Here is a 72,089-nt window from a genome sequence, read left to right as displayed (position 1 = left end):
TTTGAAGCTTTTAAAGGTGCAGTAAGCGATTTCTAAAAAACAACTGTTGAATGTCGAATAGATCGAGCACCACAACACACTTATAGCCAATCAGCAGTTAGGGCATGTGTATGTTAACCAGCAATGTGTGAAAAGCAGGTATTGTATAGAATGCCTAGGGAATATATAGAATGCGTGAAGTTTGTAGGCAAAGTATGAAATGTCTGGTTTTTGTGATTATGTTGCATACTTTTTCTAGGCATTCTATACATTACCTAGGTATTATACAGAATGACAAGCCGGCTGGCCCTTTAGCATTGTATAGAATGTCTAGGAAATGTGTGAAATATAAACCATGTCATACTTTGCCTACAAAGTGCAGGCATTCTATATATTCCCTAGGCATTCTATACAATTCTGGATTTCACACATTGCCGGTAACATATACACTCATGATGGGGGAAGAGAGAGAGAGAGAGAGTGTGAGTGAGTGAGTAAGAGGGAGATTTGAAGAAAGACTGAGTATGGAGCCCCGCACATGACATGCAAGTAAAAAAAGTAAATCGTACGCATGATTTACTATTTCGTTCCCTCAATTTACTAAATCGTGCGCACGATTTACTTATTCGTTCCCTTGATTTGCTAAAACTTGTGCACGATTAACTCATTTGTTCCCTCGATTTATAAATCGTGCGCATGATTTAGCAAATTGAGGGAATGAATTATTAAATTGTGCGCACGATTTAGCCTACTTTTTTCCCCTGCATGTCATGAGTGGGGCTCCGTAGAAGAGAGATGGCTGGGAGACATTACAAAAGAGAAAAGGTCAGAGTAATATCACTGGAAAAAGAAGGGATATGATCAGACAAGAACTTTAGGACCCACACTAATATTAGATTATCTTTCCAGTGCTGGAGAGACCTAAGCAGGAAGGCCTGAAAACGGATACAGAGGCTGCATTGTTTCTGCTCCATACATGAGTTCGTATGAGTACGATGAGTACGATGACTCCATACATTGGTTTTGCCATGTTTTACAGAACCAAAATATGCCGTTGTTGTAATGTTAGCTAATAACAGGACAATTTTGAGTGTCATTGTTTGTCTGGCACTGGTGTGCTGCTGGCAACTAACAATGAACTCTTGCTTCTATATACTCTTGTGTACTTGTCATAGAGATGAAGTAGTTACATGTGTTGATTGACAACCTAATCAGTGTATAAAAATAGCTCAGAGTAAGAGGGGGCGTGACTTAAGATTAGAGGCAGAGAGAGAGAGAGACTGTGTCTGTTCCGAACTGTTCAATAAAATAAGTTCTTAGCAACAAAGTCGTTGTAAGTGAGACTTATTTGACAGTACTGTGTTGTGTATTAACATTATTGTCTAAGCTTTGTTGTAACTAAATGGTATAACTGAATAAGCCTTTCCTCACAGTTAATACGCAGCGGGGACTATATGCGTACAGTCGTTTACCATACGGGGTCGCTAGTGTGTCGTCAGTCTTCCAGCGTACCATGGATATGGTATTGCAAGGATTAGAGGGTGTTGTGTGCTATCTGGACGATATTCTAATAACCGGAAAAGACACCAACGAGCATTTGAAAAATGTAGACAATGTTTTGAAACGACTGGAAGAACACGGGGCTTAGGCTAAACAAAAAAAAAAAGTTCTTTCTTTCAGAATAGCGTAACGTACCTCGCACATGTCATCGATGCGGAAGGATTGCACCCGATCCCGGAGAAAAATGAAGCCATGATAAAGCCCCCATGCCCAAAAATGTATCAGAGTTGAGATCGTTCTTAGCCATGCTGAATTATTATGGTAAATTTATACCAAATCTGTCAAGTGAAATTAAACCACTCACTAAGTTGCTTAACAAAAATGCAGATTGGAAGTGGACAGAAAAATGTCAAAGTGCATTTGAGCGCACCAAATCAAGGCTGTCTTCAGCGCCAGTGCTGACCCATTATGACCCTAAATTGCCGGTGATCTTAGCTTGTGATGCATCCCCTTATGGGGTTGGGGCAGTAATTTCACACAAATTTCCAGACGGTACAGAGAAGCCCATTTCGTATGCCTCATGCACACTAACAAAGACTGAAGTTAACTATTCACAGATCGAAAAAGAGGCTCTGAGTATTATTTTTGGGGTGACTAAATTTAATGACTACTTGTATGGGTGAAAATTTAGGCTTTATACAGATCATAACCCATTGGTCAAGATATTTGGACCGAAGACAGGTGTCCCTACCTTAGCTGCAGCGAGACTACAGAGATGGTCACTGATCCTAGCTGCATATCATTATGACATCACATATAAACCCTCCCTGCAACACAGTAATGCTGACGCGTTGTCACGCCTACCCCTGACTGTTGAGAGTAATGAGAGTAAACTTTGTTTCCGAGTGTCCTTTTTGGATAGTGTTCCAATATCTGCACAAGAAATAGCAAAACAAACAAAATTGGACACCGTGTTACAGAAAGTGAAACATTTTACATTAAATGGCTGGCCAAAACATGTCACTGAGGATGAACTAAAGCCATATTTTTTTAAAAACACAGAGCTAACTGTGGAATCTGAGTGTGTTCTATGGGGTTTTCGTGTGGTCGTGCCAGAAGTGTTAAGATCAAAAATGCTGACAGAGCTACATCACAATCATCAGGGCATGGTGAAAATGAAGGCCCTAGCTCGAAGCCATTTTTGGTGGCCTAACCTGGATGCTGACATAGAAGTACTAGTGAGCACCTGTCAGACATGCCAGGCAGATAGGAATCAGGAAAAGGGAAAGAATGAAAATGTGTCTTTACAGCATTGTATCCACAATTTCCTTTTTTGTTATCGAAGCACCCCTCAATCTACCACATGAAAAACGCCTGCAGAGTTATTCATAAAGCGGGAATTCAAAACCCGAATGTCACTCTTGAAACCTAGTTTCACCAGGAGCATGCAGCAGAAGCAAGCAGCTCAGCAAGCTAAACAGTGTCATGGCAAATCTGTCAGACAGTTTTTGCCAAAACAACAAGTGTTGATTCGAAACCACAGGGGAGGGGAAAGTGTCAAGTAGGTACAGGGAAGTGTGGTAAAGGTGCTGGGTCCTGTTACATACTTGGTAGAAGTGTGTAGAAAATTGTACACGAGACATGTAAACCAGCTCAATTTAGTCAGAATTGCAACAAACAGTGCTAAATGATGAACTGTTGCCAACTGAGTTAAATGATGAAATGTTCCAGACTGATGTAATTGACATGGATGCGTTAAAAACAAGGGCTCATGGCATTGTAAGAGATGATGATTCTAACAATGCTGTATGTGAAAAGCAGTTAGAGTCAACCACTGTCACTCAGGAAAGTGCTCTAAGACCTAAGAGGCAAGTTAAGCCCCCGGTTTGATTGGATCTGTAAGAAAATGAGATGAGGTTAAGAAGGTTAAATGTTTTGCTTTTCAGTTGGCATGTGTGGTTTGTAATTGTGTTAAAAGAAAGAAAAAGAAAATGTTTGAGTTCCAGATTTCAGGGGAGGAGTGTTGTGTATTAACATTATTGTCTAAGCTTTGTTGTAACTAAATGGTATAATTGAATAATACTGTTAACTTGTTTGAGTTGACTTTTGACCTTGTTTGTGATTGGCTATGAGAACACAATATAAAAAAGGGGCGTGCCCTTATGGTGCGTTCACACCAGACGCGAATGAAGCGTTAAGCGTGAGTGATTTACATTTTAAGTCAATGCAAAGACGCGAATAGACATCCTGCAGCGCGTTTCGCGCGAATGACACGGTACGAATTGAGCATTTCGGGCGTTTGACGCGCGTAACGCGTGATTCGCGCGAATCGCCCGAGTTGAAAAATCTGAATTTTGGTGAATATTTGCGCCGCGTTAACCAATCAGGAGCTTGCTCTAGTAGTGACGTGATTACGACGTAGCGAGTGGAGGCAGAAATCAGAAACAACAATGGAGGACAAAATCATTGTCGCTGTACAATACATCTTGTACTTTTATAGAAACAGGAATAAAAAGGATCTTGCTTGGAAGAAAGTGAGTGAGGAGGTCGTACAATCTAAGTTGTAAAAAATGCATATATATATATATTAGAGAGAGAGAGAGAGAGAGAGACTACAAGCTAGCTAAAGCCGGCAAACTGAGCTTATTCGCCGTATTTTACAACTACTTTCCCGCTGACGAGTTGATGTGTTTATTCAGAGGAAGTGTGCAGAAATGAAACGAGCTGCCTGGCAGAAGCCCCTCTCATGCCGTGAATTCGCGTCTGTTGTGAAGTGAATTTCACGCGCGAATGAAGCGAGTAAACTCAAAATGTTCATGCGTCCAACTATGCGCGAATAGCACGATTCGCGCAAGTCGTGTCTGGTGTGAACGACCCATTAGTGTGGTGCGCAGAATAAGAGAGTCCTTCATGTGAATGGTACCCGAGTTCTTTATTGGTAATTCTTTTAGTTAATCAGCAAAAAAATATTCAGCAATCAAAGATAATCCGTCATCGTATTCGTTTTTTCTAGTAAATACATGACATACTGTATGTTAATTTTTTTTGTTCTTCCTTGTCGTTCATTCGTAATCTTCACTTTATTTATCACAAAGCATTGTTTTGCTTCAATTCAGCTATAAAAAAAGTCCACTCTTACATTGCATGTTTGTGCATTTTGGGGCTGGACAAATGAGGGAGGGGTGTGTTTGTTTAGGTTGATTTCAAATATCAACAATGTTTCTCAGAAATCTCTTACTGCACCTTTAATATAAAGTCTCATGTTTAAGACAACTTGAATCGTGCACTTATGCGGCAAAAGCTTATTCTGCTTTTTTTTTTTTTTTTTCAGATGTGTTCATGAAAAGAGAAATGTTTGTGCTCATATTTTGGTGTCTTGGCAAATCTGAAATATCTCCTGAAACTCTAGAAAGACAGGTGTGTCACTGGAGTACTGGAGTTGTTTTCTTAGATGAAATCTTTGAGAAGCAGGGGACATAAACAAAAGTCTCCATTTTGTCTTAAAATGCTGTCTAGAAGAAACAACTGAGATATTAAATAGATATTTCTTTCCTATGGGTCTATAGATTTTAATATCTTCTTAAGCATTAACTGAATGCTCCGGTAAACTGTTAATCATTACAATGCTACTGGGTTTTGGCTTTCATCTGTTTATACAGCGAATACTTGCTGTCCAGTGCCACTGTAACAAGTAGATTAATTAGAAACCCCTTCCAGCCTCAACATGTGGCAGCACAGTAAACCGTTCCATCAAGAGCGCAGACCTTAGCACCATCTCAGGGATCTATCGCTCATGCCACCAACATCCTCTGCCCGCCCACAGGTCTCTTAGATGCAGCCGTTACCAATGGCAACATTTTTAATTGCTTTGCCGAGACGGTTAGCAACAATCAAGATCTGTGCAGCTAATGTGATATTTACTGGAGCATGTGAACATTGTCTATCTGTTATCAAAGGTACTGCCTGCTTGAGCTTTATGAACACATATGTTTCTCATTGGCAAGGTTTATTATCAGGGAGGCTCTGAATATTAATCTTCTGATTTAAACTAATTAAATTTGATCGACCACAGCTATTTAACATCCACTGTAGCAATGTGCTGGATTCAGTGGGAATCATTACACCATACAAAATAAACAGAATTAGTTGCTCCCAGTACAATATTAAGCCATTGAAATCCCCTTTTGAGGGTGATTACTGACTCCAGCTTGTCCAACAGGGGTCTAATTGTTTGGACTGTTATAACGGAAGAGTACCACATTCAAAAAGAGTAGATGGATTGGATAAAAGGAAATAATATCACACAACAGCGACATTATTATTATTATTATTATTATTATTACTACTATTTTATAAGGCTTTAATATCTAATGTATAATGCACAATAACACATTATATATACATATACATATATATATATATATAATGTTAATTGGATAAGAAAAATGAACATTATGTAGATTCTCTGAAGACAAGTTTTCATATTTTATTTTTATCTAGTATAAATTGTCTTGTTTTCATGATATTTGGATATTGTTTGTAATTTTTTACAAAATTCAGCTTTGTGATTTTGTGAAATTTGTGTAAGACAATGATTTTTGTAGTGGTTTTGTTCACCCACTGATTATTATATAATTTTGATTTGTAAGCTAAACCCTAATTGTTTAAATAGCCATAACTATTTATATTTTCTGTTGGCAATTTGCAGGCAACTGAACTAATGTAGGTGTGTTTGCAAAAAGGAACAATTCCCATCATTCAGTGTGTCGTTGTTTAAAACCTCAAACACAATATGAATATATTCTGTAACAGACTGACATGGACTGTATGCAATCAGTCCATGTCAAAGGGAAAATTAACATTGCGAACTAAGCAGTGTCTGATCAAAGCATTAGTACTCTCTCCTCAAAGTTTTGTAAAGTGTAACAATGTCCCTTTTAAGAAGTTTTCTCTCCAAGTTTATGCCTTAGTCTGATATTTTGCAGCTATATTAAGGATTGTATAACCCTTGAAGAGACAGCTATCAACACTAGTTCATTAGCGGGTCTGCATTGATTCAGACTGAACAGAAGTATAGCCTTTTGAGTATGCTGCAAGAAGACTCAGAGAGTTGCATTATAATGAGGGAGACCGAGAAGGCAAAGTGTGAGTCGAGGAAAGAACTTCATGTATGAATCCCAATTATCTGCTGCACACGTTAGAAATGCTGTAGCCAACACTTTGTTCACATTTGCTAATTGCTGTGCATCACATATTTTTGCCATGAATGTCATATGCAAACACCAGCCCATATATGCAGTGGTGGACAAATATGAACCATGTACTAGAGTAAAGTATAGATAGCCAATTAAATATTACTTCAGTATAAGTCAAAATACTCTTTTTACATTTCTACTGGTTAGAGTCTGATATTATTATGAGTTATTATCAACAAACCAGCGATGGTCAGTTAGAAACATTTTTCAACATTTTGTATTAGCGATTGTACTTAGTTTTTTCTTGGATTCGGAAGCTTTATATCACTGTCCCTCATTGACCACTGACAATTTTGAGGAAAAACATATTTAACAATTAACAGCTACTATTCTATTGTAACACATCTATTGTCACGTGTCCCATGACCCTTCAGAAATCATTCTAATGTGCTGATTTGGTACTCAAAAAGCAATTTTTTTTTTTTTTTTTTTGGTAGTAGTAGTAATTGAAAAAGGTTGTGCTGCCTAATGAAGTGAGGAAAGTATGGAATGATTTTATCTTTCTGTTTAAGTTTTTTTTTATTTTTTTGTAACATTAAAATGGCTTTTTTTTTTATCAGTTTAATATATCCTAGCTGAATAATACTATCTATTTATTTTTCTTTTTTTTCTATCTTACTGACCCTAGTAAAATTGAATGATGTTGTAACACATTGCCGGTTTTGTGTTCCTTGTGTTTTTGTTATCTGAACTTGTAATTTTCCACCTGCCTTCCCTCGCACCCCGCGATACAGAACAACTGAACATTATGGATCTAGCAGGTATGCACCTCATCCTGCTCTGCCAGGGTGATTGTTCTCTCGAGGACCACACTTGAGAGTTTCTAGAGTTCTGTCTACTATACTCACTTCTGAGACAATACTCTCCTTACTTTTCACTGCTCTGGACTTAATGAACCCCTCAAAACACAAATTTTCTGTGATGGTCCTCAAGGGACCTTTTGCGAGTGTGTGGAACGTGCCTCCTTCATCGTGGGAGAGGTTGAGGAGGATCCCATTGGTTTCACTTTAGAATCCCCTAAACAAATTTTTGGGGGGTAGGGCATTATGGCTAAAGCCCCGACAGCTGCAGAGCTTGATCTTTCACAGATCTCACCAGCCATGGTCATCCCGGTCTCAACACTCCCAAGTCTAGTGGTCTCTATGCTCCCAAGCCTGGTGGTCACAAGTCTGGTAGTTCCAAATCCAGTGGTCCCAAGTCCAGTGGTCCCAAGCCCAGAGGTCCTTCCTCTGTCATCTGTACTGCCTTTGATTGCTACAGCCATCTTATGTTTGGGCGGTACACATTTCAGCAGTTCCCCCCAAGTCGGTGGCATCTGCTGCAGCTCCTCCAGTCATGGCCAAGGGTACTGTCTCTGAAGCCTCTGTTTGCCCTGTCATGGCCAAGGTGGTCATCTCTGAACCATTTTTCTGCCCTGTCACGGCCAAGGAGGCCATCCCTGAACTCTCTGTCTGCTCTCACACGGCCAAGGAGGTCATCCCTGAATTCTTTGTGCTCTTTGTTAGCTCTGAACTCTCTGTGCCCCCTATCGGCTCTGTTATGGCCACAAAGGCTGTCCCTGAACTCACTGTGCCTCATATTGGCTCTGTTACAGCCACAAAAAATGTCTCTGAACTCTCTGTGCCCCCTGTCACGATCAAGGAGACCGTACCTGAAATCATTAAGGTTCCTGTCTCAAAACCGCCAGCCCCACCGTAGTGGTCTCCATCCCTACCATAGTGTTCTGTGGCTCCACCCTGGCTCCATGCTCTGCCGGCTCTGCCCTGGTTCCTTGATCTGCTGGCACCACCCTAGCTCTCTGAACAGCCTTGGTTCTTTGCTCCTTTGCTCAATCCTTTTGGACCCATGCTCCACCTATTCTGTAAAATAAGTATAATGAACTAGGCAAAAAGGATTTAGAATGTCTCCAACATAGTTTATAATGACCCACAATTCATTCCCAAAATTCATTCAAATTCACCTCTTACTCTTGCACGTTCGTCATAAACTTAGACTGGCTGCCAGTTGGAATATTAGAACTAAAACCTTCAACATAACACACTCAAGGTCATCAATCACTTCACTGAATACTAGCCTGCTAAGAAATAAGTAATTATTACCATACGGTCAATCTGTTTTCAAAATCCACATCATTTGAATATAAAAACATTAATGTCTGTCAAAAAATAACATGCACAAATGCAATCGTGCCATTTTTAAATCACATGATCAGAAGACTGTGTCTTAGGTCATATTGGGTCATTTCCATAAAAGGATTTCAGTTTGAAGGTTTCTATGCATTCTAAGAGTTGTCAATTCTTGGAAAACAAAGCTGTCCTCACACTCTTTGTAACATTCTCCATTAAGCCTTGTTTTTTTTTTTTTTTCTGATGGCAGCTGTCAATCAAAAACCTCCCACACGAGAAGCCTGTGGAGATTAATGAGATGGTGTCATACATGAGTGTTCACATAAAGAAAAGATGAAATGACACACTATGAAGTCCCTGCATAACAAGTGACTTCTCTGAGGTGCCTTGGCCAGGTCTCCTCATTCATGGCTAAATGTGGATGATGGCCACAGCACCAATTACCAATGAATAGATATTCAAAAATGGGAAGCAAATAATTTACATGGATCTTGTTAGTTGTGGAATAGAAGATGAAGAAAATAGCGAAAGGAATGTATAAATTGTGCTAGGATAGATCCAAAATGAATGTGTAAGATAATGAAGAGCTTGGTGATGGTACCTCTGAAAAATGCAAATTAGTCTTTTGCATGCTTTTTTTCATGATGTCCTTTCCTTACAACCCTGCACACTGTCACTGAATCAGTATAGTATGTAATCAGTGACACTGATTCTACACTACATTTTGAGGGTTTTACAACTGAACAATTGTTTTAAAACTGAATAATCATTGTACTCTTGTAATTGTTTTAGCATTTTTAGTTTAAAATAGTATTATCAATGATTGCATTCAATTGAAATATTAAAAATGTGCATCCAGTAAAACAATACTTATTTTTAAAACTAACCTATACTTGTGAAATCAAGCATTGTGAGCACTAGTATAAATTATATTTAGTATTATATATATATATATAGTAGTTTAAAAGTATCATCACCTCTAGAAACTTCCGTTTCATCCCACGTGCTTAACAGGTAAATATAACCAAGGCGTTGGATTGTTCACACCTTTTGGAACAGAATGGAAAGACAATGGGCAAATGTAGGTCGTGAATAAGGATTTGGAGAGGTCACTTGGAAATATTAAATAAGATTATACTTTCACTCAAATAGGCTTTCCTCGTACACAATCTGACTTTGTTAAATCCCAGTGCTCTGTCCGTCTCTGCTGACTTTTCACTGCAACACAGCAGCAGGACCAACACAATCTCATGGCAATTCATAAATATTTTAGTTTTTGGCGAATTGTTGGCTGTTTTTATGATTTCATATGATCTCATTCTTATGTTTTGATCTGCTCATGCCCCAGTGACAGTTAGCAGGTAAATAAATATAGTAAATATAGTAGACGGGTAACATCTATTAAAAGGGTCATGACATGAAAAATCTAATTTTACTTACTTTTGGCAAGTTTAAGAGTTATGTTTAGTTATCAATTTGTTCTTGTTTTTCTGTTTCTTGAAATTTCTTTCAGTTTAGTCCCTGATTACTCCCTATTTAGTTGCCATTGTTACTGATTAGATTCACCCCTCATCTAGTTTCCTTTGTTTTCCCTGTGTATTTAAAGTCCTGTGTTTCATTTACTCCTGCTCTCGTTTGTTCATGTGTGGTATGCAATCTCCTAAGTTCCTGTTATTTATTCTCCAGTGATCTCCTGCATGTTTTGTTTATTTAAATAAATACTGTTTATGTTTTTTAACTCCTGAGTCTTATTTGTGTGCTTTAGCTACCACACCACCTTATAGAAGAACCAACCTACTGTACAGAACAAGGAATTAAGGAGGAGTGAATATGGGTCTGCCCGCTGCTTGCCTCCTCCACCTCACCCAAGATGATCACTCCCTCGGGGACCACACAAGTGAGTTCCTGGACCTTGCTTACCAAACACTCTACCCCGAAAGTGCACTTATTTCTTTTTACTGGACTGGTTTAAATCCCCACATTAAACAACTTGTTCCCCTGCCTGTTGATGGTCCTTGAGGGAGGTTACAAGATTTTGTAGAACTGGTTCTAGTGAAGGGTGGCTCCTCATTCACTGTGGGGGAGGAATTCATCAGTCACTCTGCTTTTCCCCTCACCCCGGACCCCGAGCCCATTCAGCCTCATGTCACTCCCACCACAGACTATGAGCCAGAGCCTACCGCTGACCCAGACCCTGATGGGAATATTTTATGACATCGACTATGTCAGTACTCAGTCCTTCAGGCTCCACCAGCTCCCTTGTCCTTCTGGCTCTGCCTTAGTCAAGTGTCACCCTGCTTGCACTGTGGACTTCTGGGCCTCTGGCTGTGCCTTGTCCCTATACCCCTTTGGCTCCACCGAGCTCCTCCGACTCCACTCCCACTGGCCCCGCCTCGGTCTGCCCAGCCCACGTCAACATCTCGATCCCGTGAGCCTATGGTTCCTCCTTGGCTCTCCAGTCCACTGGTGTCACCCTGGGTCTTAGTTTCCTCACCTCTGTCTGGGTCTCCACCTCTCCTGGCTCTACCTCTGTTTCTGACATTTTGAAGCTTGAGTTGCTGACAACAGGACAAATGGAAGAGTAAAAGGACTTTAGATTTGACGCATCATGTTTAAACATCTTTGTGTCTCTATATAGACTTTTGAAGGACACCCACATCAGGAACACGTGGATTGTTTATTTTTATTTATTTATTTTTTTTTTTTTTTTTTTTGCTGTCTCAGGTCACACAAGGCACAGTGTGTAATGGAGAGTTTGCAAAAACTTTTGTTGAAAAATGAAGCATCACACTATATTGGATCTGACAGCTGCTACATTGCAAAGTAAAGAATTTAATAATGCTTTGTCTGTAAATGACATTTTATATAGATAATGTTTTCAAAACACTTACATGCAGTAGTGAGGGGGCGTTGATACTTTTTCTCATGCAATGACATTAGCCAATCATATCTGTGGCCGTTTAGTGACAAGCCAAGGAGCCACCTTTTAAAAACAGATCATTTTAAAAAGGTCAGAATGAGGGTTAAAAAGAATTTTGTGAATATATATGTTTTTTTTTTTTTTTTTTTTTTTTTTGCGCATGCAAAAAAGAAATTATGCTGTTAATACTTTATATTAACTCCAAGGAACATGTTAAAATTATTTAAAATATCATGTCCCCTTTAAGAGTTTACTGATGATAAATAATAATAATAAAAAAAAACATTTCCAATGGGTTCAGCGACCTGCAGAGGTTTTCAGAGATATAAAGGTTACTCAGCTTCATTCTCACAGATCATAGGACTGTTTCATTAAAATCCTGTCAGGCTGTTCACATCCCTAGAGTAAAGTTCATCCCGGTCTATTCCCTGTCAAGCCATAGAGGATTGTATTAATGAGCCAATTGCTTTAGGTTTTATTCTGCCATTTATTTGTACGATAAAACCTGTTGCACATTTTTTATATACCGTGGTCTCAATGCCACCACTGAAAAGAAATACCACTTCCCAGTAGTCACATAAGTAACACAGTAGTTTGCCGTTTCCAAGCCTTCTGAAGCAATGCAATCACTTTGCATGATAGACAGAGCTAAAAATTTTAAGCTCAAATCAGTTGATCAATTCATTTATACTTATAGTCAAATCAGATATGGAGGCATGTCAAAAATATAGAATCTCTTTGATTAACTTTGTTCTTAAAAAAGAGATTCTTGCATTCTGTTCGACAGTTGCGCTACTTTCCAGCTGCTTTCGAATACAACAACGTTTCCTGTGAGAACATCTGATTACTCCTTCAATCTGCTGCTGGTTTCAGTAAGTGTAGTTTAGTGAGGTATGGAGCTGTGTTGACTCAGAGCTCGCCAAAACATGAAGGTGTGGTGTTTCAAGCTTAAAATGCTCAGATGGTAGGGAAATTTGTTGAATTTACTTATGGGTCAGAGGGCATGAATAATAGTTTTTATTTTTATGAATTAATCTAAATATTTATATTGTCTTATTCTAAAAAATAATGTAAATGGGAGGGTGTTCTTCAGAGAATTTGGCTGCACAAGAACAAAAACTATCGATCATAGCAAGTGCTCACTGATGAGAACACTCAGTTTTCATGAATGTGGGCCTGTCTTCCTCTTGAGAAATAAGTTATCTTTGAGTCAAATTACCCACTGTCTCTCTTTGAGGATGTGATCCCCACTCTTGCTCACTTTCAAATTTTGTCTGATATGTATGTGTTTGTGCTGTTTGGCAGTGCAGCATGTTTTGTTTTGGTCTCACTCACAGCGTCTCCTTATTTCTGTTAGACAGCAGCTCAACATTTCTTCCCTCTCATTCTCCCGTTCTCCCTAGTGTCCTATACAGCTCCGTAACACTCATGAATGATGCATACTGCCTTCTTCTGATAAGGGACCTGCTGTGGATCCAGGAGTGTGAACATGGCAAAGAAAAAACACCTCTATGGTTGTCAGGAGGAGCAGCTTTCATGTTTCTTGTTTCCATTTGGATTTTTGGTTTCGAACAGTGCATGAGGTTTAATCATAGAAATATTGTAAAACGAGATATGTGGTGGCACATTTGAATAAAGATTTTAAAAACTGGATGGATGGATGGATGGATGGAAATAAAAACGTCATATTCTTATATATTATTGTCATGCAGGTTGTTTATGCATTTAACTCGGGGTCATGAGAAAAATATATCATTCCCACAATATAGGATCTCGAGGCCACAACTTATCACTTTCCCACGAGTTAATATGACGTTCCCACAAATGAATATCTCGTGGCCACGACAAAACTAAGTGAACCGAACATGTTTCCTCCCGGTCATTGTACTTCTCCTGTCACTTTGTGAACTCCAGTGAAAATTTTTAATTTTGATAATAACGTGGATATTCTTTTCAATAACTGCTGAATAAGGAGAGCATATGGGTAAAAAAAGCTCTCTTGTTATAGCCTTTAGGATCTTGTAAAATATACATCTAACACATCTAGCACCAAAATATACACTGTTTGTGTCAATCAATATTGTCATTGATTAAATATTGATATTGATTAAAGGAACTATATACAGGTGCATCACAATAAATTAGAATATCATGAAAAAGTTGTTTTTTTTTTTCTGTAATTTAATTCAAAAAGTAAAACTTAAATATATTCTAGATTTATTAGACGTAAAGTAAAATATTTCCAGACTTTTTTGTTTTCATTTTGATGATTACAGTTTGCTGCTCATCAAAATAAAATAAAAAATCAGTATCTCAAATTATTAGAATATTTAATTTCAAGTTCTATTAAATTACCATTCTCAGGGTATAAATACTGGGTTTAGGTCAGTAATCCCAACAGCAGTCATGGGGAAGTCTGCTGACTTGACAGTTGTTCAGAAGACGATCATCAAGACCCTCTACAATGAGGGTAAGCCACAGAGGGTCATTGCTGAAAGAGCTGGCTGTTCGCAGAGTGTTGTGCCAAAGCATATTCATGGAAAGTTGACTGGAAGGAAAAAGTGTGGTAGGAAAAGGTGTACAAGTGAAAGGAATGACCGCAGGCTTGAGAAGATTGTCAGGCGAAGCCGATTTAAGAATATAGGAGAGCTTCAAAAGGAGTAGACTGAAGCTGGAGTCAGTGTTTCAAGAGCCACCACACACAGACGTCTTCAAGAAATGGGCTACAACTGTCACATTCCACGTACCAAGCCACTTCTGAACCAAAGACAACGTCAGAAGCGTCTTACCTGGGCTAAGGAGAAAAAGAACTGGACTGTTGCTCAGTGGTCCAAAGTCATCTTTTCAGATGAAAGTAAATTTTGCATTTCATTTGGAAATCAAGGTCCCAGAGTCTGGAGGAAGAGTGGAGAGGCACAGAAACCATGTTGCTTGAAGTCCAGTGTGAAGTTTCCACAGTCATTGATGATTTGGGCTGCCATGTCATCTGCTGGTGTTGGTTCACTGTGTTTTCTGAAGTCCACAGTCAACGCAGCCATCTACCAGAAAATTTTAGAGCACTTCATGCTTCCTTCTGCTGACAAGCTTTATGGAGATGCTGATTTCATTTTCCAGCAGGATTTGGCACCTGCCCACACAAAAGCTGGTTCAATGACCATGGTGTTACTGTGCTTGATTGGCCAGCAAACTCGCCTGACCTGAGCCCCACAGAGAATCTATGGGGTATTGTCAAGAGGAAGATAAGAGACACCAGCCCCAACAATGCAGATGACCTGAAGGCCGCTATCAAAGCAACCTGGGCTTCCATTACACCTGAGCAGTGCCATAGGCTGATTGCCTCCATGCCACGCCACATTGATGCAGTAATTCATGCAAAAGCAGGCCCAACCAAGTATTGAATACATAGAAATGAACATACTTTTCAGAAGCCTGACATTTCTGTTTAAAATATCCTTTTTTTATTGATCTTATGAAGTATTCTAATTTATTGAGGTAGTGAATTGTTGGGTTTTTGTTAAATGTGAACCAAAATCATATTCACTTTAGCACCATTGCCTCCTACAACACAGAATTATATGCACCAAATCCTTGCATGCAATATTTGTGCTTTACTACAAATGCTCCTAGATCAAAAAAATATTTTCAGCACATGAAGTCAAATCAGCTATTCGTTGTTTGTGTACTGAATCTCTGAATATAGCAGCTCTAATGCTGTCACATAATAGACCAGCAGGGACTGTGTGAACCTTGGGAGCAAATGCACTTAATGGAGCAAGGCGCATCACTAAGAGGGCTTGAGGTCAAAGGAATTAACTAAGTCATTTTGCTGTTCAGTTCTGTATGCGTCAATAGATTTGGGGTCTCAAGCCCCTGCCCTTTTTCAAAATGAATCAAAAGTGCTCCTCTCAACAATAATAATGTGGTAAATAAAACAAAATGCATTTGAATTATAATTAATATGACAATGTGTACAAAGTAGTAACTTTTCAATTAATAGTGGGGTTTGCATCTTGCTTTGGGCTTGATTGACAGATTGTCATTCTGATACCGGTTGCTTGATGAACTGTGACTAAAAGCAACTTGTTTACAAAAGCGATCGAGAAATGCAGCACTATATGCTCCCTCAGTGATTGCAATTGTGTCGATTTGATTAAAAATCCACATATTTAAAAAAAAAAAACAAAAAAAAAAACAACATAATTAATTAATGCCTGTCAGTCATGTATAATACACCACAAAATCGCAATGTGGCACAACAAGCTAAAATTGTATTGGTCAATGTGAAGTGGAGTGGTAATTTCCCAGTCTTATCCTTAATTGGTTGAAAACTACATTCCCACTGTCTGTTTTCAGTTTTTTAACAAAGGTGAAAAAAAAGAGGAGTATCATTCTTTACAGTTCTGTCCATTCGGAGAGTTTGCATTTCTGGAGTGATCTGGATTTGCAGATCTGCAGTTTGTTTCATTTGAATTGAATTGTGTCTCTTCGGATTTGAATTGACTTCAAAGCACTCGCGTAGCGGATCTTTAGCAGCATAAAACTTTGGTCCCACTTTATATTAGGTGTCTTTAAAGGAACACTCCACTTTTTTTGAAAATAGGCTCATTTTCCAACTCCCCTAGAGTTAAACAGTTGAGTTTTACCGTTTTCGAATCCATTCAGCTGATCTCCGGGTCTGGCGGTACCGCTTTTAGCATAGCTTAGCATAGTTCATTGAATCTGATTAGACCGTTAGCATCTCGCTCAAAAATGACCAAAGAGTTTTGATATTTTTCCTATTTAAAACTTGACTCTTCTGTAGTTACATTGTGTACTAAGACCGACGGAAAATGAAAAGTTTCGATTTTCTAGGTGATATGGCTAGGAACTATACTCTCATTCCGGCGTAATAATCAAGGAACTTTGCTGCCGTACGGTCTAATCAGATTCAATGAACTATGCTAAGCTATGCTAAAAGTGGTACTGCCAGACCTGGAAATCGGCTGAATGGATTCGAAAACAGTAAAACTCAACTGTTTAACTCTAGGGGAGTTGGAAAAGTAGCCTATTTTCAAAAAAAGTGGAGTGTTCCTTTAACTATGCACTAACATTTGAATTAATCATTTAATACAAGAACTTTGGGGGTGGGGACATGGGTGTGTGTCAGTATGTCGAGATCCAGTAATATTCCCACCGGTATATGGACATGGGGACCAGCTCACACACCTGGTCAGACTGGGTGGCAGGCGTTCCATCCATCCATCCATCCATCCATCCATCCATCTATCCCACCTTTTTTTCTTTCTTTTTTTTTTTTTTTTTTTTACATTTGAGCTCCTGATGAACTCTCTGCACGTCCCTGATGTGCATGGATAAATAAATGAAGAACTGATAAAATGTAAATGTGAACCTTGAATGTAGTTTATCACTTTGGATAAAAGCATCTGCTAAATGCATAAATGTGAATGTTAAGAAATCTGTAAGGTTTTGATTTCATGATTGCTATTAGGTGATGTGCATCACACGATTGGAATGACACATACTCAGTGTTTTAAGATTTTGGTCATGTCACCCACCCTTAAGCAGTTTAACAGGGAAATTAATTGAAAGGCATGCCATAATATGTAATATCTATACCATAAAGAGCGTTTTCTACTATGAAGAAATCAGGAACCATTTGGGTAATGTGGGAGAACATGGAGTTCTGTAACAGTCTGCGGGACCTTCACTAGGACCTTAACTAACACTCACACAGAGGCGAGAGCTGCTGGTGAAATTGACACACTGATGCTGAGAAACATAGCTGACATTCAGATTTGATTTGAGGCAAAAAGTAAAGACTGTATCTGCCTACAGTCATTATTGGCAAGGTAAATTGCACCTATACCTGCAAATAGTTACGTCTTCAGTGTCCTGAATGACAGATAGGATTTCTAATAGGTAGAAGTGTGAAAAGCACCAGGGCTTATAACACCAGCACAACACTAGCTCATGCCACCTGTGGAGGTTGTTCTCTGATGACTGCTCTTATGACTGTTCACAACTTTTTTCTCTTGCAAATTCATAGATGCAGTTGCATTATAGATAAATGGAGGAAACTAATAAATGTAGCTACATTAGTTTATTTAATTTTATGTGTGTAACTCCATTGTTTAAAGGCCCACTGAAGTGCCTTGGAACGTGCAGCATTATTCATTGTGTTGACGTAATTTCAACTGTAACAGGAAGACAAGGCAGGACATAGCGAACAGCTCCTCCCCTTTTTTAAAATAGCTAATAGTGTTTTGTTTATATCACAGCTTGGCCTAAGCCTTTGAGCTCGGTAAAACCTCAGTTTCCTTCTAATCTCTAACAGTTTCTCCTCCTAATCTCCTCCATATCACTTTAAAATATAGCATTCTATGCAGAATTCAAATGGGTCCAATACATTTTGTGGTCTGCGCCGATTCGCGGTTATGATCTGCTCTGTGCTATCGTGTCTCTTTACCGGAGCAGACTGTGTGTGCTGCGGTTCGCGTGACACTAACGTGAAACCAGACTTTGTTTGACTCAATGTTAAGCATATTTACACTGTCTTAATCATTCCCTATCCCCTATATAGTACACTATGTGCCATTCACCAAGTAGAGAATAGTAAATGTGTGAACAAGTGACCGATTTCAGTCACAGCTTCAGCATCTATTTATAATGTAGGGGGCGGGACCCTTTTGATTCTATAGAGCATTTGATTGGACAGAAGATCTGAAGAGAAGCTGAAGTGCACGGTGATGAAAATCCGTGATCCATTTTAACGGAAGTGAGAGACTGAAAGTTTTGAATGCTTATACTGTATCTCCTAAATGTGAATTTTGTCATTGTTTTGGAACACACCAGCTTATTCATAACCTTTAGGCTAACATATTCATACTAAAAGCTAAAACACCTATATGATTTCAAGGGGACTTTATACACTGTTTTTATTGCATGGCTCTCCGGAATACTCAGTTCGGATTGGTAAAATACGTCTTTGAAAACTTCAATTTTTAACCCAGGCTCATTGCAAAATTACATTACATTGCTTCTTGCACATTTCGTGACACTTCCAATGTGAAATGTCCAGAGAGTTTCACTAAAAACACATTCAGTTTTATCCGAGACACTTTAGGGAATCCCTTCAGCGTAAGCTCTTCTGAAGGCGTATGCAACTAGTCCGAAGCATACCAGCAGATGATCGGATTTTCTCCACTGAGAGGTTTTTCTCACATAAACTTCAAAGGCCCTGACAAGGCAGAGCAACTGTAGCTTCTCACATTTGGCCGATACTTGAGAAGGAAGAAAGGCCTGAAGGACTATTGGCCAGGCCACATTAATGGGTACTTTAGGTACATAAACCTGTCTCTGGTGAAAAATAGCTTTAACGCCACCTGGAGCAAACTCCAAACAGGAAGGGGGCAACTGAGAGGGCTGCAAGTCCCCAAATCTATTGAGGGACATAATCGCTAATAGAAGTGCCATCTTTACAGTGATACATTTGTCAGATTCCGTGTCCAACAGCCCGAAGGGTGCCAAGGATAACCCTTCCAGAACTATTGTCAGGTCCCAGGTTGGAATCCTGACTTGAGCCGTAGGCCTCATTCTCAGGGTTCCACGGAGGAAACGAATTGCAAGATGGTGTCTCCCCAGAGATGCACCATCTAAAGGTGTGTGGAAGGCAGATATGGCCGCCATGTACACCTTTAATGTGGATGGTGAAAGACCAGCAGAAAAGCGGTCTTGGAGGAACTCCAGAACTAAAGCCACTGAGCAGTTAACTGGGTCAAATTGACACCTCCTACACCTTACAGTAAATACTCTCCACTTGAGAGCATAAAGTTTCGTCGTGGAGGGGGCGCTAGAGTTGAGTATGGTCTCTACTACCTCGGTAGAGAGACCTGCATTTAGGAACTGATCCCCCTCAGGGGCCAGACTCACAGTTTCCACATCTCCAGCCGAGGGTGAAATATCGAGCCCCCGGCCTGCGTTAGGAGGTCCCTCCTGACAGGAATCTCCCATAGGAGGCCGTCCAGGAGGGCTACCAGGTCCGAGAACCAAACTTGGGCCGACCAGAACAGAGCTACCAGCAGCAGCCGGACCCCGTTCTGGTGAACTCTCTCTCTGGAATTCCCAGGAGCAGAGTGATCGGGGGGAAAAGTGTACAGCCAAAGCCTCGGCCACGGCTCTACCATGGCCTCCAGTCCCAAAGGACCTGCAAAGGCCTTTAAATGGTCTCTCAGTCTAGTTCTGTAGGCTACACAATCATGGGGAAGACTGCTGACTTGACAGTTGTCCAAAAGACGACCATTGACCATTGGCACAAGGAGGGCAAGACACAAAAGGTCATTGCAAAAGAGGCTGGCTGTTCACAGAGCTCTGTGTCCAAGCACATTAATAGAGAGGCGAAGGGAAGGAAAAGATGTGGTAGAAAAAAGTGTACAAGCAATAGGGATAACCGCACCCTGGAGAGGATTGTGAAACAAAACCCATTCAAAAATGTGGGGGAGATTCACAAAGAGTGGACTACAGCTGGAGTCAGTGCTTCAAGAACCACTACGCACAGACGTATGCAAGACATGGGTTTCAGCTGTCGCATTCCTTGTGTCAAGCCACTCTTCAACAACAGACAGCGTCAGAAGCGTCTCGCCTGGGCTAAAGACAAAAAGGACTGGACTGCTGCTGAGTGGTCCAAAGTTATGTTCTCTGATGAAAGTAAATTTTGCATTTCCTTTGGAAATCAGGGTCCCAGAGTCTGGAGGAAGAGAGGAGAGATACACAATCCACGTTGCTTGAGGTCCAGTGTAAAGTTTCCACAGTTAGTGATGGTTTGGGGTGCCATGTCCATTGGTGTTGGTCCACTGTGTTTTCTGAGGTCCAAGGTCAACGTAGCCGTATACCAGGAAGTTTTAGAGCACTTCATGCTTCCTGCTGCTGACCAACTTTATGGAGATGCAGATTTCATTTTCCAACAGGACTTGGCACCTGCACACAGTGCCAAAGCTACCAGTACCTGGTTTAAGGACCATGGTATCCCTGTTCTTAATTGGCCAGCAAACTCGCCTGACCTTAACCCCATAGAAAATCTATGGGGTATTGTGAAGAGGAAGATGCGATATGCCAGACCCAACAATGCAGAAGAGCTGAAGGCCACTATCAGAGCAACCTGGGCTCTTATAACACCTGAGCAGTGCCACAGACTGATCGACTCCATGCCACGCCACATTGCTGCAGTAATTCAGGCAAAAGGAGCCCCAACTAAGTATTGAGTGCTGTACATGCTCATACTTTTCATGTTCATACTTATAATTTATTTAATACTTCTTTAATACTTCATACTTTAATTTCTAAAAATCCTTTCTTTGTATTGGTCTTAAGTAATATTCTAATTTTCTGAGATACTGAATTTGGGATTTTCCTTAGTTGTCAGTTATAATCATCAAAATTAAAAGAAATAAACATTTGAAATATATCAGTCTGTGTGTAATGAATGAATATAATATACAAGTTTCACTTTTTGAATGGAATTAGTGAAATAAATAAACTTTTTGATGATATTCTAATTATATGACCAGCACCTGTATAATGGAATGAATTGATATATCATTTTACTTTTGTGGGTAAATTTGTTTGGTAAAATGGCCATACATGGGTTTTCCCATTCAATGCAATGTATCTATACACTATATATCTATACATATATATATACACACATATACAGTTCTTTCTGGTTCTTGAATCTGATTGGCTGATAGCCGTGCAATATTTTAGTGATAACAGCACTTTTCACCGTTTATATCGACTGTCATGGCGGCTGAGCAAATCCACTGTAATTTTTGTGAATACTACACTTGTTGTACCACAAACTGTAGTTTTAAGATTTTTTTAGGCGAGAATGTAGTTGTTTAGACCTGAAATATGTGACTTATATTTAATCATAGTGCCCATTTTACAATTTGTTTAGATGTTTTCGAAGATGCGAGCAGGCCGTCAGCGGCCACTCAGGGGTCGTGTAAACGCAGAGAACAGCTTCATCTCGACCAGTGCTTCAGGGATTTGCCGCTGTGTCTTACAGTGGTTAACATCAGATATAATTCATTTTGGGTACATAAAATGGGAAATCTTTGGTCTTATTAATTTATTACTTGTTCCAGAGCAAATCAAATTGTGCTATGTTAAATTTCATATTATAAATCGGATCGTTCCTGCCCTTGATTTTGATTGGTTGAGCCGCGTTCAAAGCCGCTGTAAAATTCCCGAAAACATACAGCTGACCGCATTACATAAGTATCGCTGTGCCACTGAATGTGTATGTTGCTGCATCTTTCTTAGCAACCACGCTTAACAACGTAAACATTTGTTCTCTATTGATTTTGTTCATTGAAGCTTACTGCATTGTGTAGAAGAGTATTGTGAGAGAGATATCGAGTGACCGAGTGTATTACCTGCATTCAAATTTAGCATTTTCCTTCAGGTCAGTCCTTATGTTCATAATAAAAAATCCATTTGAATGTCCGCTGCAATCTTGTCCTTTTAACATGGGTTTTCTCCTCTCCACGTCGTGCCTAACAACGCCCCTTAGCTGTTAGAAATTCACTGTAAACCACGGCTTCTTGGGGCTTATTGCTTTAATTTAATATTAAGGCTATATTTAACTTACATCCTCTATAGCATAGCATATTGGCTACAACTAGACAGGAAATATCAGACGAAAACTCTTCTCCGCTCTTCAAATAAACAAAACATTAGCCTTCATAGACATAATGTTTCTTGAGAAAAGAAACACTGTACATTTTTTTTTCAAACATCAGATCTTTACTTACCTTTGCATTGCAAAGAAGCAGATATCTCCAAACTGCGTGCACACCTCATTCACGATAGAGGGGCGGATTTATGAGGTTTGACTGACAGTTTGCTTGCTCAGGCGATCTCTCTCTCTCTCTAAAGACCCGTTCACACCAAGAACGATAACTATAAAGGTAACTATAATGATAACTATATTTGCGTCCACACCAATGAACAGCATGTTTTTGCTGTTCTTGTTGCATTTACACAGCTTTAACCAGCAGATGTCCTCAGCATGCTATGTTTTGAGTGAATAGCTATTGTAATCAATCTAATCTAACAGTGAATTTAGCTGACAAAGTCAATTTAGTGGAATAAAAACAGCGCCTAGTCTTTTTCACTGCAACTTCACAGGAAGCAAGACAATGTTGTCGAAACTAGCGCTGGTTACCTGAGGTAATTTTATTTTACACTGTTTGCTAGCCTGGCATAACGATTAATACTTCTCACCATTTATTCCGAGGGTATGACCGATTGTTTTCTATATATCCATTTTCTTTAAAGCATCCATGAAAAAGGGGTTTGACTTGTCAAACAGTGGTGGCTTTTTCTGAACCTTGGCGATTAACTTCTCCACAATGTTGTCTGCCATTTTAAATGCACAAGCCCTTAAATTAGAATGGATTCTGATTCTGATCTTACTTCTTATTTATTTACACACTCGTGCCATCACACTCGAACTTTTGTATAAACGCTATATATCACACTCGTAGCCGTGCAATATGGCTATATATCGGCACGCTATGATTACCTACAGCCGAATTACAGCCGTGCTGATATACAGCGATATCGCATGGCTACGAGTGTAATATTGCTCATATTTATATATATATTACACTGCTCTGTTCTGATTGGTCAATCGCGATTCTGATTGGTACCATCCAGCGGTATGTTATTCCCTGATAACAACCTCTGAAAACAGATAACACAGGCTCATCCGGATTACTGAAGTCAGCAGCACTATATGCTTGCTAGGAATGTTTTTTCTTCGTCGAAGTTTATATATATAAGTTATTTAATTATGTCATCCAGTATCGTGGACTCGCTCTCTCTTGTTTCATGCAAATGCAGATGCTGCCATTTTGCACTATTGTTTTGTACACTTTTGGAATTTAAGATAACAAACAGGTATGATTTTCATCTCAGATCAATATCTCTTATCCCCATAATTATTTAGGTGGCGACATGCCGTTTAATAAGTGGTGTGACTGTACTGTATCCCTTAAATGTCCGTCTAGTTTGAACTTGCTGCGCAAGCAACTGCTCTCTCCACGGAAGCTCTGCGTTTAAAGAGCTAATAAAATATTTTGACTCAGATCAATATTTCATGTCTATTTTTTTACTTATATGGCAAGTAGCTGTGTAATAAGCAGGATAATGTACATCCAGCCGGTTGTTATCTCAGAATAAACCCCTTCAGGCTGATTCAAGACCCGATCTACATATATATACACATATATATATATATATATATATATATATATATATATATTATATAATACACACACACACACACACACATTAATGATATATTCCCTTTTTCTCTTCTGTCTTTGTCAAGCCTTCACAGCTTCTTTCCATCCTACTAAGTCATCTTGAGCTGTTCTTTCTTTTGTTCATGGACTTTAAAGAATAGGAGAATTTTATTATCTATATTTCATTATAAGGATGTCTCGTTTACATTCTGTTAATGATGTGTCCTCTCTTGGATCAATGACACATGTTTTGTGAAGTGTTTCTGGATTATGAACATAGCTGCATGTTGCTAATGATGCTATTCATTAGGTGGGATGTTGAGCTCATTTATCTTCACTGTGATTTCTACTGTTAGACCGGCCTTGTCATTTAAAAGAATTAGGTAATTTATGGCTATTCCCAGAATTAATAACCTCTTACACTTTGCTGTGGAGTGCACATTGCTTACTATTTCCAACACATGCTCTGTTCATTTGGATGATGATGCTGATGCTATTGTGGTTGTTTTGTCAAGAGACTTGTTGTTTAAAGAGAATGTTCTAGTGTTTCCTGAATTCATTCAGCTAAATCCTTTGTGTAAAAGACCCTAATTTCCATTAGGGTGTCCTCCACCAAATGGAGAAAAGGCCTAATTAATAAGCTTGCAGGAACTTTAAAGTGATGCAAGAAAGTGGACCTCTCAATTAAAAAAAAAGAAGCACTTCAGCTAGTGTAAAGAAACAATCCTGTCTCTCATCATGGTGTCATTAAGAAAAGAGCCTCATGTTCTGTGTTTTGATTTGCTTACAGCATAAAAACAACAAAAAGGAAATGACAGCACAAAATTTGACCTGGGGGGTATTTGACCTGGGGGTAAGATCACAGAAAACATTCAGAAATATGAACATTCATAACTTAATGGGAACATTAGTAAAACATTCTTATAACATATTTTTGTTAGCTGGGATATAATTAGTCATAACTCTGAAGCAGGAGCAAGTAAGCAATGTTTGGGTTAATCAACCTAGAGTTCATATATTTCTTTAGTCAATCATTCACACAGAAAGCCTTGTTGAAAGAGTTGCTAATTATCAATTATTGAAAAGATAATCATAATAGCATATGCTTTTTATTTGATCGAATATTATATTTTCAAAGATTTACAGTATAAGCAGTTGTGCAACTAATGAGAAATTCTACAATTATGCCCCGCAGACTGACACAATTATACACTGAGCACTGCAGCACAATCAGTGTAGAGATATACAAAAAAACATAAATATACCTTCTGTTCTGCCACATATAAACAACCAGCAAAGATAATAGGAAGCAGACTCTTTGCTATTTTTTGATCAATAATAAATAATTATGAATTAAAATAAATAATAATAATAATAATAGTAAATAAAATTTAATTTTTGATAAAAGCACTTTATCAAACTCAGAAATAAGACTGAATATTTAACTGTTAACTGGCATTGTGTAAAAACAAATGAGGGCTTTTCACACTGCGCTTAACCCTGGGTTATCGTTGTTTTAAACCCTGATTTTAACCCTGGGTAAAGTAACGTATCACACCACAAGGGGGGTTAGCACCCTGGGTTGTGAAACCCTGCTCCTGAGCAGGATTAGCGTCGCTTTTGCACTGTTAATCAGCATTGACATGCCAAATGTGTACTGTGTGAAAAGATGCAGTGTTAGAATGTTACATGATACTCAGCAAACAACAACCAATCTTGTGCCTCATTTTCATGTGCTTTTGGACAGTCATGAATCGCATGTATGGGAAAAAAAGTCAAATGGTGATGGAAATTGGAGTGAAGAAAAGATGTTTTTTTTCATTTTTATTTTTATAATCCAATAAGCCAAAAAAAAAAAAAAGAAAGAAAAGAAAAAGAAAAAGAAAAAAAACTTGATAGTACAGTTGGCAAAGTATAATACTGTATGAGGATGCACAATGCTAGACCTTTTATATAGTCAATGACAATGACATTGCAAATATGCAAATAAGGACAATAAAATGGCTTAGGAATGTTTGAAACTGTGTGAAATGTCAGCTTATGAATACCCAGGATTAACTGTTAACCCCAGGTAAGTTATGAAAAATGTGAAACGTGACACAAGGTAACTCAGGATTCAATTTAATGGGTTTTAGAATGACCCAGGGTTTAACTATTTTAAGTGTGAAAAGCCTATTGAGTCAAGTATCATGATTTCAAATACATCATCATTTCATTACTCTTCCAATACAATTATGCTGTCTTTATGGTTTTATGGTGAGTGTATAGAGCTGTTCAGTGTGTAGCCCAAAAGAAGAAGTTTAGCATTGAATTTTGATACATAAATACTGTACATACATACATATCAACTTTTCGTTTTTAATGCACACACATACTTTAAGAGATATGACTGTAAAAATGTATGCTGTAGAACAAAATATAAATGTCTTTTCTAGTAACGTTACCTACAAACCTACAAACTAATGCCTGAACAGCTCTATTGGCAGTTTAAGACCATGTATGAAATTTAACATCATGTTAAAAACAGATTATTCTACAGATGTTTACAGTCTTGTACAGTTTCTAAAAAAAACCCTCCTTATTCTTAAAAATGCAACACAAGCACTAAAACAATTTCACTAAAATCACTTATCATCAACAAAATTACAGCTCAGTACAATTATCAGTATCATAACAGTAAAACAAGTGACTCAATGAGCTAGTACAGTTAGAAAATATCTAGAGGCAAGGCATCAAAAACACTTACTCTTGAGTTGTGAGTCATCTAGTGGTATTTTTGGTTAAGATCAAAATTAGTTTAGTTGACTAAATTACTAGGATGTGTTGCAACTCGAATTCACCAAGCATTTATGAGGTATGTTCAATTCAAATGGTGGAACCATCTCTTGAAATTTTGAATGGAACTTAACAAAATTGAACTGCCAACCACAATAAGATATCCCAAATAATATAACGTACTTATCTATGCACATTCTCTTTTACTACACTATTGACTTGACTGTAAAAGCACAGTGATTATAAAAAGCACTTTCAGCTTCTAAAGGAATATAAGCTATTACACTGATCAAATTGCACATTTCATTCATGACAGGTCAAAATCAAGACATTTAAAAATGATTGTAGAGTCCAAGGGCTATATCATGTTCCACTGATACTCAAAATAAGTCAGTAATGTACTTAATGTATATTGGGAACTCCAGTGAAAAAACTTTGACCTTTTGACCTTGCTTTGTGGACACAATAAATATTTCGGTAACACTTCACAATAAGGTTCATTAGTTAAACATTAGTTATGCATTAACTAACATAAACTAACCATGAGCAATACATTTGTTACTGTATTTACTAATCTTTGTTAACATTAGTTAATAAAAATACAGTTATTCATTGTTTGTTCATGTTAGTTCACAGTGCATTAACTAATGTTAACAAGATTTTAATAATGTATTAGTAAATGTTGAAATTAACATTAACAAAGATTAATAAATGCTGTAGAAGTGCAGTTAATTATTAGTTCATGTTAACTAATGTAGTTAACTAATGTTAACTAATGAACCTTATTGTAAAGTGTTACCAATATTTCCGAAGTAAAGCCAAGCCAATTAATGCAGTTTTAATGTGACATTTAATGGATCATTTATTTCAACAGTCTAAATGGTAATTTGGAATGTTTCTTTAGTTGGGTTTACTATTCCTTTAAGTAAACCTTATTGGAAATGTCCCAGAAACTGAAGAAATTTGCCATGTATGCACCTTCACTGTACATGAAAGAGGAATGAGAAGTTTTGAAAATAAGTTTGTCTGAAGATGTGTTTTTGGACTACAGTGATGAAGTAAGGTGGGAAGTTGATGTAGAGTTTGGTATCACGAGCTGGTCTTCAGCAATAATGGTTAATAATCCATCAATATTATTTCCATAATTTATTTGTCCATATCGCTACGATCAGGTTCAGGCCATATAATCTGGCCTGCATGTCATATTACACAAACTTTCTCCATGCTACTCCAATCTGACAGCAGCCCCAGCAAGACATATTTTTTCCATCATTCCCCCAGAGTTTTAATCCCTAAGGGTTAACAGACATTTGAGGAGAGTTTTTACATCTATGTCCAATATTTATTTTATTTTATTTTTTTCTATTTCCCCAAGGAAGTCCAATAGGTAGAAGAAATGAAATATATAATTAACTGTTGAAAATACTTTTCCTTTTCAGCCAGTGTCCTTCAATTGGACCCCATCTCCACTGTTTGCTTTTGTAGACTGTGGATTTCAGATTTCATTTCTTGATGTGCCAGCGGTTATTTTCACTCACAGAAAATGTATTCATCCGTTGCTTACAGACTCCATTTCAATGCAAGGTCATACATTTACATTTGGGTTATGTTCTCAGTACCAGTATGATTTCAGACCCTGAAGGTCCACCAGAACCTGAAAGTCTGATAATACTGATGTAAATTACCCTGTTTTGGACATGGCTTGTCTAATAACATTGGGCTTAGAAGAGGCTCAGCATTGTGTATGCATTTATTTACTGGTGCAGGAGAAGCGCTGCTTAACTCAGTCTCTCTGGTTACAATCTGAATATACAAAACTTGAGATTGTATTGAGTACTGTGGAGCTCTATGCTTTCCAGGGTGTAGGAAATGACTCTTCCTTTCTGTTCCTAGAATTCAGTAGTGGAGATTTGGGTGACCTCAGATTGAAGGTCCTGCTGAACTCTTCTGGACTGGGACCCCCGTGGGATCCTTTCCAGGCCTAGTCATACTGGCTTCTTTCCTGTCTCCGAAGGTGCACAAACTGACACTGGCTCCCTTGTGGCATTTCTTGCTCTGTTAAGATTATTCTGGGCAGCTCTGGTTCGGAAGGGTAGGCAGAAATCTCGAAAACATCTCTTGAAATTCTCATCCAAGAAAGCATAGAGGACAGGATTAAGGCTGCTGTTGGTATAGCCAAGTGCGATACACAGGTGCCAGCTGGCAATAACAAATGGGTTCTTTTGGTTGATGTCTACAAGTGTTTTGACAATGATGAAGATGTGGATGGGTGTCCAGCAGATAATGAAGGCGGCCACCACTACCAAAACCATGCGAGTGATTCGACGCATGTTTCTGTCCTTCTCCTTTGAGCCTGAGAGAAGACGGACACTTCTCAAACGTAGGATCATCAGACCATAGCAGATTGTGATGACTAGCACTGGTACCACAAATGCGAAGATAAACACACAAATCTTTGTCACTGTGTCCCAGTACCAGTCTGGATCAGGGAACTTCAGCATGCAGACAGTTGCACCTGTCATGGAATAAACAGTTCTATTTAGATCCAGAAGAAAGTGAACTTTGATTTTCGTGGTTATATCAAGACACATTATCCAACAAATACAACCTTTTATAAATACATACTCACCTTGGTTTGTCACTTTGGTAACTGCCATGATCATTATTGGCACTCCTACAGCGGAGGAGAGAATCCAGATGCACACATTGATGATTTTGGCCTTGACAGGGGTACGAAACTCCAGTGCTTTCACAGGGTGGCACACAGCAATGTAACGGTCCACACTCATCATAGTAAGGGTGAAGATACTGGTAAACATGTTATAGTAGTCAATGGCTATGACCACTTTACACAGAGGCTCACCAAAGGGCCAGGTGTTCATTAGATACTTTGCACTCTGGAATGGAAGTGTACTTGTGGCCAGTGCATCTGCCAGGGCCAAATTGAAGATGTAGATGTTGGTGGCAGTTTTTAGCTTGGTGTATCTGCAGAGACAGAATTGACAGAGCAGTTTGTTAAAACACACGTATGGGTTGACTAATGTGGTCCTATGCTTTTTGTCTATGTGGTTTATATAAAGTAGCTGAAGGTGGTAGTAAAAATTATTTTTCACTGAACCTCCTCTAGGGTGCAAAACTTTAGAGAAGTATGGTTACAAATTTGGAAAATGCATCTAAGTGTCCTGTCTCCAGAACATTCATTCTTATTCTGCAAGACCTGCTGTTTTGAAACACCAGAGCCTCCTGTCTTTGATGATCCTCTTAAAGAGTTAGTTCACCCAAAAATGAAAATTCTGTCATTAATTACTCACCCTCATGTCGTACCATGTTATGAAGCAACAAGGATACTTTTTGTGTGCACAAACCAAACAAAAATAACAACTTTATTCAACAATATCTTCTGTGTCATTCTCGTATGCTGTTTACGTTCAGCGCTTCCAGGTTCTATGTCAGAACGCCGGCTCAGTATTGGCTGACACTGTTCATATGAGCAGCACGACACATGCGTGTCAGCCAATACTAAGCCAGCATTCTGACATAGAACCTGGAAGCGCTGAACATAAACAGCATATGAGAATGACACAGAAGAAAATATAATGTTGATATAAAGTCCTTATTTTTGTTATGTTTTTCCGCACAAAAAGTATTCTTGACGCTTCATAACATTAAGGTTAATCCACTTTTTTAACAATGTATTTAGTACCTTTCTGGACCTTGAAAGTGGTGTTTAAATTGCTGTCTATGGAGGAGTCAGAGATACCTCTCAGATTTCATCAAAAATATCTTAATTTGTGTTCCTTAGATGAACGAAGGTCTTACGGGTGTGAAACGACATGAGGGTGAATAATTGATGACAGAATTTTTGGGTGAACTAACCCTTTAACTATACTAAAATGAACCAGAGGGAAAGATCCATCAGGCACACCTCCAGGACTGAGGTGAGTGTGCAATATAGGGAAAAGCTTTAACAAATAATGTGAAGGTACAACTAGAAGGTACAACTGTGAGGTGAGTGAAGAGAACCATCGTTGGCCTGACTTTGAGTACTGGTAGACTTGGAGAGAGCTCTAATGATCTGAACATATATACACTGCTCAAAAAAATTAAAGGAACAATTTTTAATCAGAGAATAGCATCAAGTCAGTTAAACTCCTGGGATGATCTGGTCAGTTAAGTAGCAGATGGGGTTGTTAATCAGTTTCAGCTGCTTTGGTGTTAATGAAATTGACAACTGGTGCACTAGAACCTCTATACCCACGCAGCAATGTGCTTGTGGTGGGTTCGCTCTCTCCAGAGAGGCCTGTAGAAAAATCTATTCGGTTAACCCCTGCCATGAAGACGCTTCAGAGCACCGAATCTGCTCCTCCAAAAATTTGCTCAACCGTTCTCTGAGGAGATTCCGGTTCAAAATGCTAACGCTACCTCTTATCGTGAGTCAAATGAAGTCCGAGGACTGGTTTGTCATGATTGATCTAAAGGACGCTTATTTTCCAGGGGAAACTGCTTTCACTGAGAGCAATGTACATCCCTGGGCACCTCAATTTGGGAGCAGACGTCCTGTTGAGGCAGGGGCTGAGGCCCGGGGAATGGAGGCTGCACCCGAGATGATGCAACTAATTTGGAGAAAATTTGGTCAGGTAGAGTTGGATCTCTTTGGATCTCCCCTTTGGTTCTCCGTTTTTCATCCAGCTCCTCTGAGACTGGACGCCATGGTACAGCCGTGGCAGAAGCTTTGGCTGTACGCATTTCCACCGATTGCTCTGCTCCCAGGAGTTCTAGAGAGAGTTCGCCAGGAGATGGCCCATCTGCTTTTGGTAGCCCCGCTCTGGCCGGCCCAAGTTTGGTTTTCGGACCTGGTGGCCCTTCTCGACAGCCATTCGTGGGAAATTCCCGTCAGGAGGGATCTCCTAACACAGGCCAGGGCTCGATATTTCACCCTCGGCCGGAGATGTGGAAACTGTGGGTCTGGCCCCTGAGGGGGATCAGTTCCTGAATGCAGGTCTCTCTATCGAGGTAGTAGAGACCATATTGAGCAACTGTGTTGCCGGCTTCCTTTATAGCTTCCTCGTTCCACCGGCACATGTCACGGGATGACGTTGCACCAATCAGAATTGGACTAGTTGCACATGCCTTCAGGAGAGCTTATTCTGAAGGGATTCCCAAAGTGTACCTTGGTGACGCAGCGTCTTGTTCCCCTCTCAGGGAACCATGGTTACATGAGTAACCTGAGATGTTTTGCCTGTGTTGACAATGGTTTCCTCTGGATTTAACCCACAGTCTAAAGACACACAGGACAGGTAAATTGGAGACTGTAAGTTTGCCCATAGGTGTGAGTGTGAATATGAATGTGTTTTTCTCAAAACAATAAGTTCAGGTCTCTGAACAATTAGTTTCTTGTTCACATCATATTTAGATTTCTTATCTATTTAAGACATTTGCATGTGTTTTGGCAGATGTGTGCAAAAGAGTAAGTACAATTGTCTACACTTTTGCACAACATGTAAATGCACATGGCTTGTTGATCAAAACTGATGAGTTGATTATCATTGAAAACGTCAAACTCTTAACAACTTCTAAACATTATTTTATCTCGTGAGCCTCAGACATGCATGTATATTCTATACAATACCTATGACATGGTCTATTTGTAATGTCTGCTGAATTGGCAAATGGCCTGCCATTGTAATGAAATAGGAATAACAATCTTACCAATCAACCAATCAAGTTGAGAAGCATACAGTAGGCTATATGGTGTTTGCCCAGCACAATCACTGACATTTTTGTCTAAATCCCTAAACAGCAATTATTTTTGTAGAAATGTGTTACATGTAAACTGAAAATACACAGTTGCTTGTGGTGGAAGAGCAATAGGAAGATGTGGTGTTAGGGGAAGACATACTGTAAGAATATGTAAAAATGAACAAGCAACTGTAATTTTTCAGTTTACATGTAACAAATTTCTACAAAAATACAAAAAATGCTATATAAATAAAAATGTTCAGTCCCACTTTATATTAGGTGTCTTTAACTACTTTTTACTAACATTTATTGTAAATGAATCATTTGATACAATGCACTTGCAGCTGTAATTACACGTTTCCCACCTCAATAGCAGCACAAGTGTTTTGCAATACAATATGAATACAATAAGTACACTGTACTTATTTTTATTTAAGTACATAGTAGATAAGGACACCTAATATAAAGTGTGACCAAATGTTCATTTTCTTTTTGTGTACTACAGTATTGACTTTTCCTAGTAAATTTTTACCTACTGCTGAAATCTGTACAAAGCTCAGTGTGATACACAAAAGCATTCAGCTAGACAGTGTAGAAAACAGACAGTGTCATCTAAAAAGTAGTAAACACATGCAATTTGTATATAACAAATATTTCCACAGTGGAAAAAAAACAAACAAAACAAAACAAAAAAACATCTAAACATTTTGTGGCTCACACGATGACAAAAACACTTGTTATTTTGGTGGCACTGGCCGATTTATTGACACAAAAACTGTTTTGAAGCATGAATTACAGGTTTTTTTTTTTTTCTTTTTCAAACCCCACACTGAACCCTTGTCTCCTTCCACAGATTCTGGAGGTACCGCATCGCCACCATCGCTGACGAGGAGTCCATCTACCGGGTGTGGGCTATTCTTGACTAGCGACGACGGGGTCCCCGACTGGGAGGACTATGGCCCGGAGGAACGCTCCTGGGTCAACCGACAGGACATCCTCGATCCCACGCTCCTCACACAATTCTACTCTGAACATCTGCCCTCAATGGGGTCGAGGTAGACCCCGTCGTCGTCGCCCCTTGCGGTCTTAAGGAGCCGCCCGTGGAGGAGGGGGTACTGTCACAGAGTCACAGCCAGCACCCACCAACACATCGTCACCAGATCTACACGCTCCACCCACTCGTTCACAATCTCCTGAGTTTTAATCACCTGCACCTGCACCTCATCATCAGAGACACTATAAAGACTCTCATTCCCTGCACTTCAGTGTCTGGTCTCTCATCGTCCTTCGTCATCGGTAAGGGAACCAGCTTGACCTCGGGAAGTCTCCTTGGGGTGTTGGCAACGGCACAGACTGAGCACCCTTTGATGTACTGGGAGATATCCTGAGTCATAGAAGGCCACCAGTAGTGTTGATGCAGAAGCAAGAGGGTACATGAACTGCCTGGGTGTCCAGAGCCCGGAGGTGTGTGAGCTAAGTCTATGAGGGGCTGACGATGGGCTGGAGGAACATAGAGGAGCCCCTCAGGACCTCCCAGCGGAGCGGGTTTGGAGAGGTTAGCTTGGGAGATGCGCTGGTTGATGGTCCATTGAATAGGGCTGACGATCATGGCTGGAGGGAGGACGGGTTCCGAAGAGGAACATTCTGGATCAGGCTGATACAAACGGGACAAGGTGTCTGCCTTACAATTCTTATTTCCAGGGCGATAGGAGACCGTGAAATCAAATCTGGTAAAGAAGAGAGCCCAGCGAGCCTGGCGAGGGTTTAGTTTTTTAGCTTCTCAAAGGTATTCGAGGTTTCGGTGATCCGTTATGACCTCGAACTGGTGATTGGCTCCCTCCAGCCAGTGTCTCCACTCCTCCAAAGTTAACTTGATGGTAAGGAGCTCCCGATTCCCGATGTCATAGTTTTGCTCCGCCGGGGATAGCTTCTTGGAGTACAAGGCGCATAGATAGAGTTGTGGAGGATCACCCTGCCGCTGTGACAACACTGCCCCGACCCCAGTGGATGAGGCGTCGACTTCAACGACTTCAGCTGATGGAAGGCTTCTTGGGCAGATGGAGTCCAGGACAGAGAAACACAGACATGAGGGTTTAGGATATGCACAGTCGTTCTTGTTAGGGGAGCAATGCGAGCAGGTAGTTGGATTGTACTCACCGCTGGGCGTGGTGGTCGAATGGGGCAGGCAGCGATGACATGGTCCTCTCCCCCACAGTATAGATATAGATGTTGTAAGAGTCTCCTCTGATGCTTCGCTTGAGTGAGACGAAAGGAACCCACCTGCATCTGTTCAGGTGCTGGAAGGGCGACAGATGGTACGGTGGGCAGAGGAGTTACAGTGGTTTTTTGAGTGAGCAAGCAGAAAAGCGCTGGGCCACGCGAATGGTTTTCTGAATGAGATTTTCCAGCCCCATAGTATCATCGTAAATGACCATCAACTGCTTGACCTGGGGGTTGAGCCCTTGGCGAAAGGCTGTGATGAGTGCAGTTTCATTCCAGCCGCTAGCGGCCACAAACGTGAGAAACCGGAGGGCATACATACTCACTGACTCATCCACTTGATGTAAGTTGTAGAGTTGGTCGTGTACAGAAAGGTCAGCAGTACTTTGTCCGAAGACTTCTCTGAAGTGACTAAAGAAGGCTGTGATGGCTGAAGTTACGGGGGCGTTAGATTCCCATAAGGGCTGAGCCCACTGTAACTCTTGACCTGAGAATAGGGAGATCACGAAACGCCACCGGGGCGTGCTCTGAGGAGAAAAGTTGAGACTGAGCTTCGAGGTAGAGCGAACACTGCAGAAGGAACCCACTGCAATCCTCCGCCGCACCGGAGTATGTCACTGGTCGGGCCATGGGACTGACAGAGGCAGCGGGAGAAGCAGCGGGTGCTGGGTGAAGGAGTGACTGGTGGTCGGCGGGCATGAGATCCATTGAGACTGTAGGTGAAGTGCTTGTGGGTGACGACTGGAGAGAGGTTCATACATGGGTCCGTAGACTGATTCCCGCCAGAATCAGCGGTGCTCTACATGAGGTCTGGTCTTCTGTCAGGACACAGACGGAGGCAGACAGGTAAGTGTAAAACAGGATGTTTATTTATAACAGTAGCACGGATACTGGCAGACGGAGAATGCAGGTGAGTAATGGCACAAGCACTTTAGAGCGGTGACTTAGCTGAATTGGTAATGGAGGAATGTCTATTTGCAGGAATGGGATGACCGAAGGAATCAACGCTGGAAGGGAGGACTGATGAAGGACGACGGGAGGAAGAAGATTGAGATGCCTCATATAAGTAGCAGGTAAGGAGTCCAGGTACGTGTGACGAGACCAGACACTGAAGTGCAGAGAATGAGAGTCTTTATAGTGTCTCTGATGATGAGGTGCAGGTGCAGGTGATTAAAATTTGGGAGATTGTGAACGAGTGGGTGGAGCGTGTAGATCTGGTGACGATGTGTTGGTGGGTGCTGGCTGTGACTCTGTGAGAATTGTACCGTTTGTTGTATTGCAAACTGTCTGTTGGATGTTTTCCATCCATCTATCCATCACAGCACGTATTCTTAACATTAACTTTTAAACAAGTAAAAGCATCTTCTAAATGAGCAAATTTATGTAAATGTCTCTTAAAATGCATCTTATTAACAATCGCTCAAACATGTATATATGTATTCAAGGAAGCAGAATAAATTGGTCTTGATTAATTAGAATGCTCTGCTAAAAGCCTAACTGTAAATGTAAATTGTTCATGCTTTTTGGACCACTGTCAAAGCTCTTACCGCACCCTATCACCATCTGCAAACTGTGCATGTTGCATATATCAAGTGATAGAAGAAAATAAATAAAACTATACAATGGAAAAGAAAGCACCACCTGTGTAGATACAGTATATTGTTTTTTTTTTTAAATGCAATTTATGTTCTTTTGTAAAAAAAAAAAAAAAAAAAAAAAACAGTGCATGTAACTTAAAACGCAGTAAAAGAGATGTTTCATCTTGTGTTGAAACGTCATCTTGCCTGGTACAGATCAATGAGGCATAACATAACAGTTATAGTTATTAATACGAACACAGCTGGTATTATATAATAGTTATGGAAGTGCGGATCTCATATCTCGCAGATCATAAAGTGAATTGCGGAATACAGACAACAGGTTGTAGGTGGGGGTGTTTTTGTGGAATGCAGGAGCGATATGATTTCCCAAAGGAGAAGAGCATTTTCCTGGACTACACTTATTACAGCTCTATATATTTCTCCCAGTCATACATCTGGTTGACATGAATCTCAACCTCAAAACCACTGGAGATTAAGACCCCCAGGAAAAGATTTTTATCATACATAATATTTAAGGATGTAATTGCAGAGCTTGTGTGTGTGTGTGTGTGTGTGTGTGTGTGTGTGTGCGTGTGTTTTTGTGATTTATGAGGACACAAATTTGTATAATGACATGGGTATTACACTGGTATTACGACGTAAACATGAAATACGAGGACATTTCATGAGTCCTCATATTTAAAATAGCTTTTATTAAAATGTAAAAATGCTGAATGTTTTCTGTGATGGGTAGGTTTACGAGTAGGGGTAGTATAGGGGGATAGAATGTACAGTTTGTACAGTATAAAAACCATTACGCCTATGGAATGTCCTCACTTTGATATCAAAACAAACCTGTGTGTGTGTGTGTGTGTGTGCGTGTGTGTGCGTGTGTTAACTGACTAGGCCACACAAGTTCAGTATCAAGATTGAATTAAATTCTTCCTTTTGCCCAAGAACAAAAGATTACTTTGAAATGTGCTTCAGAAAAAAAAGAAAGAAATAAAACCTCATTTAAAATAAATGTATGTCATCCCCAAGGCAGACAATTTGATCTTCATTTTTCCCAGGTAATTGGCAGCTATGTAAATGTCTATGAATCACATTTAGTCCAAAGAGAGCTGTAGAGAAAAACTATTCTCATGCCTATTCCCTGAGCAATTGCCCAGAACAATTGGCAGTGCAATATAGGCTCTTGCATTCTCCATTTTTTTTTCTATATTCATCTGTAGCTATAAACACAAGCCTGCTCACTGCTCATTGAGATCTAAAGCAATTGCAGTACTAAGGATGTCTGGAAGGAGAAGAGTATATTTGAGAAAAAGACATGAGATGGCTTTGCTTGGAAAAAAAAGAAGAAGAAAACATTACTTCATTTGTGTTGATGGTGACATGCAGCTTAATTTATTTTTTATATACCTAATGTGTGTAGAAATACGCTGCTAAAGGACAAAAATTGTCTTTGGTGAATGCTAAAGTTCAGCTCAAAAGTTCTTGTTAAAAAAGCATGATTGTTTAGAGAACCCATCGTCAAGATGTAATGCTATTCTGATATGTCCCAATTACATTGTAGGGTTCCAAATGTTGATATAATAATAATAATAATAATTTGACTGCTAAAATTTAAGCACGCATGCATTAATGTGTATGTTTAAGTATATTCTATTTATGTTTATATTAAGTTCTTATTTATGTTTCATTTTAGCTTGTGTGTCACAAAATTATATTTCATGTTTAGTTTAAAGAAAGAATTTCAACATTTGTAGTGAGATGGAATGTATTAAAACTATTTTTAATATTTATTTAAAAAAATAATAAGAATCATAATAGACTAAGTATATATCCTTCAGAGATATGGCTACAGGTGTAACTTCCCACTTTCAGCTTAGAGTATAGTTGGTTGCTAAACATAGACATTTTTATTCGCGGCTTACCCAACAGTAGATATACTTTTACCTTTATTCTTCAACATTGTCTCAGACACATAAAGTGCAGTGGAGCCATTACTCTATTGTTACAAGAAATAATGCATCTCACCTGTTTAAAAATAAATAAATAATTAAATAAAATGTCTGTACAATCTGACAGCTGCTAATCAGTTTTTATTTATTTATTAGGGGTTCAAGCACGTAGTGCTAAAACCCTATTGTAATTGTAAGGATTTTTATCATTTTTCTTCTGCTGTAAAACTGATCATGCAGACCACACCATAAGGCCTAGAGACTTGAAACTTGGCAAGATGATAGATCTCAATTTGGGGAGAGACTGACAAGGTATGACCCTGATTGGCCAATAGGTGGCTCTACAGCAATCAAAAATGCGAAACTGCTCATAACTCCTAGAACGTTAGTCGTAGACTCAAGTGCCTTATGCCATTGGAATCCTTTGCTCAAGATGAACAAAATGTCTCCAATTTTATTTGTCCAAAAAATTTTTTTGTGAACTAGTCCTAGGTTTTTCGCCTGATCAGAACCAGTGCAGAAATGTTCTCTGGAGACTGAATATCAGAAGTTATCAAAAAAAGTAAACATTTAGATTCACAGTCCCTAAGGGGTGCCAAAATGTTCTAAGTGGGCGGAGCCACTTTTACTAAAATGGCTATAACTCTTAAACAGAATGAGATATTTTCACCAAACTTGGTACACCTATGTATGACCTCAATCTTTGGTCACACTAAAAAAAATGTGGTGATTGAACACTTGGTGGCGCTATAACATGAAAAAAACTTGAAAACCGTTATAACTACGCAACCGTTAGTCCAGTCGACTTGAAAATTGGCATGCAGTGTCTTGGTCCAAGGAGCCATGATTGTCTATAAGGACAGGCAGTAGAGGACCACTCATTGGCTCATTCTCCTCACTAAAATAGTTATTATTTTATCATTTGAAATCACATTTAAACTTTATAAAATATAATAACATTACAAATCACATTTTGTCAAGGTTTACTATTTCCGTTGTTCATTTTAGGTACCAGTTTTTCCAATAATATCACATTATGATTGCAATGAGACCTGAAAATTATGTTTTAAAGGGGAAACCCGGAAAAAGCATTTTCTTACCTATAATTTATTTCAAATATCTATATCTGTTACAAAATGTATGTGTGTGTGTGTGTAAACATGTTTAATTGAGTTAACATGGAAAATGTACTTTAAACCAAAAGACAGACACTTTTAAAATGAAAGTGAACCAAAGACTGGTCTTTTGCTTCTATCTGCTGGTTGAAGTAGTCATTTTGTCATACTACTCACTAATATTGTTCTATAATCCACATTTAGACTTTATAAAATCACTATTATAACATTTACAATCACATTTTGTCAAAATGCATAACTTCATTTCTATTTCAGTATTAGTATTGATAATTGTGCCACATTATGAGTAATGTGAAATCTGAAGGAGACCCGTGTCTTTACCTGGGCGGCTCTGCTCTGCCCTGTCTCTGCGTCGGTGCTCCTCCCTGGCTAGGTAGGACCTACCAGAGAGATCTGGCATATGTAGTACTGCCCCGCGGGTCAGTCCATATGTGTACCTCCACATGTTACCTCCAATCGGGCAGGATGTGGTCTCTGTAGCATTCCTGCATGCCTCTGCACGCTTCCCCAGTGTTTTAGTCATGGCTGAATGGCCAGGATTCTGTCTCGGCTTCTCAACAAAGCATGAATGAAGTGAGTAACGCCTGTCCTATTTATACCCGTATGTCCGGGTAGGTGTGACTTGCCAACTAAATCTCACTGGCCAGTAGTGTTCATTGGCTCATTTTGTTACCACTTGTTGATGATTGGGCTCCCAGGCAGGACCCCATGATGTCAGTCCAACATAACATCTCCTTTCCTCCTTCAGGGAACGGGGGTTACATTAGTAACCTAAACATTGTTTTTGCTGTGGTATGTTTGTTAAACTAAAGGCAAAAGTTCCTTCTTCAGTTGTATTTGTGCTATTGCTAATTTGTTCTTATTTAATTACTGTTTACTTGTCTTTAAGAATGCTTGAAATTTATATTAGTTGTTTTTGCTGAGGTATTTTTGTTAAAACCAAAGGCAAAAGTTCTTTGTGTAAGTGTTCTTTAGCCTGTTGATTTTTGTTCATGGTATTCAAAATGTTTTGCAAAAAGACTTAGAATAAATGTGAATGATATCTAAGGTTTTTTTTTTTTTTTTTTTTACCTTATTAGAATCAAAACTAGGAATCGATAAGAATCTGAATTGATAAGCAGAATTGGAATCGGAATCAGAATCACTAAAATTCAACCGATACCCAACCCTAGTCATGTTGGGTCTTTTGTTGTACTTCCTGTTTCCTTTGCCTTGTTTGTAGTCCTTTGTAGTTTTTCCTGTTGATTTACTCTCTTGTTAGTCCATTACCCTTTGTGTATATAAGCCCCAGTGTTTCTTGTGTTCTTTGTCGTTTGTTGTCCTGATGTGTTCAGTTCTGGTTTCCCCCATGTTCCTTAGTTTCCTTAATTTCTTGTGTTTTTATGTTTCTTTGTTGTTTTATTAGTATTGTCATTAAATGTATGCCCTTAAATTTAGATCCTGTTTTTCCAGGTTCCCTGAGCTCACCTCACATTTTATTTCTATTCTGTATTCATCAAATGATGATATCCTATTCTTTTCTATAGTCACTAAGTCTCTTTAATACCTGAAACAACATCATATCAGATTTTACCTTGCGTTACCTTTATCTTTTCAAAGTCAATACAACTGAACATGTGCTCTATTATGTTTTCTCTTGTTAACCATCACTTTGAATCCCTAACAACAGTTGAAACTGTCCTCATTCTGTGCCAACCCAGCAGTCAAGTATGTTAAGCCACTGTCAAGAAAGCATTCATCTCTTGATGTCTCAGGCATTCAGCTGAGATTCAGTTGAGCAGTTCTTCCAAACACCCGTGGGATGATGAGATTTGGATGACCTGTGTTCTGAGGACACAGTCTGGGAAGGATTCACTGAAAAGCTGCAGAACTTTATCATGCGATGTGTCAGCTCAAAAAAAAAAAAAAAAAAAAAAAGGCTGTGTTTTAAGGTGTGGTCACATTTACCATAGTCATTTCAATAGGAATCCATGCAATTGGGAATTTTGTGTGAGGCTGAAAAGTTTCCCCACACAGATTTTGCAACGTGTTCAATTTGTTCACAGCGTTGGCCAACAGAAAGCTGCATGGTTTGAAAATGACTTCTGTGTGAGTTGTGCTTCATACTGTACATCACTACACTATAGACCACAGGTGCTCAATCCTGTTCTTGCAGATCTACGTACCTGCAGAGTTTAGATCCAACTCTGATCTAACACACCTGTCTGTCATCAAGTGCTCCTGAAGATCTTAATTAGCTGGTTCATTTGGGTTTGATAAGGGTTGGAGCTGAACTTTGCAGAAAGGTAGATCTCCAGGAACAGGATTGGGCAACCCTACTATAGACAATGGACCTTTTTTGTCCTTAAAATTTCGCCAAAATTTCACAAAATTGACCACACCACTATTCACTAACAACCAAAAATCAAGTATAACCAGGTACCATCTGAGTTAACATAGTCCTGGCTCTGTGTATGTGTGTATTTATTATTATTATTATTATTATTATTATTTTAGTTTTGTGAATCACCTTATTCATTTTCATTTTCCTGGCGCAATAAATGTTGCTCTATTTCAGCCCATGTTGGGTAACATTTTATTTAAGGGCTTCATATATAATGCATTATAAAAGTATTTCAAATGCATTAATTATGCTGTGTAATGCACCTTATAATGCATTGTACGGTCTCATAAATAATTGTAACCAATACATTATAATACTTTTTATGCCTTTAGAAAGTATAATGCATTAAAACACATGACAAACAACCAATTTCAGATGCAACAAGGAACCTACAAATATTGTATTGCATGTAAACTTTAGTTACTATTATTTATGAAAGATAAAATGCATTATAATGTACATTATGTATACCTTTATAATGCATTATACATAAAGGCTTTAAGTAACGTGTTACTGCATGTTGTAATTTAAATGTTATTTTTCAAGAAATGTTTGTGTATATTTTGTAGTGATAATGGCAGCAGTAATTCATTTTCATGATATGGCGGTGAAGTGTTACAACTGTTATAACCATAACTCATAACCACATGGCATGACAATGAACCAATGAGAAAATAGAACTGATGTACACATGTCTAAATCAACCAATAAGAACATGACACATACACAAGGGGAGAAATCACATGACCAGGAACTAAGACTATGAGAATTACAAAATAAAAGACATGAAACATGAAAGTGAATACAAAACCAACGGAACAACAGTACAACAATATTGTACTGTTAAGTATGCCAGGTAGTCTGCTACTGTACATCTTCCACAACCTGGCATTCTACAACAAGATGGAGAACTGCGCATGCAAATTGTGTTCAGAACTTATTTTCTGGGCATGTCTGCGCAGATACCGCATTTGCATAATTTATTTTTTTGAATCAGGTGGTAAATAAATGCTAACTGCGCATGCAAATAAATTACTTAAATAGAGCGCAAAAATAATTATCTGTGAATTCCCCATCTGTTTCCTTGGTTTCTGTGATTTCTTGTATCGGTTGCATATTATGGCTATACTTGAGCTCAAATAAACTGACTTATAAATCTACATCAATGCTTTGTTTATGAATCAATAATAATGTGGATTAATATGGACTTTTTGGATTAGCATCCCTTGGCAAACAATTCAGCTTGTATTTTAGCCCCAACCAGGCAGCGTCAGATGAAAATGCCTCCTGATGTCTGTGTTCATGCTGAGTTTGTGAAGATGAATGACAGTGGTTTTGTTTTGTTCAGAATTAGCTCAACGTGAGGTTTGCTCGGCTTGACTCTCCTGCAAACATATCCGTCAGCATATAGAGTTAATTACTGCACAAACACAGACTCCTGTCTTATCATCACAGAGGACCAGAACAAAGCCTGAGAAAATAGGAAAGATGTTTGTGTTTAGTTAAATATTAATCTGTATATGTGCATTGCTTAACACAATTTCTTTCAAGGGTTTAGAGGTAGAACTGTGTCATAGCAAGAAGGTCCCCAGTTCAAGTCCTGACTGAACCAGGATGCATTTTAGAGGGATAATACTATTTTTCTTTTATACAGTCTGAAAGACTAAACTGTGGATCATTGTTTCACTTCTTTGATTTACAATGCATTCAATGAGCACATCTTTCAAAGTTCATGTCAATGCTTTGCAAAACTCTTCCTATGCATGGCCTCTATACAGGGTTGGGTTACTTTTAAAAAGTAATTAATCACTAGATACTAATTATAACAGTGTAATTAGATTTCTGTTCTAATTACTCTCTCTAAAAAGTATCGGATTACTTATTACTAATTACTTTCTAAATCCCATATCAACCTCAAACCAGTTGAACAATAGAAGGATAGACATTAAACTGCACTTTTAATTCTTTCAAATAAACACAATTTATACACAATTACAATGCAATTTAATTATAATTAATTGTATATAATTGTATACAATTATTCAACTGACCAAAGTTTGTAAAGGGACAAGGTTACATTAAAAAGATACATTTTAACATTAAATTTTGTTGTCAAATACACTATTGTTTTATATAGAATTGTTGTATAGTCTATACAGTATTTAATGCAATTACATCAGAAGTAACTGTAATTAAATTACAGAAAAATTAAGAGTAACCCCTTACTTTTTTTAGTAAGTAATTAGTAATTAGATTACTTAGAAATAAATTACATCCAATGCTGTCTATATAAAAAGGTAAAGAAAGGTTAAAAAAGGATCTCCTCTTTCTCCTGTCTATTTGGTTAGCCATGCCTGTCTTTTGTGATGCCTGAAGCTCAGTCAGATTAAGTTATGGGTCATACTTAGTTTGTGATTGGTTGAACAGGGACCAGTCAGTGACCAGGCATAAAAACATAAAATCTTGCTTGTTTAAACCAAAAACCATGTGATGTTCATTCCAATGGATGCAGGGTCTGAAGGGGTTATGTTTAAAAATATAACAGTACATTAAACTAAATAATACTGCAATATACATTATTTGTAAAAAAAAAAAAAAAAAAAAAAGTTCAATATTAAAGAATACAAAAGAACTAAAAAGAAAAAGAAATGCATCTATTTGACTTTCATCTACTCAAAAGAGACCATCTTTATGATGTCAAGTAAACATGGCTAACAGGGATGAATCAGAGATGCCAAGAGATATTCCTTCAGGTCTGTCACCAGAGGGGACAAACAAGAAGATGTAGATGAGCAACACAATCAACACAAGGAAATTTCACTCCAATGATTTTTCTCTTACACCACAGAAAAAAAAAGAAAGAAAAAAAATCACTTTTGTAACAAATGTCATTCTGGTTTTGGATGATTTCATCGCTTTGCCCAAGACTAAAGTGCAAAATACTGTCATTAATAAATCATCACTTACAGTAATTATTTAATTTTTAATGTAATAATAATGGGATAATAGAGGAGTTTCCTTAAAATCGGAGCAGCACACACACACACAAAACATTTTATGGTACTTTTGTCACACACATCTATCTGTGTGACAAAAGTACCATAAAATGTTCATAATAGTAACCCATTCTTTTTGTGCACTATATTCCAGGTATTCAGAAGCAATATGACAGCTCTATGTGAGGAAAAGAATGCAATTCAAGCTTATGCACTGATAATCATCACCATCACACTCAAATGTCACCATTTGTACATTCAAAAATTGTCAAAAGAAGCATTATCAAACAATATAATCTTTTTTAATAAGACAATGTTTGCTTTTATGGAGGGAATGAAGGAAAGGCTTAGAGGGGATAATTGACAAAATAAATTTCACTCTTCCTCATACAAAGCTATTGTATGCCTTTGGAGAACTTGAAGAACCAGCACCTTAGTCATTTGGTCATTTTTTGGGAATACATGTTTGCTCAGTATTTTTAAGAAATCCTCATTGATGAAATTCATGACTGGAAAAATAGTCTGCAGGTGCATTTTGAAATGTTTTAACTAATCCTTTTGTAATGAATGCCATTTCAGTTCTACTTTCTGACTATGAATTATCATATGCATTGAAGGACAACAAAACACATGCACTGTAAAAGGTTTTGCCAAAAACTCAACTGACTGGCTTCTCTCCTGTATGATTTCGCATGAGTCTCTTCAGACCTTACTGTACATGAATTATGAGCTTCCAGAACTTCTGATTGAGGCTGTGTGTGACCTCCTAATTGAACTCCTTTTTACAAATTAAACAGAGAAATAAAAACAGTATAAATAACAAAATTAAATGACACAGTTTGTTCTTAGTCTTATTAAGTGCAATCACAATCAAAGTACTCTCTCAATATTCAAAGTGCAAACAGAGACCAAAACTGAGACCAGAGCTAAGAGGTGGTTACAACTACACAACCAAGCCTAAGATAGATTGTTATTGGGAGACAGGCTATTGTATGTAGCATAATTTGCGTGCATCAGGGAGCTCGCGTTTTACTTTCGCTTTCGAGTTTGTGATCGCACGTACTCTGTGTATAGGGAGTGCACATTCAACAAGATAAGACATTTATCAGACGCTTAGCCTTTACTGCTCAACAAATCCTCTGCCATGGTCTTGTCAGTCATCTCTCCTTACTCTTGTCAAGTGATCAGTGAACTGTGTTTCCTGCTGCACTTCGTACGACTCTGCAGCTTGTGTTGAAGCAACCATTATACAACTGAATTAAGTGGTTTTTATTTCTATAAAAAAAAGCAAAACATCAGGCAGTGCCGCAGTAATGTAAACATAGCAGTAGTATATTCTATGCTAATTTCACCCTCACGCTCCGTCATGGCGATATCGCGAGATAGCTTTTCACCTCGACAAGAAATCTCATCACATTTTAATATTGCGAGATCTCGTGGCACGAGATCTTGTCACACCCCTATTCAGTACACTTTGTTCATTTTAAGTTCATCTGTTTCAACCAGTTTATTTTCAGCTTACAAAATAAATTCAATTAATTCTGGTATGCTTACAGTAATATAGAACATGTCTTTTGGCTCTCAAATACAGGAGCACTGGCTCAAAGCCATCAACTGTGCTTGATTCTGAACACTGTGCAACTGAAAGGCAGATAAAACAGTTATAACCATCAGTGCAGTACAATACATTATATTTCTCTAGGAGAACAACCACCCGGTGTATTAAAGCATTTTAAGCCTTGATAAGTCTTAAATTGATAACAAAAATTAGTACAATGGTGTATCACTATAAGAGACACTACACTGACAGCATCTGCTGGTATTTTTTAAAGAGACATGCATGTGTTCAGTGCTTTTGTTTTTTGAAGTCTGATGTATAACATGCACACCCCTTATGACTCACATAAAAACATTTTGTGGTTAATGACACATCACCATATGCTGATCTCTTTAAATCTGTTCAGAAACCCCAGTGAATCATGATTGTGCTGCATTATAGTCTAAGAAATATATACATTGCATATTCATTTATGTTGGTTAAATATTTATATTTAATAATAATATGGTGTGCAACAGAGAACAATATTTCTGGCAAATATACGCTGCTAGTGTGGATGATTTTGACGTCATGAGCAGGATATTAAGTTTGGACCGTCTGCCTGGTTGGCTGGTCTGGAACTCACACAAACTGCGCTAAAGAGGGAAACATGCTGCTAGAGTGCTGTGTTGAGTCAGACAAAAGCACGCACACTCACAAAAACGTGAAATGAAGACATTATCTATCTATCTACTGCACGTAAACACATGATTGCATTTGCATTCTTTATCTTTGCCTCATTCAGTGGATTATTTCTACAACCTTTCCAACCAACAAAAATGAAATATCTGAAAAAATACACTTTGTTCTTAAAGAAGTACAATATTTTGGCTCTTACAGAGATATATTACTCTGATATATCTTACTAATTTTCTCATCTCAGTCCAGGTTGTTCCAAATGTGCATTTTTTTAATGATTGATTGATTTTTTGAGGAACAAATTCTTAAAAATGCACTTGCTCCTCCTTTTTGAAACCAGGCACAGCACATCGGTCTATATTTGAAGTGAATTTGTGTGCTTCAGTGGAGGTAAGAGTATAGATTATAGTAAAGAGCATTGTGTACATTCTTCAAAAAATGTTGTGTTCCACTGAAAAATGTAGCAGCATACAGGTTTGGACAGCCTTGGAAAAATGTTTCTCTGCTACATGCGAAACTCCACAAATGTACTGGTAACACTTTACAATAAGGTTCATTAGTTAAATCACCCATTAGGTTTCCAGCAAAAATAATAATGTAAATGTTTCTCTTCTTCTTAGAAAATGGTATTTGGCTTTAAAAATCCATAGCATAAATATGCTGTGGATGTAGATGTAGTTAATGGCCACCACTATATGGGGGAACAACAACACAAGGCAATTACAGAGAGACATAAAATAAACACCAGTTCAGTCGAGACTCTTTCCATCACAAAGCCACCCATTCCACCTTATATTTAAACCTATAACCTGTGTAGTGATGCTGTATTTTTACCAGACAGACTCACTTGCTGGACAGAATAATGTTGGTGTTGTTTTAAAATTATAAACAGGCTTGCTTGTCCATCCTCAGCTCAATAATCAGACGCAGTGCTCCTCATTTGCAGAGGTCTCGGTGACGGGTGATGAAAAGTCCCTCAGACAGACCACTGACAAGTGCCTTGAGCTTCAATTCAATTGTGTGATCCAACATCATTATCAGCCTTAAAGCACTTACGCCCACCATCTTCTGATGACAGACTGTATGAGGGTATAACCTGGTTGTAGTCCAATGTATTTTTCTTTTCCGTTCATTCCAAAATGAGCACATTTTATGTTTCTCTCTCCCTGCTCCCACAATCTATCATTTCCTGCGTTCAGCTTTGCTCATAAAATAATGCTTAGAAGATTGAATTTTTACAGCCGCAATTTCAGCACATTTCGACCACTTTGCTGGTGACCACTATTGCTAAATGATTTATTTGTTTATTCCTTTTTTTTTTTTTTTTTTTTACAGTGAGCTACTGCTTGTATGAGAAAAAAGCCTTAGAATCTTGAGAACATTCTGAAGCAGGGTTGAGAATAATTTAAGGCTCTCGTAAACTGAATTTGCTACACCGCAGAAGATGTTGAAATGGAATTAGAGGAAGAGGAATTTACAGAATTGGAATAAAAAAAAATCCCCAAATCTAGTCCCTAAATCTAGAAATTATAAAAATGACCCTGTTCAAAAGTTTACATACACTGTGTCGTTACCTGGATGATCCATTGCTGTTTTTTTTTTTTTTTTTTTTTTTTTTGATTGTTGTTCATAAGTCCCTTGTTTGTCCCTTGGTCAGTTCACTTGTTATGTTCTGTTCTCGTGTGTGATTTAATGTGTGGTTTATTCTCCTGTGTACTCCTAAGATATGCATAAGGATACAATTACCCTGACTCATTGGTTGATGTATATAACTACTATATTATCTATAATGCTTTATTGTTTATTTCCTGTAAAAAGCAACTGTTACATAGGTATTTTATTTATAATACAATGAATACAACATTTGTATGATGTATTATAGTATTCACCCAGTAGTACTGTGAGTGTTAGTCTGAAGAGCATTGCAGAGTTATACTGTGTGTGCAGAAGCAGCTGTACAGAGTTAAATTTGAGGTTAAAAAGATAAGGATGAGACTGCTCTACATATCACCAGATGACTTATTTATGCTCAAAGTAGAGAAGAAAACATGTATTAGAGCAACTTTAAATATTATGTGTTAAGCATGTTGCTGTAGATGAAAAGTAATGATGCAGACAAGAGGAGAAGAGCTCACTAAATTCGGAGGAGAACATAATACAACACATAAACACATAAAACAGGCCTTTTTAAAGGGAGCATTCCCAGTCTGGATGACCTCATTTGGGGAGGGCACTAACATTAGATGATGCTTCATGACCACCTAAAGAGCGTCTCCGGCACCAGAACCATAATTTGTAATCAATAAACTGACTAACCTAATTGTAATCAATAAACTGACTTCTATTTTTTATAACAAAGTCTTCCTCCCGAGGCACTGATTTATGACGTTGAGCCAGAACAGGCTACTGAGAAGTTTTTTTTGTCCAACTGTAAATTAAAGTGCACATAATTTAGGTCAGATTTGACTTACTTACCTAAACTGAGAATAATAAAAAGTAAGATAAAGATGTCAAATTATGCACCATACCACAAAAAATATATAAAATTCAATTCACTGCTTAAATTCACATTCGAATTACAATTGTGCATTTTGTTTGCTACAAATTTTGTTAAAACCCATTCTCAACTTTTAATTCAGTTTTGCACATTCATTTGTCTTGATGAAATGAAACAATGATTTGACTTGTATACCACAAAACATGTTTTTTTGTTAATGTCTTTAATCTTAATAGCAATTTAGATGTAGGTTATACATCTAATCACAAAAAATAATGATTGTTGCTTATGTTCTCATTGCAATCCTAATATATCTTTCTCAGTGTGCAACTTATAATTTTGCAATTATTCAAAGTGAAAGCACCTTGTGTTAAAGCTAAGCTCTACTTTACTCCGACGCAGAGAAGAATTAGCGCTCAATTAGTATGTTGATTAAAGCTGTCTGTGTAAAAGCACCAGTACCAGGAGAATATACCAATTAATGTCATTTTGAAAACGTACAGCTGGTGCAGTTCCTTTTTACACAATGTCATTTTCCAGACAACCCAGCGACTTGAAGACTCTCGCTGTGGTTGTCAACTAAAAGCTGATAAATTAAAAAGATATTCTGCCTTGCACAAAAAACTGTGCTTTATGCAATAGAATGAGAACCAATTAAAATTGTGAATCATGGCCCACAGCGATGTTTGATAGATTTTATTTTAAAAGGGTGCGGTTAGAAATGTCATTCGAGCACCACCTCTTCGCCTCCACTCACAGAGAGCATATATTACCTCACAAAGAGATATTTATCACATCTAAATGCCACACTCTGGAATGAAATGGAAAAGGGTGCACAAAATATGAGATGAGCCGTCTCTTGAGATATCCACGGTGGTTGTGCCCCATAATGCTATTTCCATCAGATGATCCCAAAATGAGGTCATTTCCTGTCCTAGCTCTCCCCTACTGTTGAGTTCAACAGGACCACAACACCGAGCATATTCTCTCTCAAGACTTGAAACCTCATAAATAAGAAGACCATAGCATAATCACCCATAGGCAGAAAGCTGCAGACAACCAATTAATGCATATCGATTACAATCAGGGACGGAACTACCAATCAACACATGCTAAGTTCGTCCTCCCCATTACAATTTGTTCACAAAAAAGCCTATGGCAAACACCTAAGATTGCTAATCCCCTGGTCTAAGACATGAACCCAATAAGTAAAGTAATGCATGACCTGCATCCAGTGGTTTCACACTGTGCTTTTGAAAACGGTCAGGAATCGGCTCTAATTATTCATTTTTACAATGTGCACTTGCTGCTTTACGTAGGATATCTGATTCACACATTAATGTAATATGTCCAAATCAACACACAACATAAAATAGAGACCAGGGGCAAGCTGTCACAGTGGTGTTATCTCATGTTTACAATGTTTTGCTTGTTTTCCTTAGCAGTGTTTTTTTTTTTTTTTCTTATGATGGTCTTTATATGATAAATTGTTATATTTTTATAATAGCTATTATGTACACAAGTGAACATAATAAACCCAAATGACCAGACAAGAGTCAACTAATAAATGGTTTAAAAGAAAGGTTAAACGGTTCTCATTTTTCCTAAATGTCAGGTCGAGGCAGGTTGATACATGGTCTTTATGTTAAAATTGTATGCAAGCAGACCATAACAAGTGTGATTTTTTGTGGTGCCATTATCTGTTACATGAATACCTCTGTGCTTTGTAATTGTTTTAATGTTTACATTTTAATTCAAAGCTTATAAAGACTACTTAATTGCAGGTCGTGACAACTTATCTATATAGTGTAGCAACATACGTCACTAATGGGTCAATGTCACAAAAGGTCAGTGTGTGTCCAGTTACTGCAAGTTTAGGCTATCTTTTTTATTTTTATTTTTTCTCTCGAGGTAAATGGTTCAGTTGGTTTATTTTGTAGACAAGACATGGTAGCCTAATCTAAACAAATTGTTTAGATAATCTAAACAAAGATTAGATAGATAGATAGATAGATAGATAGATATTTTTTGTTTTGTCTTGCTTACCTGACCACCCCGTACATCACTAAGATGTTTCCCAGGAGTCCCACCACGCAGATAACGGAGTAAAGAGCAGTTATGGAAATGGCGATGATGATTCCCGCAGGGCTCTTTACCGGGTTCGGCTCGGTGTAGTTCCTCCCGTCGGGAACGAACCCCATAACATCGTCAGGAAAAGTAACATTAAACGGGTTAATGGAGTAAAGGTCTGACATGTCGGCACCGGGGATGACGGACGGCTCCATCGCTTCAGTGTCGCTGCCCGCTCACTGAGGGGCTGGAAAGTTGCGCCCGACGATTTGAACTTCTCGATCTCAGAGCAGGAAAAAAATGTAGAACTATAATATAAGCTTTTGTGCAGGGATCGTCACGCGTTTATTAAAAACTAAAGTCCATCAAGGTAAAAACGAAAGCTTCCCTCTGTTCAGCTTTCGTCTACAGGTGTGAGATGAGCTCTGCTCTCTGAACGGATCTGCTAGAAGGCTCAAATGTGTGCTTTTTATGTGAGGGGAGTGAGTGAGACGGAGGGAGCGCTTTAGCCTTCTACGTCAACCTGCTGTGCTGTATTCGGATTCCCGACATACATTTGACTACTTATATAATAACCCCAGATATTTGACAGCAAGACTGAATAAGCGGAGAACTAGAGGGTGAAATTGCACACGATGCATAAACATAGCCTATTTGTTTAAAACTTTGAGAACATTGCCAGAATGAGCCTGTTCTGAGAATGTTTCCCTGTTAGCGGGAATCCTTCTAAACAAGTGTCATCTTTTTATATATGTGAAATATTAACATAACTTAGCCTATAGCTGATGGCAGCATTTATTATTTATTTATTTATTTTTATTTTATTTTATTACAATTCCCTTTCTTAATGAGGATATATGCCTACAGTATTTATAGGCTACAATAGTAAGTTTCTAATCTGATTGACTGAGTGCTAATATTTGTGTATGTGGGATGTATGTGGGATGTTTTGTCAAAAATAAAGTATACTGAATTATCAACTAAGATGTTATTATAGAGTTTGGTTGATTGTATATTCAAACTAATGAATCCTTAACTTTGAAATCAGTATGATAAATGCCTTTATGCCTTTTACAAAGAAAGATTGGATTAAAAATACAACAAATCTCATAAATTACACCTGAAATATTGTTAAAATTGTAATTGTTATTGATTTACCTGTGAGACCTTTTTTTAAAAATAGCAAAAAAAAAATACATTTACAAGGTAGATGTAAACAAAATCTTAATAGGTCAATGTAACCTTTCTTATTAAATTATTTATCATTGTGTTTCGGTAGTGACAAATTTAGGGAGAGGAAAAATATTCCAAAACTTTTACTAAAAATACAATATGAGAATTAAACTGTACAATTACTAGAAATGTGTACCTTGGATATTATACAATTTGCATACATACAAAATCTGTGGAAAAATACTTATTTTTTCAAGACATTTCCAACCCTGACTTTAAACCAATTCTGTAGAATGGCCCATATAGTATTTATAGTGTGATTAATAAGCTGTTTTCCTCATGTGGACTAGAAATTTTGACAATAGGTCAAAATTTACTGCTATTACTATCGTTGTGGGGACATTTGGTCCCCATAACGCAGGGAATATCAGGCACACACACACACACACACACACACACAGTTTTGTAATAACATCATCCAGATTCAGTAAGGCACTTGACTGGAGATGTGGACAGTCAAAATGTATGTCTGATTCATTTTATTTAACATCGCATTTTTCATTCAACTCTTTTCTCTCTTCTCAACTCCTTTTTAAGCAAAATGAGCATGCAGAGTAAAGGAGCGATGAAGCATTGCTGAGTATCTTGGCAACTGTTGTCATAATCTGTTGAGAGATCTTAATGCATGACGTACAGTTTTATGCAATATCTCTTTATTTTCCATTATTTCTCTTTTCCTCTACAGATTGCATTCTGGATTGTCTCTCTGTGGACTCCAGATGGTGGCTCGCTCAAGAGGTGTATGTCTGCGTGAAACTGGCAATAAAGCCTGGCAGAGGTGCAGGACACCATCAGTAGGATCATCTCTCATCTGCGACAGAGCCACATGCCCAGTGCTTTAACAAGCCATGAAGTGTGGTGGTTGAATGATGGTTGGATTTTTTTAGGATGATAAAATAATGTCAAGAACACATTTAATTAAAATTTTTAATATCTTCACCTTTCTCAGTCTTCACCTTTCCCATTCTCCACCAATTAAAATTTAAAAAGATTACTTTTTCCATGTTAAAATATGTTCTTATATCCAAGTCAGTGTTGCAATATTGGGTGAGTTTCCTCTCATCTGGGCTGGTTTTGATTGAATAATTGTGCAGGAGGAAATGAGCTAAGGTGGGTGAAAACAAAAAATAAATAAGTAAATAAACAAATAAAATCTTTTTGCTAATGTAAACGTTTCTCTTAACCCTCATTTTATCTTGTTATTGGCAATCTGCTTTGCATTCACCCTTTGATGTAGAAACATTACAGCCATTTCATGTGATGTTCTACTTGTAAAGACATCAGTACACACAATCTACTAAAACCCCTTGAATAAAAACAAACATTGAAGTTTACTTAGAGAAGTTATGGAAAGTGTTGTTTGTCTATGCATGTGTTTGTGTGCATGTGTGCGCACGCGCTCGTGTGTGTGTGTGAGAGAGAGAGAGAGAGAGAGAGAGAGAGAGAGAGAGAGAGCTCTCCAGGTCCACCCATTATACCAGCAGACACACATAGTACACAACAAAACAGATGGATTTGAGATGAGCAAGACGTCACAACAGATTTGCCAGACTCTTGACTTCTCACACATTCTGGCTACAGATATCACAGCAGGTCAGTGTGAGTGAATATGTGGCTGAGGCTCATATGAAAAACATTGATGAAACCTTCCTATTTTTACAAGTTAGACAGATTTTGTTCATATTTACTGTAACTCCTTTCCTTGGCTCATTTCCTGTAATCTGCTGAGGAAGTGTGTTCTTCATTGTTTAGATGATAGATAGATAGGTAGATAAATAGATAGATAGTTAGATAGATAGATAGATAGATAGATAGAAGCAATTACTGCCATTTAAAGCATTTGTGGGTGTATTTACTGCCATTTGTGGGTGTATTTATCTCTTAGTTTTTAGTCATTAGCACTTATATTGCTCTCCAGATTACGTTTATTGATTTATTCTGAGAAAGCTCAGACCAAAGCTCACTGCAGAGACCATTGTTTTGTGTATAAAAACAAATTGAAATGCTTTAGAGTGTTAAAAATAAGCCTGCAACATTAGAGCCAACCTTGATGCAGTCACTTTGCATAAAACTAGATTCTTACATTTGCAAAAAAAAAAATATATGAAATGTAAGTGGTGGTCATATAGCATTGCTATGTTGCTAAGGTGCAAGTGGTTGCTAGGGAATTTTCTGGGAGGTTGCTTGCTGGTTCAAGTCAAAGACATCCACTCCCAATTCTCTGATATTCTGGTTTCTTTATAATGAAAAGTTTGATTGCTTATAAAGTAGCTCATCTTTTCACAGCACAGTTTGAAATGTTATTCATGGGCTGTATGATGCATAAACAGTATAGAGGGTATGCATGTGACATCACCGTTGGCCTTACGCCCACTAAATGACAAAAAGACTGAGTGGCAGCATTGGTTTTCAGTGTGAACGTGGCGAAAAACACACAAAACACATTCAAAACAGGAAAGAGCTTTGTGATTGACTGTACAAACAGATTTGACAAGAAATCTGAGGTATATTTTTACAGACTGCCAAAAGCTAAAAAAAAGAGAAGCAAATGGATCTCTGCAATTCACAGACACAAATAGACTCCAGGCAGCGAAATGTGGATTTGCAGTTATCATTTTGTCAATATGTTGAATTTTGGGGTAAAAAAATCCACAATATATTGTGTTGTTATATATTGTATTGACAACTCATCAATTTAATATTTACCATCTTATATTCTGCATGTTCTGTATATTCTGTATTAAATAAACACTGACAAAAACTATACAAGTTTTAGGACTGGATGCGACATGTCCTCCAACCAATACACCCATATGCTGTAGGTCGTTTGTCACTTCCCTGAAGGAGCGTTTACTAAAGTTGCGCCCCTATCGACAACAGGACACTTTCATTTTAATGCATGAAATACGACCTATAGGAGCGTTTACTAAAGTTGTGCCTCTATCGGCAACAGGACACTTTCATTTTAATGCATTATATCCTTTTATCTGCGTCATATTTTGTGTTTCACGTAGCTTAATTGGTAGAGCATTGCAATATACAACAATATGCAATCATGTGCTCATGCAATTGTGGGTTTGATCCCAGGGAACGCATGTGCTCATAAAGTGTGTATGCACTCTAAATCACTAAGGGTAGGTTTAGGGTTGGGCTAGGTGTAGTCATTAATAAAAAATATAAAAAAAAAGAGTTTTGCTTAATGGAAATAGGACAAATGGCGGGTAAGGGACCGTGTAAAAAGTCCACACATTGCATTTAAATGAACACGCATTTTGATTGGTAACAACGGTCATACGTCATTTCATGATGACAGACTTAACACGACACTGTCATTATTTTTACACCAGCTAGAGGGCGCATGACTTTAAAACGTAAATATAGGTCGTAATAAGGTGCTTTTAGAGGAGGACAGTTTTACTAGATGATATAACAGTCATGTTCTGTTTATTTTGGTTTTCATTCGCCACATATGTTACTTTGTTCTATTTTCCTGCCACATTCTGTCACCATGGACACTAACCCCAATCATCACAGCTGTTCATCATTTAACTTAATCATCTGGGTATTTAAGTTCCTGCTTGTTTTCAGTTCAGTGTCTGGTATTGTTCGTGTATGCACTCTGTCTCGCATGTTGGCTTGTTATTTGGATTATTCTATTAAACATTGTTATCTTTATCTTCGTATTCATCTTCTTTTGAACCTGAGAGTTACAATAACATTGATATGAGTGATCACCTGAATTTAGACCTACCTATATTGTATTTATATAAAGCGTTCACAGGCAAATGTGCTTTTATGTATTTCCCTGGCGTCAAAATCAGGCACATATAACTGTCTGGAAACATGATTCCTGGCTGCATGTCAATATTAATGGATTACTAGATTTTTAGTAAGTTGTAACAGGAACACTATCGCGTCCAACCTTTAGTTTAATTGTTTGTTTTATTGTGTTTTACTCACGTTTTCGCAGTTTCCCCTATTAAATCCAGTCATGCAGGCTTTTTTTGCCACTCATTCTGGCTGAGGGGATGTGTTCTGGCGGGAAAGTGACATCAATGCATACCCATAGGACATGCTGATGTTTAATAGTGTTAGGGGTTAGTTAAAATCATTAGGTGTGTGTGACTTTTCTTTTTTTTTTTTTTGCTGCTGCAATGGTGACACACGAGGCACTTTTTGGTTCTTGAAACAATTTAGTAATTGTTGCATTTAAGAGAGGAATTTTTCATATTCAGTGCTGCAGTGTGAGTCCCTTTCATCTGACAGTGTGAGGCGATGGGAGAAACACTTTAATTCAGTCATTACCCTGAACTCTCCTCTGTAACCGTAGCAACCCAAGGCTTCAGAATCAGCCCAACCAGATGACTTTTCAATGGTTTGAGAAGTTTATAAGAGATTTGGTCACATTTGTTTGGGTTCTTAATAATGGTTAAGCCAGTAATGATACATATATTGGTTTGCAAGTATCTAACCATATATTACTGACTTAAGACCTGTTCACACCAAGAAAGATAACTATAAAGGCAACTATAATGATAACTATATTAGCGTCCACACTAACCCATGATAACATTTTATTATAACAGCTATTATATTGTTCATTTAATGTTGTTATTTTTATTATGTTATGTTATGTTATGTTATGTTATACAGTTTTGTCATCTGCCACTTTAAACGTTCAAGCTCTTGTAAGTCTGGTCCAAAGCCTTCTGTGTAAATATGTGTTTGTACAGTGTATAATGACACAGCATGGACAGTCACTCAGACTGGAGAAATAAATCATTGAATATTATGTGAAAATGTAAGACTAATCACCCAGATTGACCAAACTAATCACTGTCATGGCTGAAATGACAATGATGCTGTTACTGTTCATTCAAGCCAATAACGATAAAAGATATGACATTTATCAGCAGACTGAATCGATTAAGAGTGTAACAATGTTGTTAATAGAGAAATTAAATGCAAAACTCAAACCTTGAATGCAGTTATGGATCAAAGGCAAAAATCAAGGATGACAACACTACTTGACAATGAATAACAGGGTGAGGATAGATTTCTTCTTTTGCAAATTTCCTGGCCTTTCAGACATGTTGGGGAATGAAAGTGTTTGGGAGTCATTTTATTTATTAGTGTCATTTACTAAAGCAAGTATCGAACACAAAATACTTTTGGATTGAAAAAAAAAAAAAAAAAAATGAAGGATGGATACAAGCCAATTCAAGAGACCCGAATTAGCATAACCAGACTTGAGGGTAGACTCTTTTGACTCTGGCTGGTTGGCAACTGTAATGATGGGTCGACAGAATGTGGATCCATTTGCAGCTAGTTTATTAAAAGTACTTACAGAGTAGACAGGGCAAAGGCAGAGGCATAAACAGTAACAGGCAATGGTCGGGGCAGGCGGCAGACAAACAGAGTCAGGGTACAGGCAAGGATCAGGGCAGGTAGCAAACAATCACAGTCCAGGAAACAGGCAAAGATCAGGGTAGGCAGCAAAGGGTCGCAGGGAATAAACAGTCCAATCGGTAATAGATAAACAGTCCACAGAAAAACGCTCAGAAATGATCACCTCGGCAAATCAAGACTTCGCGATGTGTGTGTGTGTGAGTGTGTCTTATATAGTGTGAGTGTGATGCGGTGCAGGTGTGTGTGCAATCAGTCCCAGGAGTGAGGGCCCATGGGAAACGTAGTCCGAATGAGAACTGATCAGTATTCCGGTGATGGCTCCCTCCGGTGGTCCGGAGGAAGGGCCGAAGGAGCCATATTCGTGACAGAGCCCCCCCCCTGTGAGCGGCTCCAGACGCGAGGAAGCGGACGCCGGGGTCTACCACGTGGTCGAGGGGCCGGTCTCTCCGGGTGCGTCCGATGAAATTCCTCTGTGAGTGAGGGGTCCAGGATATCATCCGCATTGACCCAGGATCGCTCCTCCGGGCCGTACCCCTCCCAGTCGGCTAAGTATTGTAGTCTCCTACCCCGGCGCCTGGAGTCGAGCAGCTCTCGTACTTGATAGGCTTCCTCGCCTTCAATCATCAAGGGTGGGGGGGAGCGGACCTCGGCTCCCTCTGGCTCCCCTCTCGGACCCCCGGAGGGTTTCAGCAGCGAAACATGAAAAGTGGGAGAGACACGGTAATTAGCAGGCAAGTCTAAACGAAATGATACTGGGGTGATTTGTTTGATAATTTGAAAGGGCCCTACAAACCTGGGACTGAGTTTCCTGCATGGAAGTCTTAGCCGGAGGTCTCTGGTGGACAGCCAAACCCATTGTCCCACGGCGTACTGGGGATTGGGACGTCGGTGACGATTGGCCTGCATCTCCTGCCTTCTTACGGCGCGTTGTAGGTGATGGTGAGCTTGGTCCCAGGTTTCTTCGCTTCTTTGCATCCATTCAGTAACAGACGGTAGATTGGATGGTTCACCAGACCAAGGAAATAATGGAGGTTGGAAGCCCAAGATGCACTGAAAGGGCGTGACACCAGTGGCAGGTTTCTGTAGGGAGTTTTGGGCGTACTCCGCCCAGAGCAGATAACGGCTCCAGTCAGTCTGGTTGCGCTGGCAGTAGGTGCGTAAGAATCGTGTTAATTCTTGGTTCATGCGCTCTGTTTGGCCATTGGATTCTGGATGGTACCCTGAAGTGAGGCTGACGTTGATATTGAGACTCTTGAAGAAGGATGACCAGACTCGAGATGTAAACTGTGGGCCCCTGTCTGATACAATGTCCTCAGGTAGTCCATAGAAACGGAACACATAATTGCATAGAAGCTCAGCTGTTTCGAATGCTGTGGGTAGCTTGGCCAGTGGTATGAGTCTGCATGCTTTTGAGAAACGGTCGATGACTGTGAGTATGGTGGTGTGGCCCTGGGATTCTGGGAGATCCGTGACAAAATCAATGGCTATGTGAGACCAGGGACGTTGAGGAATGGGTAATGGTTGTAACAGTCCAGCTGGCGCTTGGTGTGAAGCCTTGGTGGTTTGACAGGGTGTACAGTTAGTGATGAAGCGGGTAGTGTCGGATAACATGGAGTCCCACCAGAACTGATTTTGTAGCAGATGGAGAGTGGCTGTAACACCCGGATGACCAGAGCTTGGGAAGTCGTGCACATGATGAAGTAGTCTGTCCCGAAGCTGTGCTGGGACGTAGGTGCGGTCCGGCGGGCATGTTGGAGGAGGAGTGGTCTGTTCGTTGGCATGTGTGATCTCTGTGATAATGTCCCATTGAACTGGAGCCAGCAGTAAGGTGTCAGGGATTATGTTCTCTGCGATTTCTGTCCGTTCCACCTCCTCATGCTGCCGTGACAGCGCGTCTGCCTTGGTGTTCTTAGAGCCTGGTCTATAAGTTACAGAGAACTGGAAGCGCGTGAAGAACAAGGCCCACCTAGCTTGCCGTGGATTTAGACGCTTGGCGGAACGCAGGTATTCCAGGTTTTTATGGTCTGTGAGAATGGTGAACGGATGTTTTGCTCCCTCCAGCCAGTGACGCCACTCCTCCAGTGCTGCCTTCATAGCCAGTAATTCCCGATTGCCCACATCGTAATTACGTTCAGCCGCCGACATTTTCCGGGAATAAAAAGCACACGGGTACATCTTCTCTGGGTTACCTTGGCGCTGAAAGGTTGTGGAGGTTTGGTGAAATTCGCATTTCTCTGCTTTTGCATAAAGTTTGTGTTGTATCAGTCTTTGGAGTACCGCCCGTACGTGCTGAACATGTTCCTTGAGAGAGTTGGAGTAGATGAGGATGTCATCTATGTAGACTATGACCCAGCGATTAAGCATGTCACGGAAGACGTCGTTAATAAAGGACTGGAAGACAGAGGGACTGTTGGCTAGCCCGAACGGCATGACGAGGGTCTCGTAGTGACCAGTGGTGGTGGAAAAAGCTGTCTTCCATTCGTCCCCTTCTCGGATGCGAATCAGGTTGTACGCACAGCGAAGGTCCAACTTGGTAAAGTATGTGGCCTGCCTGAGTTGTTCGAGGGCTGGAGGAACTAGAGGTAAGGGGTACCGGAACTTGATTGTGATGTCATTGAGTCCACGGTAGTCGATACAAGGTCTTAATCCGCCGTCCTTTTTCTTGACGAAGAAGAATCCTGAGGCTGCCGGTGATGTGGACGGGCGGATAAATCCTTTGGCTAGTTCCTCCTCGATGTAGGCTTTCATGGCTGCTGACTCGGGTTGTGACAGGGGAAAGATCCTGCCCTTGGGAGGTGTGGTTCCAGGCAACAGGTCGATGGCACAGTCCCCGGAGCGATGAGGAGGAAGTTCGGTGGACTTGTTCTTACTGAAGGCCACAGCCAGATCGGAGTATTCTTCGGGTATGTTTAATTTCTCGGTGTCAGAATCGTGGAGTGCAGCGGCTTGAACTGGCAGGGGAGTGATTTGTTTCAAGCAGTTTGCATGGCAGTTGGCGTCCCATTGTACAATCTGGCCCTCCTTCCAGGAAATGTGTGGGTTATGGGTTCTGAGCCACGGCAGACCAAGGATCACGGGGTTGTTGGGTGAGTGGATAACGTAGAAGCGAATGAGCTCATGGTGAAGGGCCCCTACTTGTAAAGCGAGTTCGTCTGTGATATGGATCACTTTGCCTCCGCCGATGGGCTTCCCATCTAGCGCCTCCACTGTCAACAGGGAATTACAGTCTGTTAGTGAGATGTTATGACTTTTGATGAAAGCATCAGACATGAAGTTCCCGGCGGCTCCAGAATCCAGCAAGGCGTGAGTGGATAGACGTTGGCCATTTACGGTAATCTGAATGGGAATTTTAAAGCAGTTGGAGTGTGGTGCAGAACTCGCCGCTTTGGGATTGGAAGACTGAGGTCGTACGGGGCAGTTAATCTTGATATGGCCGGCCTGGCCGCAGTAGAGACACAGATGTAGTTGTCGTCTCCTTTCTCTCTCTTCGGGAAGTAGCGGAGTGTAGCCGAGTTGCATGGGTTCCAAAGCGGGTCCGGCTGAGGCGGATAGCCGAACGGGTCGTCGGGTGCGTAGCAGATTGTCAATGTGAATGGCCAGTTCGATGAAAGCGTTGAGCGAGTTTCCCTCATCCCGGCACGCGAGTTCGGCTTGTAATTCCAGTGATAGACCCCTTCGGAAAAGCAGTTTTAATGTGTCCTCAACCCAGTTCGTCTGAGCGGCGAGAGTGCGAAAGTTGAGCGCGTACTCAGCTGCTGTTTGTTTACCTTGGCTGAGAGACAATAGCTGATCGCCGACGCTCTTGCCTCCTTCGGGATGTTCGAAGACCTCTTTAAAGCTTCGCAAGAAGTCCTGGAAGGTGGGGAACGCAGGGCTGTCATCTCTCCACACCGCGGTGGCCCAATCCAGTGCTTTGCCAGTGAGCAGGGAACACACAAACGATATCCGACTGGATTCGGTGGGATACAGAGACGGTTGTTGGTTGATGAACAGGGAGCATTGGAGAAGGAACCCCTTACATCTGGCGGGACTGCCGTCGAACTTTTCTGGGAGCGCTAGGCGAGGGTTGACCGCAGGGGAGGCCGCGAAGCCTGGATTGGCGGGAACAACGGGCGGCGGTGTGGCGATTTCAGCAGGGCTAAATCGGAGGCCTTGGAGCGTATTCACCAGTTCTTTGGTAAGAGAAGTTAAGCGGTTAAGCTGATGTTGATGCACCGCTAGCTGGTTGGCCTGGGCAGTTAGTTCTGACGAAATCTGCATGAGGGCTGCTGGATCGCTGATTGGCGAAGTCTTCTGTAATGATGGGTCGACAGAATGTGGATCCATTTGCAGCTAGTTTATTAAAAGTACTTACAGAGTAGACAGGGCAAAGGCAGAGGCATAAACAGTAACAGGCAATGGTCGGGGCAGGCGGCAGACAAACAGAGTCAGGGTACAGGCAAGGATCAGGGCAGGTAGCAAACAATCACAGTCCAGGAAACAGGCAAAGATCAGGGTAGGCAGCAAAGGGTCGCAGGGAATAAACAGTCCAATCGGTAATAGATAAACAGTCCACAGAAAAACGCTCAGAAATGATCACCTCGGCAAATCAAGACTTCGCGATGTGTGTGTGTGTGAGTGTGTCTTATATAGTGTGAGTGTGATGCGGTGCAGGTGTGTGTGCAATCAGTCCCAGGAGTGAGGGCCCATGGGAAACGTAGTCCGAATGAGAACTGATCAGTATTCCGGTGATGGCTCCCTCCGGTGGTCCGGAGGAAGGGCCGAAGGAGCCATATTCGTGACAGCAACCATGCCATAACCACACAAAACAAACCAGTAACCTAACAATGCCATAGAACCAGAACATCCTAACAACCACATAATAACATGCTAGGAACACACTTTTGCAAATTTATTGCAATGCACTGGCCACCACCCACAGCAACATACATTGTGGCAGTGTGTATTAATTTTATTTTGGCATGGGGTCTGTTTTAAGTTAAACTAGCCCCAGTGGAGGCTGTATCAAAAATGATTTTTCAACATTACAATGCACACTAATCAATTTCAGATGCCTGCCTTCACGTGCATATGAACTTTAATGACATCCCATTCTTAATCCGTAAGGGTTAATATGGAGATGGCCCACCCTTTGCAGCTATAACAGCTTTAACTCTTCTGGGAAAGCTTGCCACAAGGTAGTGTGTTAATGGGAATTTTTGTCCATTCTTCTAGAAGCTCATTTGTGAGGTCAAGCACTGATGCTGGCGAGAAGGCCTGGCTCGCAGTCTCCGCATTCCCAAAGGTGTTCTATCGGGTTGAGGTCAGGACTCTGTGCAGGCCAGTCAAGTTCCTCCACACCAAACTCGCTCATCCATGTCTTTATGGACCTAGCTTTGTGCACTGGTGCGCAGTCATGTTGGAACAGGAAGGGGCCATCCCCAAACTGTTCCCACAAAGTTGGGAGCATGAAATTGCCCAAAATGTCTTGGTATGCTGAAGCATTAAGAGTTCCTTTCACTGGAACTAAGGGGCCAAGCCCAACCCCTGAAAAACAGCCCCACACCATAATCCTCCCTCCACCAAACTCTACACTTGGCATAATGCAGTCAGGCAAGTACCGTTCTCTTGGCAACCGCCAAACCCAGACTCATCCATCGGACTGCCAGACAGAGAAGCCTGATTCGTCACTTCAGAGAACACATCTCAATTGCTCTAGAGTGCAGTGGCGGCGTGCTTTACACCACTGCATCCGACGCTTTGCATTGCACTTGGTGATGTAAGATGCAGCTGCTCGGTCATGGAAACCCATTCCATTAAGCTCGCTATGCACTGTTCTTGAGCTAATCTGAAGGCCACACAAAGTTTGTACCTATTGACTCTGCAGAAAGTTGGCAACTTCTGTGCATTGTGCGCCTCAGCATGCGCTGACCCCGCTCTGAGATTTTACATGGCCTACCACTTCGTGGCTGAGTTGCTGTTGTTCCCACTTTGTTATGATACCACTAACAGTTGACCGTGGAATATTTAGTAGTGAGGAAATTTCATGAATGGACTTATTGCACAGGTGGCAACCTATCACGGTACCATGCTTGAATTCACTGAGCTCCTGAGAGTGACCCATTCTTTCACAAATGTTTGTAGAAGCAGTCTGCATGCCTAGGTGCTTGATTTTATACACCTGTGGCCATGGAAGTGATTGGAACACCTGAATTCAATGATTTGGAGGGGTGTCCCTAATACTTTTGGCAATAGTGTAGATGGAATGTGTGAAGCTGTGAAGAGGGTCTCTGGGAACATCACAATATACAATGCAATAGGGACTTGCAGTCTTTAGCAGGAGTTTCTACCCTGACCCCTACCATCATGGAGAACATATATACATGACAAACTAAAATATTTTGTCAATAAAAGACAATAATAATTTTTTTCATATAAAATAATAGCATTTTTTTAGAAATTTAAATTTAAATAATTTTGCAGTTTGACAATGAACACTCTGCAAAACACAGCTATACAGCACTGGTCAAAACAATACACCCAAACAGATGAAGAAACATATTCAGACATTCAGAAAAACACAGAGCTGAACAAAAACACTCTTCTCCCTCCACTCACAGCTCTCACAGAACACGAGACAAATAGACGAGCCAGTAAAAATGCTGAACATTTCTTGAAATAATATTTTCTGGATGTTCAGGTTCTTCCTCTCAGTCTTTATTCACCTTTTTTTCCATAGTTTATCAACAGAAATTCATAAAAGTTAATTATGCCAGTTGTATCATAACTGTATAGAATAGCATAGTTCTAATAGCGGGGCACATTGTAACGCAGTGTTACAACGAACCCTATCTGTGCAACTGGAATTTAAACCTGGTTAGTGTCTTCTGATAGCTAGTGAAGCATTAAATAACTACCCAAACTGCTAAACAACAGATTGAAGATTAAAATAATATCAGATTTGTCTAATTTTAAATAAAAACAAAAAATATATGAAAAATTAGCTTAAGTAAGAAATTTACTTTTGCTATTGTTAAATAAATGTTCAGTGATATCTTCCAAAGATTTTTGAATTTTGGCGCAATTTTTTTATATATTGTCGATATGGCAACTAGTAAATATGCTAAGTTTCTTCACGCTAGCGTGTGTGGAAGTATTTAAACCACTTGTGTTACAACTAACCCCGCGTTAGTTTGTGCCCCGCGCTCCCCTAGAATGTACACACATGAACCAACCTCACTGAAACACGTCATTTGCATTGTCTAATGGACACACTTCTGCAAGAATTCAACAAATGTGTACATTATGAAAAAGAGCCTAGCATCCTGCACTAAACTGCACTAAATAAGTAGTTTACACCAACGGAAAGTCTGGTCAGTCACATCCACCCGAGTTGTTAGCTCAATGCAGTCACCATACCTGGTTACTGCTAAATTAAAGTCATTAGCACACCTGCCTCAAAGATGAATCACTCACTAAATGTTCCATTATAGTGACCCTAGGCTCGCTGTTGGAGCAATATGGCTCTTTTAACACTAGAGATGATAATTACCAGACTGTTTCATCCCTGCATTTCTAATGTGGTTATATGGTTCTTTAAACAGGAGTTTAATTACCCTGACCTCCCATGTCCCATGAAAGTAATGGCCCATTTAGTAAGACCTTGTGTCACTTTCTCTGTCACTGTATTCAGACGGCATGTTAATCTTTGATTTGTTGTATAAGTTTCTCCTATCCAAGCAATACAAAACATTATTTTATACAGTTATTTGATAAATTACACACTATAGGTCATTTTTTCTTTCTGCAGTTAGACCAGTACATTGTTTAGTATATGTAACATATGAATTAAGCTTTTGAAATGCACTCTAGTACAGTATATAGTGCACTCAAGGTATTCATATACTGTAGGTGGAGCGTAAAATAACTAGGTACAATACTTTCCATTTGGATACATACCATCTATACAAATTATCAAGTTACTGTACATGTATTACCAGCATTTACATTCCATACACGGACTGGAAGATGTGTGAACCACTTAATATAGCAGCAAAATTCAGTGCCTGAACCTGCATTGTATGGCATCAAATGAGGTCACAAAAAGCAATGTCACAATCCAGTAAAGAGTGATTTCTTCACAAATTCAAGGCACATGTCTAGTGCAGGGGTTCTCAACTCTGGCTGTCAAGGTCCACTTTCCTGCATAGTTTAGCTCCAAACCTAATCAAACACACCTGAACCAGCTAATCAAGGTCCTTACTAGAAAGTTACAAGCAGGCGAGTTTGAACAGTGTTGGAGTTAAACTCCAGAGTTGAGAACCCCTGGTCTAGTGAATATAACATTTTTAACTATACAAGTAATACAAGTCAATCAATTACAGTTTGCATATCAAATTTCTAAACATTGCATTTCTAACACAATTTATATTCACATCCTTTTTGCTAAAGGATTTGAATAATAGCCTATATAGACAGTATGACAAGTCGCTCACAGCAACTGGTCTCGGGTCAATTTCCCCTTCACATTAGTAATGTTTAGGTTAACTTGATCTTAGGAAGGGGAAACTGATGCTGGATGGGTAGTTACAGGCCATGTTTTGCTGGAGCAGCAATTAGAAGCAGTAGTCAATTTAGTGAGTATGAATTCCATCTAGAATTCCCTAGCATTTGTACCCATATATGGCGTATTGCCAGAGGAAGGCATATATTCCCCCAATCTCTCTGCCTATCAAACACATGACCCTGGGTTTCGTTGATGCCAATGTGTTTCCAGCTAAGCTACAGGAACTTCCAGCATCAGTTATGCTGTAAGGCATCTGGCAATAAATAAACAATGACCCCAGGGGGTTGACCTTCCTTGGTGTCTTCAGATAGATTACTGAATTATACAGGCTCCCATAAAGGTATATGTTACCTATGTAGATGATGACATCATCCTTATAGAAGTTCACAACCCTTCTCCAGGACTCATTTCTCCAGTGCCTATATTATTATTCAAGTAAAGACTTTTTGAGGCATGTCACATCTAATCTAATATGTAGTCACTCTCTGTGACATTCCATAAATGTCATTTTATGATGTAATACTTTGTCCCCTGGTCATGAGTTTTACTTAGCTATACTGAACAAGGAACTTAAAAGAACTGAACTTAAAATAATGAAGATAATCAATATTTTATTTCCAGAAGCCGCTAATGATACTGTAGTCAACCAATTTCATTATTTTCTGTGCTTTGGTGGTTGATTTATTAGAGCTCACATTGTCAGAATATACTGAGACTGAATCTAATCTGTCAAAAATGTTCCTATCCCTTAAAAATTTAAGCAACACTTGCATTAACATTAACTAACAATGAGCAAAATTGCTCAGAAAATGCAGCTGTTCATTGTTAGCTCATGTTGGCTCAGGTCCATTAAATAAACTTAGAACTTTTGATTTTAATAATATTTTAGTAAATGTTGAAATTAACATCAACAACTAAGATTAGTAAATGCTTTAGAAGTGTTTTTAATTGTTAGTTCATGTCAACTAATGTTAACAAATAGAATCTTATTGTAAAGTGTTACCAAAATTTTTTTCTTGAAGATGTTTTGAAGAATGTTTACTAGGGGTGTAACGGTACATGTATTCGCCCCGAACTGAACGGTACGGACCTCACGGGTTCATGCAGTTAGATGGCAAATACAGTCAGTCACAGGTGATCCACACTCCAATCCAAAAGGGGGTGCGCGCAGTAATGCATTGTAGCCTAACAACTTTTAACCAGCATTAACCACCAATAATCGCAATAAGCTCTGTGTTTTGTTACTTTCGATAAGAAACAGAGTGTCATCTTTCAAATTATGTCTATTTTATCATGAAATTCAAACAATAAATGCCGTTTTGATGATTTTTGATGTGGTGTAACAGATGCTGTATAGGTGCCTCAGTTCAAGCGGCAGAGCGAAGCACGAGTGAATGCAATCATCTCTTCCTCTTCACTACTAGTTACAGAATGAACGTGAATGAACATCGGAAGGTATGTTGAAAGTGACATACCTTCAACTTACTGAAACGTACCATGTCTCATGTAATCTCTCAATCAGTGTTTCAACTGCAAATCTTAATTATTTAATGTATGTTTAAATAAATAATAAATAATAATAATAATAAATAAAATAAATCCGTCATCAAAATGCCCCGGGTTACTTCACTGTAACCCTGTTCCCTGAAAAAGCGGGAAAAAGAAGCTGCGCTTTATCAGCGCTATTGGAACGTCTTTAGTCGTGACCAGCTGTGAATATGTGTATAAATCATCAATGAAATTGATCTATATTTATAGCCTGTGTGACGTCATCGGAATGCGCTGATGCAAGGCTATAATTAGATGAACCACAGGTGCATCTGCAGATATTTTGTCTGAAGAGCAGTCCTGGGACATCCCATTGTGGCAATGTCAGAAACTGACTCTAATGGTTTAAAGTGGGTCTCAACCGGGCACTCTAGGACTATTGCTAGGTCCCATAAAGGGAACCTGATTCTAGAAGGAGGCTTAAGCTGCCTAGCTCCTCGAATGAAGCGAGAGAGCAGGACATGCTTGCCCAAAGGCACCCCGTAAATCAGAGCGCGGCAAGCCAAAAGAGCGGCCACATAAACCTTGAGAGTGGTGGGGCATGTGCCTGTTGATAATTTTCCCTGCAGAAAAGCCAGAACTGTAGCATTTTGGCAGTTAACCGGATCTGCATTGTGTGCAGTATACCATCTTTCAAAGACACCCCATTTGTTGGCATAACTTGATCTAGTGGAGGGAGCCCTAGCATTTAAAATGGTCTCAATAACATCAGGTGAAAGCCCTGTGTCCCTCAGTTGGTTCCCCTCAGGGGCCAGACATGAAGGTTCCACATCTCTGGCCGGGGATGAAATATTGTACCCTGCGCTTGAGACAGAAGGTCCCTCCTCTTCGGTATCGCCCATGGCGAGCCGTCGAGGAGAGACATTATCTCCGAGAACCATATTCTGTTCGGCCAACGCGGCGCTATCAGTAAGAGGCAAGTCTCTTGTTGGCAAACTTTGGCTAGAACTCCTGGGAGCATAGAAACTGGAGGACACGCATACAGGCACATTCTGGGCCATGTATGCGTATCACATCCAGATCCAGGGGGAGCTGGGTGACTCAGAAAGAAGTAGAGTGGACATTGCGCTGCCTGTTGGGGGCGAAGAGGTCCATCTCTGTTTCATAAAATCTTTACCAGATTTGTTTCACTACCTCGGGTGGAGTTTCTACTCCCCCATCGGTATGCTCTGTCTGGACAGATATCTGGGGATATAAATTGCCTTGAGGGACAGGAACTTTTCCCGAGCCCAGAGCAGAATGCGCTGCACTAGCCTGTCTAGACGTCGAAAACGCAGTCCACCCTGGCGATTTGTATTAGAGGCTACCGCAGTAATGTCCACCCGCACTAGGACATGGTAACCCCTTAACTAGTGGAGAAAGTACTTCAGGCAACCTAAGGCAGCTCCCCAGCCCGTACGGGAAGTGTCTGTTGTTGGCACCTTGCAACATCAACGCATATAGAGTGGGACCCAAGGTGAAGAACTGGGGTCTGAGCCACATAGAAAGGGAACAAAGCCGCAGCGCGTACCCCTTACCATAAACATGGATTTTTGAAAGTGCACAAAGCACTCAGCACGTGCCCTTGCCCTTATTTGCCGTGGGGGAATTGCTTGGACAAAATCTCCCGGCTTTGAGCAACAACTGAAAAGGTCTCATATGCAAGAGGCCCATAGGAATCACCGAGGACACTGACGCCATGAGACCTAACATTTCTTGATACTGCAGAACAGGGGTGCGTTTCCCGAAAGCATCGTTAGCCAACTATGGTCGTAAGTCCCACTGAACTTTATTGGTAACGACGGAACTTGCGACCATAGTTCGCTTTGGGAAACGCACCCCAGTACAATCTTGAGCCAGTGCTGCATCCATGCATTTTGTGTATGTGAGGGGTGATAGGGCTAGGCCGAATGGAAGAACCCGATATTGGTAAGCTTCGCCCCGAAAGCGAACCTCAGGAACCTCCTGTGTTGTGGCAATATTTCTATGTGAAAATATGCGTCCTTGAGATGATGGATTGCGACACAATCATCTTTATGGTTAACATCTTGAACTTGAGAGCTTTATCATTACGGGAGGAATGCTCGCAGATGGACAAACTCACATTCCATTCCAATGGAAAACACTTCAGTGTCCTCCGCCTGAGCCGAAGAAGCGCCGAGGCACGCTTCGGTCCCGGCAAAAGGACATTGCGATCCGGAGAGATAGAGAGAGCAATAGGGATGGACCCGTCTCTCGCTCCTCAGCCAGATCGCCACGCAAGCCCCACAATCACATTGTGGGTGCTACCCCTTTGAAATAAGAAAAGCAAATGCGAAGCACTTAAACTGTGAACATTCACAATGCTCGCACTCGCCCTGTTACAACACAAGGGCAGCATGCTTTTCCCCAAACAAACAAAACACTACTGATGTGTGTCCGATTCGGAGATGGAACGCGAACACGGAGACACGCACCGTTTGCTTAATTCAGCCATGACTTTCTCTCAAATATATAATATATAATATATGTGTGTTCACTTTTCACTTGTCAGACAGAGTTGAAAAAGGAACAAAGGGAGAGAAAGTTCTGCACACTGCCTGTCAAATCTAACTCCTAAAAAAGTGATGAAGGAAGGAAAGAGTTTGAGCAGGGCTGTTTCACACACACACTTCACAGTATGGTCTCTGAAGACAAAGACCTGCGGATGCACCTGTGGTTCATCTAATTATAGCCTCGCATCGGCGCATTCCGATGACGTCACGCAGGCTATAAATATAGGTCAATTTCATTGATGTTTTATACACATATTCACAGCTGGTCACGACTAAAGACGTTCCCATAGCGCTGATAAAGTGCAGCTCGAGTGTAGCTTTTGAAAGGGAACAAGTTATGACAACCACTGTGTAAATGATTATATTTAATATTATAGTAATTTGCAAGTAAGTTTACAGCATTAGCAGAGAAAGATTTGTTTATCCTTAAGAAAATTTTAATTATAATTGAATGAATTTAAAGGCAGAGACAGCTTATTCAGTAAACCACTGTTTAATTAAAAAAAAAAAAAAAAAAAAAAAAAAAAGTTTAGTTTTCTCACCCTGCTGTACCGAACGCTTACCGAACCGTGACTTCAAAACCGAGGTACGTACCGAACCGTCATTGCTCTGTATGTTAAATCCCTAATGTTTACACAGTTCTTTTCCAAACACCATAGGTGTTACAGTAGACTGATCAAAGATTATCAAGCTCTAAATCAGACAAAAAAATAAGCATACTGTAAGTATAACTAAAAGAGTCTATCTGACTTGCTCTCTTTATTCTAAGTCTTCAGAATAGCTTTGTGCAAGGAACAATGGGGTTAACGACAAGACATAAATTCCAATCTCAATCTGTTTCTCAAACAAAGCTATAATATGACTTGAAATATAAAGCATGAATCATATTGACTACATTTGTGGTTCTTTTTAGGAGCTTGACAGCCCATGGTGACCAGCTAGTTTTCATCCTAGTGATGCTTCTTTTGGAAAAACAGTGTCAAGGACAGAGGTTTGACATGATCTGCCACAGCAGACACAAACTTTCACAATTCCTGTTTTCTTTAGGTTTATTAGTAAATAAGCCTATTCACACGTTGCACAGAGCCATAAATAAACGATTGTTTTCTTAATCTTAATCTTTCTAATTTGAAATATTTGCTACTAATTTGAGTTTTCAG

At 39.4% G+C, this 72,089-nt stretch overlaps 1 protein-coding gene and 1 long non-coding RNA gene across 2 annotated transcripts in view; one reads left to right on the top strand and one right to left on the bottom strand.

Moving 5' to 3' along the window:
- Positions 1 to 13,449, top strand: part of LOC127501052 (uncharacterized) — a 19,689-nt gene extending 6,240 nt beyond the window's left edge. The window contains exons 2-3 of the long non-coding RNA XR_007926494.1: positions 10,626 to 10,757; positions 13,184 to 13,449. This is a non-coding gene — a long non-coding RNA (uncharacterized LOC127501052). The remainder of the gene's footprint in view (positions 1 to 10,625; positions 10,758 to 13,183) is intronic.
- Positions 13,450 to 25,178: 11,729 nt separating this feature from the next.
- Positions 25,179 to 52,233, bottom strand: oprd1a (opioid receptor, delta 1a). Its single transcript, XM_051872790.1, has 3 exons — positions 51,658 to 52,233; positions 29,493 to 29,848; positions 25,179 to 29,378 (listed from the first exon to the last, which is right to left on the bottom strand). The coding sequence occupies exons 1-3, from the start codon at positions 51,894 to 51,896 to the stop codon at positions 28,849 to 28,851; spliced, it is 1,125 nt and encodes a 374-aa protein (XP_051728750.1). The 5' UTR covers positions 51,897 to 52,233; the 3' UTR covers positions 25,179 to 28,848.
- Positions 52,234 to 72,089: the final 19,856 nt, after the last annotated feature.

The sequence above is a fragment of the Ctenopharyngodon idella genome, chromosome 19 (genome assembly GCF_019924925.1).
Source record: "Ctenopharyngodon idella isolate HZGC_01 chromosome 19, HZGC01, whole genome shotgun sequence".
Taxonomy (NCBI): domain Eukaryota; kingdom Metazoa; phylum Chordata; class Actinopteri; order Cypriniformes; family Xenocyprididae; genus Ctenopharyngodon; species Ctenopharyngodon idella.
The sequence above is the reverse complement of the archived record's forward strand: the minus strand, read 5'-3'. Positions and strand labels throughout refer to the sequence as shown.

Coding starts and splice junctions, on each gene's coding strand:
- oprd1a (XM_051872790.1), bottom strand. CDS start 51,896: ATGGAGCCGTCCGTCATCCCCGGTGCCGACATGTCAGACCTTTACTCC. Junction 29,849..51,657: donor GTGATGTACGGGGTGGTCAG/GTAAGCAAGACA, acceptor CTGTCTCTGCAG/ATACACCAAGCTAAAAACTG. Junction 29,379..29,492: donor TACCAAAGTGACAAACCAAG/GTGAGTATGTAT, acceptor ATTCCATGACAG/GTGCAACTGTCTGCATGCTG.